General features: G+C 42.1%; 5 protein-coding genes across 6 annotated transcripts in view; 2 read left to right on the top strand and 3 right to left on the bottom strand.

The window, feature by feature from the left end:
- The window catches only part of LOC134462579 (uncharacterized), a 7,418-nt gene extending 5,750 nt beyond the window's left edge, over window positions 1-1,668 (top strand). The window contains exon 10 of the mRNA XM_063215664.1: window positions 265-1,668. Within this exon, the coding sequence (XP_063071734.1) occupies window positions 265-1,272 (1,008 nt within the window). The 3' untranslated portion in view covers window positions 1,273-1,668. The remainder of the gene's footprint in view (window positions 1-264) is intronic.
- Window positions 1,601-8,566, bottom strand: kbtbd12 (kelch repeat and BTB (POZ) domain containing 12). The gene is made up of 6 exons (XM_063215663.1): window positions 8,377-8,566; window positions 6,487-7,907; window positions 5,907-6,177; window positions 4,393-4,543; window positions 3,227-3,424; window positions 1,601-2,974 (listed from the first exon to the last, which is right to left on the bottom strand). The coding sequence occupies exons 2-6, from the start codon at window positions 7,587-7,589 to the stop codon at window positions 2,802-2,804; spliced, it is 1,896 nt and encodes a 631-aa protein (XP_063071733.1). The 5' UTR covers window positions 7,590-7,907; window positions 8,377-8,566; the 3' UTR covers window positions 1,601-2,801.
- A 5,393-nt stretch (window positions 8,567-13,959) lies between these two features.
- On the top strand, window positions 13,960-31,723 carry slc26a6l (solute carrier family 26 member 6, like). Its single transcript, XM_063215654.1, has 18 exons — window positions 13,960-14,073; window positions 14,723-14,833; window positions 19,978-20,147; window positions 20,922-21,086; window positions 21,667-21,819; window positions 23,874-23,953; window positions 24,452-24,599; window positions 25,179-25,292; window positions 25,660-25,737; window positions 25,896-25,991; window positions 26,434-26,540; window positions 26,659-26,728; window positions 26,973-27,065; window positions 27,901-28,011; window positions 28,685-29,152; window positions 29,417-29,471; window positions 29,908-30,059; window positions 30,308-31,723. The coding sequence occupies exons 1-18, from the start codon at window positions 14,022-14,024 to the stop codon at window positions 30,329-30,331; spliced, it is 2,247 nt and encodes a 748-aa protein (XP_063071724.1). The 5' UTR covers window positions 13,960-14,021; the 3' UTR covers window positions 30,332-31,723.
- A 93-nt stretch (window positions 31,724-31,816) lies between these two features.
- On the bottom strand, window positions 31,817-43,678 carry p4htmb (prolyl 4-hydroxylase, transmembrane b). Of its 2 annotated transcripts, XM_063215657.1 has the most exons (10): window positions 43,284-43,678; window positions 42,736-42,862; window positions 42,427-42,508; window positions 41,178-41,368; window positions 40,714-40,810; window positions 36,064-36,226; window positions 35,505-35,690; window positions 34,804-34,894; window positions 34,382-34,505; window positions 31,817-34,152 (listed from the first exon to the last, which is right to left on the bottom strand). In XM_063215657.1, the coding sequence occupies exons 2-10, from the start codon at window positions 42,763-42,765 to the stop codon at window positions 33,938-33,940; spliced, it is 1,179 nt and encodes a 392-aa protein (XP_063071727.1). In that variant the 5' UTR covers window positions 42,766-42,862; window positions 43,284-43,678; the 3' UTR covers window positions 31,817-33,937. The 2 variants fall into 2 exon arrangements, with proteins under 2 accessions (XP_063071727.1, XP_063071726.1); XM_063215656.1 differs by having other exon boundaries at window positions 42,736-43,678.
- A 471-nt stretch (window positions 43,679-44,149) lies between these two features.
- LOC134462561 (myosin heavy chain, fast skeletal muscle-like) lies at window positions 44,150-56,399 on the bottom strand. Its single transcript, XM_063215650.1, has 42 exons — window positions 56,380-56,399; window positions 56,099-56,139; window positions 55,783-55,840; window positions 55,424-55,638; window positions 55,180-55,323; window positions 54,935-55,091; window positions 54,639-54,666; window positions 54,421-54,526; window positions 54,208-54,300; window positions 54,027-54,090; window positions 53,846-53,944; window positions 53,620-53,723; window positions 53,394-53,532; window positions 53,185-53,303; window positions 52,900-53,049; window positions 52,634-52,804; window positions 52,115-52,421; window positions 51,950-52,020; window positions 51,755-51,842; window positions 51,534-51,651; window positions 51,282-51,405; window positions 50,729-50,865; window positions 50,370-50,625; window positions 50,040-50,282; window positions 49,655-49,831; window positions 49,403-49,548; window positions 49,226-49,316; window positions 48,754-49,143; window positions 48,510-48,636; window positions 48,269-48,387; window positions 47,968-48,164; window positions 47,689-47,872; window positions 47,360-47,525; window positions 47,078-47,202; window positions 46,657-46,965; window positions 46,171-46,374; window positions 45,960-46,085; window positions 45,682-45,852; window positions 45,126-45,230; window positions 44,918-45,013; window positions 44,394-44,525; window positions 44,150-44,275 (listed from the first exon to the last, which is right to left on the bottom strand). The coding sequence occupies exons 4-42, from the start codon at window positions 55,622-55,624 to the stop codon at window positions 44,258-44,260; spliced, it is 5,802 nt and encodes a 1,933-aa protein (XP_063071720.1). The 5' UTR covers window positions 55,625-55,638; window positions 55,783-55,840; window positions 56,099-56,139; window positions 56,380-56,399; the 3' UTR covers window positions 44,150-44,257.
- Window positions 56,400-70,554: the final 14,155 nt, after the last annotated feature.

Here is a 70,554-nt window from a genome sequence, read left to right as displayed (position 1 = left end):
AATGCTTGAATGGATGCATAGTTGAATGCATGTATATATATACATATTTATATATATGTACAATATGTGCTTCTGTTGAATAATGATATATTTTTGTTTGTAACATACATTGAAATATTGAAATTTAATTGAGTAAATTGTACATTTATTGAAGTTGTGGTCAGCCTTGTCTGGGCATACAGTAGGTGTTGTGTGTTTGTATGTGTGTGCTGGGAGTTTAAGTGCAGTAATGCTAATACTAATCTCCATTTCCAATGTAACCAGATGGCCGGTGCTATAAAGGGCCTCAGCACCCAACTGCAGGACCTGCAGAGAAACATGGACAGCCTGAAGGTGGAGCAGGGCCAGGAGCAGAGCGTCCTGGCCAAGATGCAGTCCCTCCTGGCCGCTACCCTGGAGGCCACAGCCCAGAAACCTGCGCCCAAGCCCATCCACATGGTCAACAGCGAGGTGCAGACCTCCCCCAGCCTGACGCAGCGCTTCTGTGTGGCGTCGCATGAAGAAGAGAAACACTCTGAGCTCTCGCAGAGTCTGACCTCCACCGCCGTGCAGACCTCCACCGCTGTGCAGACCAGCACAGCAGTGTGCGATCAGAGAGTGCCATCCCGCGGTGCCCTTCGCCCTCTCCCCACCAACCAGGAGCAGGTCATGCACATGGCGGCCGGAGGAATGAAGGAGGGCCTCTGGCAGCAGTCCGTCTGTATACAGATGCTCAAGCCAACTGGGGATGCCGTGGCCGACTCTGGCCTGACCAAGCCCCAGGGGCGCTACGCACTGAGGCAGCAGGTCTCGCGCAGCATCGTGGGAGCCATGCCAGATGATTCTCAGATGTTTGCCGTCAGTGACAGCACCCAGCTGTGGCCGGTCAGACAAGACGTGATGACGACAGACTTTCCTGTGCATAAAGGGTACCACGGCGAGAAAAAGTCAAAGTCGAAGAAAAGACACAGAGGACAGAAGAGGGCACTCATTCCGTCGAGGGGATCATGTGGCCGCACTGGGGCTGGGCGAAGAGCTGCTACCCACAAGGCGAGATCTTCTTTTGAGTACGATGAAGAGGAGGAGGAAGAGGAGGATGAGCTGTCTCCGCTCTACCACTTGAAAAACAAAGCCTTCCGCTCAAACGTCAAACCACCTCAGAAGTACAAGGAAAACGATCCGTTTCACATGGCCTTTAACGAAGACCACAGCACGACTCCAGCTAACATGCAGATCGCAGAGGCTGGCCAGGAAGTACTCTGGAAACTTTTCGATTTTGATGATTCTGACTAATTTTATAAAACAAGTGAAAGTAATAAGTTAAAAATAAGTTACAATTGTTTCCTTGTTTTGTTTAGATTTTTAAAGCGCCTTTTTTACAGCTTAGTTAGGCCAGCTTTCAAATGACTGGAGGAATTGAGTGTGAAGACTGGCATTGAGACATGTTTATATTTGTATTAGAATTCGTTCAACCTTTCAACTCATTCAGTTTCATTGAATTGGGGACAGAGGGAAGTGGGTGGGCGTGCTGGACTTTGGTATTATGTTGCAAACAAAAAAAACAAAAGGAAAAAAAGTTACTTGTTTCAGATAAAATGAAAAATCACAGTAGGCAAACTGGTCTATTTGCATGACTGTATTCTTCTGCAAGCAAACTTGAGTTACAATAAATATATACAAATCACATAAGCGGAGTCAGAATGTGCCTGAAAAATAAGCCAAGTGGGAAAAGACGCGAGTGTTATGTCAACAAGTCACTGCTCACAGCTGATAGTGTGCATGTGATGTTTGTGCTTAAAGTGCTGATTTTAATAAGTGCTTGTGTCAGTATGCTGTATGTGCATGGTTTTCTGTGTGTGAGTATGTAAGTCTTCATGGGCAAAAGGATTTTTTTGTAAACTATTACTCTGCAGTTCACGATTGCAATGTTCGTAACAACAAAAAGAAATCTAAACATGGTTATTAACACAAAAAATACTAATGGAACGTGTGTATGTGGGATCTGATATGCTGTCTAGCATCGGCTCGGGTAAGATAAAGGAGCCAGTACAAGCAAAAAAGCCAAAGATTTTTCACAATGCAAAACCAAAACCCAGTATTTACAAACTGCTTTGTTGCAGTGGATACCTGTGTGCTCAACACCATAGAAACGTAGCCACTTGAAGTGAACAAAATAATTACATACTATATACCAGTACCAAGGATCTTGTGATTAAAGCAACACAAAGAAGTACCAGTATTTGAACTTTAAGATAATTTTTACATCAACAACTACTAGTAAAGACGTGCATTGTGCAAGGCACTTCTGAATTGTCTTTGCCTCCCTTACTTTAATTTACCTTAATTTCCCTAGGGATTAATACATGATACTGTACTCTACTCTTACTTAGTATATAGTAACTACATTTGGAGTGGCCGACCATCTGTAGTTCTCTATGTGGGCAATTCTGCTTTCAACCTGTAGGACGACCTAAGAGATTGACTGCTTGGTGTTGCTTTAAGTACTGGGGAAACTTGCATAAGCAAAACACTGACCCTCTTCATGACGATACTGACATCATCATTCTGTACACTTCGATCGCCTTTCAATGAAAAAAGCAAGTCTGTGAAGCGCCTGCTTTTGCTTACTCTGGAAGCAGACTGCTGCCCTACTGCCTGTTTGTGTCTCCTGCCTCCAGTCTACTTGTAAACACACTGCAGGTGAAAGCTGCTGGAGAGCCCTAGTGGAGATGCTGCTGCTACTGATCAGTTAGCCTGGCCTTGCCATCCATAAACTTCCACCCACTGCACGAAATGAGTATGGTGCACTAGTAAAATCCAAGCTACTGCTCAGCCAGGTCAGAGGGTGGGGGCAGGAGTCCCCGAGGGTTGAGCTTGGCCACCAGACACACGTCGTAGTTGTCGTGCATTAGGACACGCCTCCTGACCACTGACCAGCTCCCTCCCTCCCACGGGTTCAGCTCCAGGATGTCCTTAGTGATGTTGTCATAGCGATCTGGGGTGGGGTGGGGTGGGATAGATGGGGTGAGGGGTGTGTAAGAATATATTATTATTACATTATTTCATTAAGTCAATACATTTCATTATTTGGATACAGGAACTGTGTGTTACTATTTATGTTGAAAGACCCAATTTTTACTTATTTCGCCAACATTTCCCTCCAGAAGGTATGACCCTGAACCTTTCAAAATGTGTGTAAATTTGTCATAAAAACTGCATTGTTTGCATTTTACGTAGGCCTAAATACCTGCTCCCTTGTAGTATCCACACATGTAGATCTTCCCATTCACCACTCCAGCATTGGAGGCATTAGAGCGCAGGGAGAGGATGGGCCATGGCAGTGGAGGCCCTTCCCTCCAGAAGTCCCCATCAGGATTGTAGATCTCAACCACATTCAGGCAACGCCGACACTGGCCCCGATCCACTCCCTCACACCCGATGCCACCTGGATTGCAGGGTTAGAAATGAAGGTTAGGGTTATAATGTAAAATGGGTAGATTGTCAACTTCACAATACAGTAATTAAAAAATGGGGGGCAATCCATTGATTGTAGAATAACCAATGGGGCAATCATATGTATTATAGAAAAAACAGTACAGTGTTGTCTAAACCAACCTGAGCCTACTTTATTTCCATTTTCCAAAAATAATTTTGTTGGGCATTCACGTAGACTAAATGTTAATTCTCTAAAATGCATCATACTGTGATGCCAGCAGAGGTGGAGATAGTAGCTTCAAAAATTGACCACTGCTCCACATAGGCATGTTAACTGAATCCAAACTTAATCGGAATCCACTCATCCTAATTAACACACAAATCAGTAGAGATATAGATAATCTAATCTGTAAACTATTTACTGCAGATAAGGCAAATAAAACATGGCAGGGATATTGCTCTCCGCAGGGACACTAGTCTCTTTATCTCCTTTCAATGTCAATACAGCATGAGGTGTCAATAGACTACACTGCCCTACAAAGGCAAACTGCAGGAACTATGCCAACAATGACATTGAGAAGGGCCTTCAAAGTATTGTTATTAGGTTGGATGTAGTTACTGCAAATTTGACATAGCAATTCTCTAAAACGGGACACATTTGGACCATAAGGCTTTGTCACAACATAAAGGAGGTGTAATGAAGACCATTTTCCATTCCATGAGGACCATTTTTTTAACTCAATTTTGACAAAATATTTAGTCACTGCACTTTGCCTTTGTAGGGCAGTATAGTGGGGTAAAAGGTAGGACAGTTTCCATTATAAGGGATCCACAAGTAGGACAAAATTGTATATTTCATTATATTGTTTTGGACCCATGTGATTAATGGTTGTGAATGAAATCTGGTGAATCTCCTGCTAACTAATCCCCTGCTGTTCTATCTCTCTCTCTCTCTCTCTCTCTCTCTCTCTCTCTCACCCATGACATAAATCTCTCCATTCAGGACGACGGCGCTGCAGCGGTACTTGGAGTAGTTCATGGGGGCCAACTCGGCCCACTTGTTGGACTCTGGGTCGTACTCCAGCAGTCGGTTACTCATGCGGTCCGGCTCCTCGTCAGTGTGGAACGTCTGACATGCACAGAGAGACGAGGCGCAACAGGTGTCAGGCGGGAGAGGAGGGAGAGAGCTGAATGTTATTGCTCACACAGAGGGGTAGGCTATGACAGGGCTCATATATGATAACAGATTTTTAATTTAAAAAATAGATTGAAAACTCAGTTCCCTGCAAACGGTATGATAATAATGGAGCACCACTAATATGAATATATATCATTGCAATTACTGTAACTGTCTGTATATCATACCACATATCTAACTCAATTTAAACATAGAAGTGCTACTGTATTTTGGCTCTGCATGTGCAGTGCAAGTTCAGAACATTCATGTCATCCTGACAAAACTATTTTCTGTTGTCATGCACATTCAACACATGGTATTGATAATTATCATAGTTACATGTCTGAGATAGGCTAACATCTTTTAGTGGCATGGTAGATCATACAATGCATGACATGATTTTTACTTAAATTTCCCAATCGTATGACAAATTATACTTGTGACTAGGTGTAATCACTTCAGGAGAGCTCTAGAGGACCAAGTGTGATCAAAAAGAGGACTGACACACCATTAAACCCTAACTGGACCAGTAAAAGCAGCCGGTTCATTCTGTGATACACTCACAATATGAATAAAAACAGAACTGAGTCCTTTTGCTGTAGGTTCACTTTTTGGTCCACTTAAAAGAGGACTGAGTTCGGATCACTTAAAGGGGACTTGGTGTGAAAATACCCGTTGATGTATGATTGAAGTCTACGTTTTGTAGCCTTGAAGTTTGGGCCTTGCATTTGCATTAGAGGATGGGACACTAATCACTGTCTGGTCCCCTCTGGGCTATACATACGTTTTCCATTTGCAAACATTTGCGTTGTGAGGAGAGGCAAGATGCTAAGCAACCAACCACAATCACATTTGTTGAGAGACAGCAGTTTCCAACAATTAGAGGTTGAAGAGTGCGCAGCCAGGGGGGCGCATAGCCAGGGATTGTTTACAAACGGGAAACCTATGTAGGCCTATGGAAGTTAGGGAAATTTCCCAGGTCTGCTGTGCTGGGGCACCGCTAGGACAGGTGGACGTTGAATGGAATTTATCCCCTTTGCCAAAATTGACTGTCCCCAAAATTGTACTGACCAAGTCTCTATCTGTTACTTAAGGCTCTTGGTAATGTCAATTCAGTGTTGCTGTGATGTAGTGTTTTCAACAATGAGTGAACAGGCTCACCGGTGGGACCATCTGCGCAAAGAGCCTACAGACCTGGCACTGCCAGCCGGCAAAGTCAGGGCTGTTGTAGTGGTACAGTAATTGCCACGCTATATCTGTGTAATTGTCTCAGAGGCCCAAGATTTCTAGCTGTGCCTCTAGTACAGTGTCTCACCTGAGGTGTGCGACCACCCAGGACGTAGAGGCGGTCCTTGAGCCGCACTGCCGTGTGATAGGCCAGCGGCAGTGGCAGAGGGGAGGCACTCCGCCACGGTCCTCCCTTCATGGACCAGCGTTGTACACTGTTCGTCATGAGCTGTTCGTTCTTCAGCTTCATTTGCCCTCCAATCAGGTACAGCGTGTCTCCGAGGGAGCCCAGGGCATACGAGTCGCGGTATTCAGCAGAGCACAGGTGGCACCAGGTGCCCTGAGCATCAATGTTATACCTGAATAAATATCAAGGGACACAAAACAATCAAGATTAGGACTTAGATGCAAAAACCAAACATGTGATTCAGGTCTTCTCTAGTTAAGTTCTGCCACTGGAAAATTAATTAAAGAGGTTAACAAAGTTCATCAGCAAAAGATACTTTAGTGAATGTGATGAATACACACAGTATGTGGAAGGCTACTGCAGTGGTCATCATGGCTTAGAAGTTAACTGCAACCTCCCCACTTAATGTGTTGGGTTTTTTCAATCAGGAGAATATGTGAAAACAAGGTGTGAGTCATGAGAAAAATATAATAACTCTCACCTGAAAATCTCTACATTTCGTTCCTTTTGCCTGGCCGCCTTGCGCGCACCAACCTCTCCGGCGACTACAATTTCACTGTCGTCCATGACCACCCCTGCACACACGCACCCGAGCACGTCAGCGTAGCGCGGCGAGGTGATGTAGTAGGTGCGTGCGGTGTTTGGCGCATAGCAGAAGTTCCGCTCGGAGTAGCAGCCCTGTCGCGTCCGAATCCCGTCGCCATCGTTCCCCACGCACAGCAGCATCTCTGTGGTCTCCATGCCGTAGCGCAGCTTCAGTCGTCGCGGCGCCGCGGCCGGGTGCATGTTTGCCGTCTCTAGGGCCTCCTCCAGTATCTCCACGCACTCAGCATTGGCCACCAAAGCCGTGTTCCTACGCATGGCCTCACGCAGGTAGTCAGGCTCGATCAGCGGCAGGCGCACCTTGCGCAGGAGCTCGGGCAGGTACTGATCGCGAGGCTGCATCTCACCGTGACCAAGGGCGTCGACTCCCAGCCCGTACGTGTTGTCGTACCTCACCCAGCGCAGCACCACGTCCAGGATGGTCTCCTCCCGGGAGATGTTGAGGTCATCGGAGCCCAGCATCGAGACCAGCTGGTGGGCCTCCAGCTCCAGCACCTCCTCCCCCATGCACACCTTGGTGAAGTTCTGCCGCATGTAGCGCTGCGCCTGCTCCGCCAGGTCCTCAGCGCCCAGGTCGCGTGCGTAGTAGTAGATCCCCACGCAGTTGTTGACGTCCATGTTCTCGATCATGTAGTGCTGGCAGCGGCTGAAGACGTCGTCCATCTGCAGCAGGAAGGCCGCCACCGAGATGCCCTGCACGTTGTCGTTGGACAGCGGCAGCTTGGAGCTGTACATGTACTCCAGAAGCAGGCCCAGGCTCTTGGAGGGCATGTCGCGCAAGAAGATCTCACGTTTGTCGCACTCGCGTAGGCCGCAGGTGAACATGACCCGGAAGTAAGGGCTGAAGGCGGCCAGCACCAGCCGATGGCAAGGGAAGCGCACGTCCTCGGCCACCAGCACCACATCTGTCAGCTGCTCCGTGTCCTTCATCTTGGTGAGATGATCCAGCAGCGTTATGCCGTGCCTGGACTTCAAATCCATTGTTGTTGACTTTTAGACGAGGTGGGGTTGGGTTGGTTATAAGAATAAAACAAGAAATAAATTCAGCAACACTAGGGGTCCCATTAATTTTTTTATTCACTTTTTTCAAAAATATTAATGTTCAGGGCCTGCGCCCTTCATTCAACGCCTTGTATTTTTTTTTTATGCCTTAGTCCAACAGCCAGTTTGGTTTAAGTGGAACCAACAAACTCTCCAACAAGGGCTTGGGGGTGGAAAGGTGTCCTCTAGTCGGATAGTGGCATCATGAATGAAGACTTTCTTTCATTTTTTTCGGACAAATTGGCTAGGTCCCTGAATCTGAAAGCAGAGGAGACACAGATGGTTATTATAGACACTCACACACACACACACACACACACGGTGTATGACCTGTAGCAGCACGCGAGCATGAACAGCTGTCCACCAACATGTAAGCAAGCGTGCATGTATGCAAAGCATGTTACAGACCCTCTTCAAGCACGTGGGCAATGGATTTAAACATCTATTTGAACATATCCTATTGATATCCATGTATATCGGCTTTGAACTTGGGTTAAAATATGTCTTCCAGAGCCATGGTACGGTAGCCTTTGCTTTAATGACCTCACTGACGTGATTGGAAAACACTTCTGTTCAGCAGCAGCTGCCATTTGAGTTGCCCTGCTTCAACAGCTCAGAGCAGCTTGGGTTTCTACGCCACCGCTTTCATTAGTAAAGCACAAATGGTGCAAAAAGCTGTTACATGATTTCATCTACAACATGCACTGCTGAGCTCTGTGCCTCATACCCTGAAGTATTCCTCCTCTTGGGAAGTGTTGCTCTTTGGGCATTAGACGTCCATGACAGTCTTCCCATCTGACTGTGTGACCGCTGCCGATCGTCGTGTACATGAAACAGAGCTGAGTTGGAACTCGGGCTACGTTGGGTTGAGAGGGGCAGGGGTGGAGGGGTGGCTGGGGAGGTTTGGGTGGTCTGGTTCTCAGTGTCTGGGGAATGGGGACGGGGGACGGGGGGTGGGCAAGTTAAGTGAGATCTGTTTACTCCCCCTCTCCGGCCTCCTGGCCTGCAGAGCAACACAGCTATAAATAGACGCTGATGTGCCAAGAGACACAAGTGGGGCAGGACACAAGAGGGGCACACATGGGCTACACTAGGTATTCCCATAAGCTCAGTCGCAGGGCCCTACTCTCCTCTCTCCCTCTCTCTCTCTCTCTTTCTTTCTCTCTCTCTCTCTCTCTCTCTCAGCACTGCATTAGGCCATTATTTTTTCATGTGTCCCTTTACTAATTAATTTGGAGGTGGACCGTGTTTTCGTATGGTTAACCTTCTGACCCTGACACGTGTTAATCTTTTAAATAGCTGCACTTAGAGTTAGTGTGGAGCTGGGCTCCAATTTCATCATATGATGCTCTTAAAGGGGCCATCCTTCACACATGCAATTGTTGAACTGCAGTGAAATGCTCCTCGTTCCGACTCCAGGAACTGTGTTCTTGCAAGAATAATGTCTTCCACCTCATCAAGAGCTTAAATAAATAAACAAATGAATACATACCTACATACAAAGTATGTAAATATAAATACCAATTGGTAACCACCTGCTTGTGCTATCATACCACCCATATCGGTCAGTAGAAGCATTCTAGACTGGCAGTTGATGCAATACCGTAACAAATACTATTAGTTTTGTAGTCTTAGGTCACTTAAAGGGCAGGGCTTTTAGACATCACATGTACAGACGTGTGGTATCAGTGTTGGTCTACATTTTCTCATAGGCCTCGGTTACATGGAATATTTCATTTAGAATGAGCTCAATTTAATTCTGAATAAAGCCCAACTCCACTTTTAAAACATCATGTACACACTTCACAATTCAGAATAAAATGAAAGTGCAATTTAAACTCGATGGAACTATTTAATTCTGAATTATTAATTCAAAATTAAAAGCATGTAAACGTGGCACGTTAACAGCCATTACAACTACATACATTGTATTTGGGGTGGTAAAACACTATATTCAACAAATGCACTATGATAAAGATGGTTAATTGGTTAACATTTCACTTAGATGTTTCACTTTGAGTGCCACTGTCACATTTGAACACAGTGCTGTCTGGCCTTAGCCTTTAATGCTCTATTCATGCTCGAAGTGCCTATTTAAGAAATTTAATATGCTCAAAGTGCCTATTTAAGACATTTTATATACAGTTGAATACACTGTATATAAATATAATATATATGTATACACTTCTATTGTTCTCAGGTATGCTTTGTCATCTCCAGATAAGGGTACTCAAAATCCTATTCTCTATTGGCTAATATATTGTTGATACAGTATGTCTGTCACACCTTTGAATCTCCTGTCTTTGCAGAACGATCAGATACAACATTATCAATATCTCTTCCATAGATGACCCTGCTGTCAGCTACTCCCTCTGCCACCCAGGCTTCACCCTGCTGCAGAGAGATGTCCACCCCTGCACTCCAACACTCCCATCCTGGAAGTATTATGGAACCCAGTTTCCCTTCCCCTTCCATTGACAGCAAGCAAGTTCAAGTCTGCTCAAGTCAAGTGTACTTTATTGTCAAAAATCTACGTAACAGGGTTAGCACAGAAGTTTGAAATTTCGTTTGACCAGTTTCTAATGTGCAGTTAAACTAAAAACACACGAATGAGACATTGACAGTAATCTCACTCTGTCAGAGTTATATTGCAAATGAATGTGTATTTTATTGTTCTTGGGACTTCAGCAATTCAGCCTTGCCCATAACACAGCTCTCTCTTTATTTCCTCTCTCTCTCTCTCTCTCTCTCTCTCTCTCTCTCTCTCTCTCTCTCTCTCTCTCTCTCTCTCTCTCAATTCAATTCAATTCAATTCATAGAAGCTTTATTAGCATGACAAAAAATGTTTTGTATTGCCAAAGCATTGGTTGAAGATACGTACATTGGTAATGATAATATAATGAAATAAGTGTTAAAACAAACACACACACATTGCTCTCTCTCTCTCTCTCTCTCTCTCTCTCTCTCTCTCTCTCTCTCTCTCTCTCTCTCTCTCTATCCCTCTCTCTCTCTCTCACACACACACACACACAGACACACACACACACATACACCCCCCCCCACCCACACACACACACAAACACACACACACACACACACACACACACACACACACACACACACACACACACACACACACACACACACGTACACGTACACGTACACGTACACGTACACACACACACGCAGCAGCAACAGCAGCAAAGGTGCAATCAGTGGTCAAGTGAAGTTCAGGAGAGAGGTGTGGAACATCTTGTATCGGGTGAAGTAACACGTAAGTCTCAGTGACATACTGTGCATCACACTCGCTGATAGTTCAACCGATGCTGGGGCTTTACGTACCTGATGGACATTTTGAAAAAGAGGACCGCCCTCAATTATATTTCCAATAATACAAAGTACAATTAACTCATTAAAACATGGCATAATAGTGCATTACTTAAGGCCCTGTGTTATATCATAGTAGTGTAGTACTATGATTTAACTATTCAATGACTATTACAGTCTTCTACTAATGGAACGGCGTGCATTATGGGGCTACATGTTTCCATTCCATATCACATGGGAATCTTTAATGCAAGTCTGAGGAGTCCATTGAAATTGCGAATTAGTTTCACTTTTTAAAGAAAAAGATTTTTTTTATTATTATTAGTTTTTTAAAAAGCAAATGTTCTATCTCTCTCACAGATCACAGCAAATCAGTTGAAAGCACATTAAAGAAACTAATGTAGGCTATCTGAAGAGAGGCGTAACTCGTAGCACCTGGACTTTGTTGCTAAGATGTCCCAACTGTCTTGTCTTCTCTGCTTCACTAATCTTGTTTCTGTAGAGTAAGGTGTTTCCAGTTCCTGCCCCCTATCTTAAGCATCCTCCTACCCTCTCACTCTTCCCCTCCTTTGTTAACCATTAGTTAAGGCCGGGTGTCTGCAAGCACTTACAACCTAGCAAAAACAGGTGGAATGCATATTAGTTTGTCTTTATGTCGTAAAATGTTAAATAGTGCTTTGGTTAGTGGAACATGATCCATGTCATATTATGCAAATTGATAGTCTCTAGAAAGGGGCGATGGACATATCAAGTCAGTATGGTCACTAAGAAAGTCACATCCTATGCCCCACCCTTTATGGCAACTTTATAAAGATGTGGTCACTTTTTGTCACTTCAGTCATCATAGTGGTTGTGCTCTGTTTTTGTTTTCTTGTCAGGAAATCAGAAAGTCTTCTCAAAGAAGTGGGGTAGGAAGTGTAACTTGCAACTCCATGACTGTTGTCGGACTGGTGTACTGATACTGAGTAGTTTTATTGTTTATGAGGATTTACCTGTTGTGTCCTTGAGAGAGGTGAACCAGACTAGACGGCGGTGGAGGACGAGAGATGGCCAAGAGTCATCATGCACGGGTGAGTGTTCAGAGAGAGGTGCTGGACGAGCAGAAGCTGGAGGAGCTGACCAAGCGGCTGGACTACAGCGAACGCCACCCCCCACTCACTAGCCGGCTTAAACAGCATCTCAGGTACAGTACATGCCAACGTGCTCACAGATTCATATTTTCATTGTTTGAAGAAGCTCTAGCATCTAGGTGTTGTACATGCTGTACTGCTGTCAACTCATTCTGTATCTTTGGTACACATACTATATGAACAGCATCATATTAAAATAGAATAGATATTAATTGTTCAAAGTAACGTCCCTGTGCACAACCACTGTCCAGGTACTGGTGATGTGCAGTAAGAGTAATCCAAGTAAATGAAGGATGAATCACCGCACACTGGTATCTTTACTGGTAGTTTATTGCGTTTCGCTGTTGATTCATCAGATTCACGAAACGCGTTGTTCACCAAATAAACTACCAGCAAAGATACCAGTGTGCGGTGATTCATCCTTCATTTACTTAGATATTAATTGTTATTGTCAAAGATGTACATATTTTTTACTCAGTCAGTACTTGATTCACACTTTATTTGATATAATCTACATGATAGTGCCATGCAACCATCATAACAATGACACAACATGTCAGGAACATTAATTACACTTTTTTGTTGTTTATGACTGTTGTCATAATGTATCATTTGTTTTTTGGAATGTTAAGTTTCACCATTATTACAACTATGGCAAGCTGACATTATTAAACAATAGCTTTGTCATGACAGCTACAGTAGACTTAAGCCCAGAAAATGCAGCACATTTACAATATTTTCATGTCAACTTGATATTAACCAAGAAAATGTAACCACTTGTAATGACGACTAGACATTTGAAATGCAATGCGTGACTTGTATTGCCATCACAATATGACGTATTTGGTCTGGCTTATATTGGGCCTGAACAATTGACTGTCATGGCATAGTTTTAACTGTTGTGATATGAGTACTTTCTTTGGCAGGATATTGTCATGACAGCTTGACATAATTACTTAATTATTAGTGCACACGAACCTGTTCATACCTGGTCTTAATTGTCTTGGTTTGAGAAATGATGAGCTGAATATTTGGTTGTCATGACACCACTATTGGCCACTATTCTTGATCTCAATTACAGTGGTACAGTTTTGGCCTGTCACCAAGCTTTTCCAAACAACTACCTGTATAACACGCCTGGTTTCCTGACAAAGTCATAAAAACTTACCTTTGTCCTAAAGTAGGGTACCGGTACAGTAAACATCTACGATATTTCCTGAACATATCATGCAGAACCATTGCACTATCATGTGCAAAGTTAGAAAAAGATAAAAAAAGATAAAAAAGATGTTTTTGTCTTGGCAATGGTCCCTTTCTCTGAGAAATATGCTAGAAAAATATAGGACGCGGGAGGGGCACATATGGGCTACACTATGTGTCTGTCTCTCTCTCTCTCTCTCTCTCTCTCTCTCTCTCTCTCTCTCTCTCTCTATCTCTCTCTCTCTCTCTCTCTCTCTCTCTCTCTCTCTCTCTCTCTCTCTCTCTCTCTCTCTCTCTCTCTCACTGTCTCTCTCTCTGGGCTCTGCATTAAGTCATTCTCATTTTACGTGTCCCTTTGCTAATTACTGCAAAAGCAAACACATAAACTAGGTATGCCACTACTGCAGTAGCTGACATGTGTCATGTCATTCTTATGACAGTGACATGACACCCTTATGTAAACCATGTCAAATAATGTGTTACAGAAAAGACTGCAGTTACTTAAGAATATGTCTTCCCTTTTACTCTGTATCACAGTGGGGTATTTTTTAAACAGATTTCTTCAATTCAGACGTATAATTCTGAGTCTTTTTGTGGTTAATGCCACTATCGGCTTGGCACGTGTAGATGCAGTGTGGCAGGGGTGAAGAGGAAGGTGGTGAGTGTTCTCCCGGTGCTCTACTGGCTGCCTCGCTACTCCATCTGGGACTATGGCATGCCCGACATCGTCTCCGGCATCAGTGTTGGCATCATGCACCTTCCACAAGGTAATATGACTTGTGTGTTGTTGGCCATTGGTTTAGGTCTTTGTTTTGGGTTGTGCATCAGACAGAAAAAAAAACGATTAGTTCCATTATTAAGTTCTATTGTCATTCGTTAGAAGGCAGATTTTTTTTTCTACTGACATAAAGAGAGTCATTGCTTGACCTATACTGCCGTACGAATGCAAAGTGCAGTTACTGTATACATATTTGGTCCAAATTGAGTTTATACTGAAAATGGTCTTCACAACACCTCCTTTATCTTGTTACAAAGTCTTATTGTCTAAATGTGTCCCGCTTTAGAGATATTGCTGTGCCAAATTTGCAGTAACTGCAATATCCAACCTAATGCCAAAACTTTGAAAGCATTTTTCTCAGTTTCAGCGGTGCTGTAGTTACTGCACTTTGCCTTTGTTAGGCAGTATAGTAGAGTACAGTCACTTTATTGATCCCCGAGGGGAAATTCAGGTAGTAGCCTACATTCTGATTTGATTTTCTTACGTGCTTTATTTCCTGTCATTTTACTGCCTACTTTTATAGTACTTCTGTTCATGTGGCAAATAAAAGTCCTTGTAACCTTGTGTTGTTGTGCTGCATATTCCTGTTATTGTAAACTGTCTTAAAGTAAAAGCTAATCTATATGCGGGTATTGCAGGGATGGCCTATGCCCTTCTAGCCTCCTTACCTCCCGTCTACGGTCTCTACTCTTCCCTTTACCCGGCCCTGGTCTACTTCTTCTTTGGCACCTCCAGACATATCTCCATAGGTAGGACACATACTGTATGTTTCCATTGGGACCTGATGACTTGCTGTTGGAACTGATTTTTGTTTGCTTTAGGACTGTGTGAATGTTGACCTTTCAAAATTGAGTGACAATAATAAGACTTTTGGAATTCTCTTTTGATTGTATTTTTTGAAGTTTATTTTTCTCCTTTGACAGGTAGAAGGTCAAAATGTCATCCAACAGTTCTTATTTGTACCAATGGTCTTTTTTTGGCAATATTTATGATAACAGATTGTCTATAACCCCTTTGATGATACATCATTTGAATCCAGCATGTAGCATTTTCTTATTTTTTCAGTCTCACTTCTGCTATACGATACATTTCAGCTATAGACTAAAACGTGTTTCAACTATAGTCCATGCAATGCTACTTTTGCTAAATCCATCAACTAGTTTCCTTCTGATACAGTAGCCTACATCACACTGCTTTCAACCTTCTTTGACGGGGTCATGTCAGGGTCAGGGAGCCTTAGCAGGGTTGACCTTGGACACTTCACACTGGTTGTTCTGCATTAGCTTCTCAATACAAGCAAAGGCTGTGTTGGAATGTGTTCACAGGTCTCCTCGGTCATTTTACTCCAGCTGCTCTGCATTAGTTTGGGGTGTGTTGGAATGCGTGTCTTCACAGGGATCTTCACAGTGCTGAGTATAATAATGGGGAGTGTGATGAGGGCCAGAGAGTACTTGGGACTGAATACTTATCAATTTTAAATCGACTCTCTGAGTGTTCAATTAGCACTACATTTTCTACTATGTAGCTTCAGATTACCTGGTTTCATATAATAAGATACTGCCTTAGTTATGTCTTTAGTTCCACACAGTACATTGCAGTGTTACATTAACTCAACACATAGAGATTAAGAACAGCTATTGGGACCTGTTCTGTATTACCTTCCCTAACAAACTCTGTGTCTCTTGATGACTTAATTAATGTCTTAAATCATTTGTCTTGAAAGGAAGGAAGGTCCGCACACTGTTGCTGCTCCAGGTTTATTAACACAACGTTTCGACCATGCAGTCTGGTCTTCGTCAGGTGTATGTGAGTTTGTGTAACATGACAGTTCTTTTAAAGACTCTTGAAGGAAGAGGCGGGCGCAATGCGCCGTTGAGTGACATCTCCTCCAAGTGAGGTCATAGTTCAAAACACAAACAGAAAAAAGGGAATTACACAGAAACCCACATGTAAATAAAGAAAATTACATAAAGAGAAAAGAACACCACTCAATAGAAACAAAAATGACAAGTGCCCAAATGTACAGTGCGATCCATCACCAAAGACATGTCTCATGTCAAGTTATTCAATAAATATGTACAAAACAAAGGGGGATAATCCATAATGTACCAACGTCAGGATAAGTAGCCTATAAAAAAGGTTTTATATCGAAGTCTTCATTTAGCCCATGGGGTGACATAGTATTCAGCGCATATATGTGGTAAGTCTCACGTTGTAAAAGCAAACGGTCGTGATTGCCGCCTCTAGGAGGCCTCTCCACTTTTTCAATCCCCGTATATCTGAGTGTGCAGACATTATGGCCCGCTGCCAGGAAGTACGCTGCTACTGGGTTGCGTGTGTCACCGCATCGAATATTGCTCCGATGTTCCGAGATGCGTGTGCGTAATGGTCTACTCGTCTTACCACATACGCAAGGCCACACGGGGCATTTAAGTAAATAGACGACAAACGGAGTGTTGCAGTTGATGACACCCACGAATGTTTCAAAGTCTTGCCTGTGTGTGGATGTGTGTAATGTTCTGCTTCTCATTGTATAGCCACATTGTGCGCAGTTTGCCGCATTTGTAGTTACCATCGGGGATGTTAAATGGATTTTGTTTGTTCTCGTGGGTGTGAGATTTCACCAACTTGTCCCTTAAATTTGGGGCACGTCTGAAAACTACTGTCGGTGGGGCAGTGAAGATCCCTTTTAGTTTGGGGTCTGTCTCCACTACATGCCAGTGTTTCCGAATGATCTTTTTAAATTCAGATCCCAACGGTGAGTATTTGGTTATGCACAGTGTCGAATTTTGTTTCTGTGCTCGGCCAGATTTTGGGATTAAACATTCGTCTTGTGTGACATGGGCGAAGCGCTCGCTTGCTGCGTCAACCCATTGTTGTTTGTAGCCCCTTTCTTGGAACCTCTGGGATAGATCGGAGGCCTGTGACGCGTACCGTTGATCTGAACTACAGATGCGTCTGGCACGATGGAATTGACTAATTGGTAGGCTTTTAATAAGGTGACTGGGGTGGTAGCTGTCACCCCGGAGGATGGTATTTCGATCAGTTGGTTTTCGGAACAGATCAGTCTGCAGTTTAGCGCCGTCCCTAATGACAAGTACATCAAGAAAGCTAATCTGCGATTGGTCGAAGTCAAGCGTAAAACTCAGATGGTCATTCACAGAGTTGAGGTATTGATGAAACAGTCTTAAAGACCTCTCGTCACCTTTCCACAAAATAAAAACATCATCTATGAAGCGTTGGTACAGTAGGACGTTATTAAAATATGGATTCACTTCAGAGTCAAGTACAAAATTATTTTCAAAGAACCCCATGTATAAATTGGCATAGTTTGGAGCCATAGTGCTCCCCATTGCCGTCCCCTTAATCTGCAGGTAATATTCTTCTTTGAACAGAAAAAAATTAGAAGTTAGTACCACATGTGCAAGATCAAGTATACATTCAGTTTGGGGCCTACATGCATTAGTTCTCTGATCAAGAAAGTGCTTCATAGCCTCTATACCGCCATCATGAGGGATGTTTGTATAGAGGCTGGACACGTCAAAAGTTGCTAGTAAAATGTCAGAGTTGGGTAAGGTCATTGTTTTGAGTTTGTTAATAAAATCAATTGAATCCCTGATGTATGAGGGTAAAGAACAGACAATAGGTTTAATGCAGTGGTCGACAAAAAGTAGACACATTGGCAGTTAGAGACCCTATTCCGCTCACAATGGGCCTTCCAGGGAGAGGCGGTGTTTGCGACTTATGTACCTTCGGTAGAGTATAGAATACAGGAATGACTGGAAAATCGTTTTTCATAAAGCCAAATTCTTGTTTATTAATCTCTCCCTTATCCAACCAGGTCTGTAATTTGTCGTGGACTATGGACATATATTTTGTCGTAGGGTCACTGGGGAGTCTAGTGTAGAAATTACTGTCCCCAAGTTGTCGATGTATTTCTTTCTCGTAGTCAATAGTATTCTGCAAAATCAAAGCACCACCTTTATCCGCAGGGCGGATGACAACAGTTCTGTCATTGTTGAGCTCTGCCAGAGCTTCTCTCTCACTCTTAGGCATGTTATTATAGACCTTGTACTGTCGTTTGGACTTTAATGCAGTTTTAACATCATGTTCCACCAGGCGGCAATATGTGTCCAATGAGGCATTTCTATTCCTTGGTGGAATAAAGGTGGATTTGGGTCTAAGCAGTCCCTTCCCTGAAACACTGGAGGAAGCCTCTGGAGCACTGGTGGAAGCCTCTGGAATAGAGGTTGGAGTGCTCTCATTGGTGGTGGGAGGGTGAAGAGTGTTAGATGGTGTATTGTGGAACAATTCGCGCAGTCTTAGTTTTCTGAAGAATTTCTCGAAGTCAATCACAGTTTCAAAGTCATTTGTTGTTGTAGTAGGCGCAAAAGAAAGCCCTTTACTGAGTGCAGCAGTGCATAACTCAGTTAGAGGTTTGGAGGAAAAGTTCATTACCGTGTTCGGTGTCTGAGCGCATAGTTGAGACTTTCGTCTGATCCCCCTCCTGCAGCGTTTCTGCCGCGGAAGTTGTCTCGCCCGCGTCCACGTCCGCGTCCACGTCCGCGTCCGCGTCCGCGACCCCTGCCTCTGCCTCTGTGTTGTTGTTGGGGGGAGCGGTCTAAAAAACCGCTGCGGCTGTGGGAGTCAGAGTCCACTGAAGAGGAAGAAGGCCAGTCATCTTCATCGTGCGCCTGCTGCTGGAATCGGTCCTGCGATGGTGCTGCCTCGTCTTTGTTCTTCCTCCAGAAATAAACTCGCTGTTGTTGGTAGTCGTTGGTGTCTCTGGCGAACTTTCTCTTCTTAGTTGTCTTTTTCTCCAACAGAAGTTTTTCTTTAAATTGTTCAATGTCCTTCTTCAGGTTGTTCAGGTAACTTTTGTCTGTGATTTCAGTGTCCAATCGGTTGTTGATTTCCTGAATTTCTTCCCTGGTTTTGCGCAATTGTTCAGTTGTTTCTTGTATGGTTAAAGCCATTAAGTCCATCGAACATTTGTTGAGTATTTCGCACCAGCGATCAAGAAATTCTGGGTTGTTCATACCAAAGGCTGGTTTTTTTTGGAGTCTCAACCCCCTTGGGATGATCTTCTGTCGCACGTAGTCACTCATCCCAACGGCATGTAGGTATTGTCTGGTTTCTTTTAAGATGGCTTTTCTGAGCGATTTCCTCAGGTCATCAGTAACTGGATTCATTTGTGTGACGGTATCTCCATCAAAGAGGGAGTCCGTGAGTAAAATCCTTGAGTGATCTTCCGTAGTAAACTCGAATGTCTTTTGAAGGCCAGCCGGAATCTTTTCACTTTCACTTTGTACATATTTATTGAATAACTTGACATGAGACATGTCTTTGGTGATGGATCGCACTGTACATTTGGGCACTTGTCATTTTTGTTTCTATTGAGTGGTGTTCTTTTCTCTTTATGTAATTTTCTTTATTTACATGTGGGTTTCTGTGTAATTCCCTTTTTTCTGTTTGTGTTTTGAACTATGACCTCACTTGGAGGAGATGTCACTCAACGGCGCATTGCGCCCGCCTCTTCCTTCAAGAGTCTTTAAAAGAACTGTCATGTTACACAAACTCACATACACCTGACGAAGACCAGACTGCATGGTCGAAACGTTGTGTTAATAAACCTGGAGCAGCAACAGTGTGCGGACCTTCCTTCCTTTCATGTTTAATCGTGTTTAAGTCCGGCACCTGTCCAATCTGGATGTGCGCGCTCTCCAAAACGCTATCTTAAATCATTTGTCTCCCTTCTTTAACATATTTATTGCACTGGTTCTTGGTTAACAACATGGCCAGGTGTCTGAGCCAGGGTCAGGCTTGGACATATTTTACAGGCTTTTCTACATTATCCAAACAAACTGTGTGTTGTACTGTACCATGTTGACAGGCACCTTCACCGTGCTGAGCATCATGGTGGGCAGTGTGACCGAAGGCCTGGCTCCAGATGGCCGGGTAACCGCTAGCAACGGCTCGCTGACAGAGGATGAGGTCATGGCGAGGGAGCTGTACAAGGTGCAGGTGGCAGCCGCCACCACAGTACTGGCTGGACTCATACAGGTCTCTTTCACACACACACACACACACACACACACACACACACACACACACACACACACACACACACACACACACACACACACACACACACACACACACACACACACACACACAGTTGGTACACTTCTATGAAATAATGCCTTTTTTGTTTTTCTAAATTTGTTTATGTATTTGTATTTTTAGTTTTCATATACACACACCCACATACATGTGGCAGACAGTTTGCCCACATGCATCTTTTTAAACATATTCATTAAGTATTGTTCCTATGATTCATTTTTATTAAATGTGAACATTTTATGAAAAAGATTATTGGGTTAATATATTGCTCAAGTTAATGTTGTATGCATTATTATTGGTATCATTGGTATTTCATATACACAAGCCGTGATTAAATGCGCTGCAGCTGGGCAACAGATTAACCAGCCCAGGTGTTGGGCATTATGTCGTCACAGAAGATTTTCCCAAGAGAGTAAGGTGCTGTTTCCACGTAGCTGGATATTTTTTTAGCAGGGTATTTTTTTCTCCTGTTGAGGTGTAAACGCAACATGTGGATAAAAATAAATCCTCCATTGTTACATATGCGTTTCAGCCCCCTAAACAGGTTATTTTTTTCTCCTGCTTTTTATAACTGGATTTGAAATATCTGCTACGTGGAAACGGAAGGCCAAAACCAATGCAAAACCAATGCAACCAGGAGAAAAAAATATCCACGTATAAAAATATCCAGCTACGTGGAAACAGCACCTAATTTTGATCATGTGGTGCTTGCAGGTGGTGCTGGGGCTGGTGCAGTTTGGCTTCGTGGGTACGTACCTGTCAGAGCCGGTGGTGCGGGCCTACACCACTGCAGCCGCACTCCATGCGGTGGTGGCTCAGCTCAAGTACCTCTTCGGGACCTCACCCAAACGCTCCAGTGGGCCACTCGCACTCATCTATGTGAGGAGAACTTACACCTCGTTCACTTTGTCATAATGGTCACGGTTGAACACATTCACAGACGACTGAATTACACAGTGTTATATTACACTACACAGAACGGACACTTTTTCTCAAAGTGACCCACAAGAAAGGAAACAATTAATTACATCCATATATCATATATACAGAGTAGTATTACCAAGTAAGTACAGACACAAGTACAGACACAGATACAAGTCCAGTACAGACAGAGCTGTAAAGTGGAGGTGACCAGGGCTGGACTGGGGGGTAAATAGGGCCCGGGCACTTTTGGATTTAAGGGGGCCCCCTCATTATTATAAGTGCCAGAGAACTGACTCACCAGTGGGCCCCGCACCCTCGTGGGCCCCTATTGTCAGTAATGTAAAAAATAAAAAAAATGGGGGCCCACGATGGTGCAGGGCCCACCGGGAAATGCCCGCTATGCCAGATGGCCTGTCCAGCCCTGGAGGTGACCCAGGAAGTGACTTAGTACAGAGCCCCGCTAGAAAGAGACAGAAAGAGTCTGTATATTTTGCAAAATATGCCTCCATTTTCTAACATTAATATTGCTTTTCAGACCCTGGTGGACGTGTGCTTCTTGCTGCCTGAAACTCACCTCCCCACACTGCTGGTCAGTGGTGTTGCTATGGTGGTACTAATCTTTGCCAAGGAGCTGAATGCGGCCTTCAGGCACAAGCTGCCCGTGCCCGTCCCTGTGGAGCTCATCACTGTAAGCGACGCGTGAATGACACTTGGCATAGTTTCAAACAAGGCTTCACATTGGTTAGGTAGTCTATTCAGCTTGCTAGCATAGTTTATGGACTGACTGGAGACTGTAGGTGGTAAACTGAGATAAATTATATTACATCAATATCATACCTGCAAACTCGTCACCTTTTGGTGACAGTCACCTTTTTCCCGGCCAATTAGGTCATTCACGTGAATAGAAATAGAACCCCCGCTGTACACTGTCACCTTTTTTCCTTTGACGAGTTTGCAGGTCTGAATATAATATCCAAATGCATTGTATAATTTGTTGGTGTCCAATTTTTCCAAGATACCTTTTCCAAGATGCCTTCATACAGAAGCTGTGAGTGACACTTAGGACTTATGGTATGCTGTGGTGTTGATGTGTTGTGCTGTTGAGTTTCAATGGTTCTGTCGTATGTCAGATGTGGCTTATGCTGTAGTTTACTGTGATATTGATAAGTAGTGAAATATAGAGTATGGTGTATGCTATTGTGATGTGGTGCGCTGCCTGTGCACTGCTGTTTTATTTTACACTGTTGTGTTGTGTTGAGTTTTGTTTTGTGTTGTGTTGTGTTGCATTGCGTTGTGTTGTGTTGTGTTTTGTTGTGTTGTAGTATGGTGTAGAGTAGAGTAGTATGCTCAGCCTGTGTTGTGTTGTGTTGTGTTGTGTTGTGTTGTGTTGTGTTGTGTTGTGTTGTGTTGTGTTGTGTTGTGTTGTGTTGTGTTGTGTTGTGTTGTAGTATGGTGTAGAGTAGAGTAGTATGCTCAGCCTGTGTTGTGTTGTGTTGTGTTGTGTTGTGTTGTGTTGTGTTGTGTTGTGTTGTGTTGTGTTGTGTTGTGTTGTGTTGTGTTGTAGTATGGTGTAGAGTAGAGTAGTATGCTCAGCCTGTGTTGTGTTGTGTTGTGTTGTGTTGTGTTGTGTTGTGTTGTGTTGTGTTGTAGTATGGTGTAGAGTAGTATGCTCAGCCTGTGCTGTATTGTACTGTGTTGCGTTGCGTTGTGTGGCGTTGTGTTGTGTAGTGTTATGTTGTGTTATGTTGTAGTATATTGTACAGTAGTATGCTCAGCCTGTGTTATATTGTACTATGTTCCATTGCATTGTGTTGTGTTGTAGTATGGTGTGGTGTAGCGTAGCATGCTCAGCCTGTGTTGTGTTGTGTTGTGTTGTGTTGTGTTGTAGAGCAGAATAGTATGCTCAGCCTGTGTGCTGACTGCTGAGTCAGGTGTGTGCTGTGACCTCAGCCTGACCTTCACACCACCTCCGGGCTAATTGATGTTGATGAGTGGGGTTTGTGTGCTATACTATAGTGTGTGTATGCTGCTGAGTTGTGTGCTGTAGAGCAGTATGTTGTAGTGTTGTGTGCTGTGGCGTACTATGCTGCTCAGCCTGTGTGCTGACTGCTGAATCAGGTGTGTGCTGTGACCTCCTGCTGCCCCCCACATCACCTCTACCTCTACCCACACCACCTCCACACCACCTCCAGGCTAATTATCACTGGCACCAGGCAATGGCTCTGGCTTCTCATTTACCACATGCTTACCTGCATATGCTGAGCTAATGTGTGTGTGTGTGTGTGTGTGTGTGTGTGTGTGTGTGTGTGTGTGTGTGTGTGTGTGTGTGTGTGTGTGTGTGTGTGTGTGTGTGTGTGTGTGTGTGTGTGTGTGTGTGTGTGTGTGAGTGTGAGAGAGAGACAGTGTCTCTGTGTTTCTGATTTGGACGACACTGGCAAGTGTGCTTGTGTGTGTGTGTGCGCACTTGCCTGCGCATGTGTGTGTGTGTGTGTGTGTGAGAGAGAGAGAGAGAGTGTGTGTGACAGAGAGAGGGAGAGAGAGTTTTGTTTATTTGTGTGCACTGTGCATGCCTGTATGGGTGTTGTGTGTCATGATGACACATGTTGTGTTAGTTGCAGTGTCCAGTTTCAGTGTCAGTATGTGTATGTGCATTTGTCTGTGTGTTTTCTGTTTGCTTCGGGTTTGTATTATGTGTTGTTAGATTGCAGTCGAATTGAGTATACTGTGATTCTTTTTCATTAGATTGTGGCAGCCACTCTCATCTCGTCCTATGGAGAGCTGAGCAGCTACAAGGTGCCAGTGGTAGGGGAGATCCCCTGCGGGTAAGAGGATATCCCCCCCCCCACACACACACGCACACACACATACCACTACCCTCAAAAATATTTCACTTAAAGGGACAGAACATGGCTTGACAATATGCGACCACAGTTATTCTGATGTAGTTTGCAGATCTAATGTGTCTGTTTAATAAACACTTCCCTGTTGGGGGGCGCTATGGTATGTGCTTGCCCACCCACGGGGACCCTGGTTGGAGTCAGGCCGGGGTCATTTCCCGATCCTCCCCTGTCTCTCTGTCCCATTCGCTTCCTGTCACGATCTTCGACTGTCCTGTAAAAGGCATTAAAAAAGCCCCTAAAAGAATACTTAAAAAAACATCAACACTTCCCTGTTATTCCCTGTGTTATTGTTTTATTGATCTTGACTTCCCCATAACGCTTTATTTTTTCCCAGAGCAACTATAATCTACCACCATAAAATTATCATGTGGTGTTTCAATTCCTTGTCTTTCCTCATCTGTGTCACTGTCTCGGCTGCAGACTGAGTCCTCCGAGTGTTCCTGACTTCAGCATCTTTGGGGAGGTCATTGGCGATGCCTTTGCCATAGCTATTGTGGGCTACGCCATCTCCATCTCCCTGGGGAAAACCTTTGCCCTCAAGCATGGCTACAAAGTGGACAGCAATCAGGTATCTCAGAGCCATGCAGGGTGTGGATATGAGGTTACCCCTTTGAGGGCTGCTTGGGTCATATGGGTCAAAAAAATGTGTGCATCAGCTCTCTCAGCTTTCAAAACGCACAATACAAGGTATTCACCAGTGCAAGAACATGTCGATGCAAAATACAGTGGTACAGCATGCAAATTGACCTGTCACTGTTACACCACATGTATAATTCACATTGTGCAGCAGGACTAGTACCATTACACACATGTAGTGGTAGCAATATACTGCATTATGAATATGAGTCTTTGGGTCAATTCTAATGGCTGAAGTGCTGACTTAATGTTTGAGTTTGCTCAGCAGACTCAAAATCTAAGTACACAATCTGTTTTTTGCGCTATGGAAATAATTTGTCTGTATCATACAATGATATCCTGAATTATATCCACAATATGCAGCAGTGACTTTGCAAAAGTAGTCATAGAAAGCTGTCCGTGGCAAGAGATTTTTAGGGAAGTGCTGCCATAAGCAAATGTGAGCGTGACTGAGGCTTTGTTGACTGATTAACTGCTCCTCCATGCTCTCTGTGCTATTGTTGCGGTATAGGAGCTTGTGGCGCTGGGTCTGAGCAATGCTGTCGGGGGCTTTTTCCAGTGCTTTGCCGTCTGCCCCTCCATGTCACGCAGCCTCGTTCAGGAGAGCACAGGTGGCAAGACCCAGGTACCTACAGCATATGTTTGTGCTTCAACTGGAGTGAAGAGGATATCTGTGAATGCACATGCTGAAGTCCATTGATTGTTTGATTGATTGATTGATTGATTGATTTTATTTATTGACATTGTGCAAAGCATTAAATAGGTATACAAATAAATTAGTCATAAATATGTCTTGAAAACCTTGTACAACACGTCAAAAGGATAAAACAAAAAAGCTTGTTTCCATTGTGGTCCTTGTTTTTTTTTTTTTTTTGATTGATTTGCATCAGCATCCATCATTGCAGATGAGCAAAATGTCAGCTTTTTATTCAGTCACGGTGAAAATGAAACACTTTGACAGTGAGGCCTCCTCATCCCTTAATGCATTGCAGATGGCGGGGGTCTCCTCAGCTGTGATAGTGTTGGTGACAATCCTGAAGCTTGGACCTCTCTTTCAGGAACTGCCAAAGGTGAGGGGTCATCTGTGTGGCACATATCTCTTTAATAATGGGTTTGGATATTTGTTATACATTTGAAATATTTATACATATTTGAAATCCTGTGATGAAAAGGTATCTATAGATAAGGAGTGTGATAATATTTATTGTTATAATTTAATATCTTTCAGGCTGTCCTTGCTGCCATTGTCATCGTAAATCTCAAAGGGATGTTCAAGCAGCATTATGACATGGTGACACTGTGGAGAAGCAATAAGATTGACTGGGTGAGAGGGAGAGAGATTGTTTGCATGTAAAACTGCATTTGTAGTATGTAAAACACTGCATCCTGAATACTGGTCATGAGTGTGAGTTGTGTCCTTTGCTGCCATCTGTTGCTTCATAAAGAACAAAGTTGTGAAGAGAGTATTAGTATTGTTGAAATTATTATTAAAATTATCAGTCAGTGATTATCAAAATTCTTAATCAATGATGGGGAAAAATTGATTCATTAGTTACAGTCTAGTCCCAAGTATTCCAAATGGCCTTGTTTAGCGTGCCCAATTCAACTAGATGGTCATTCAAACAACCAATCACCTGGCTGAATTGGACAGGTAAAAGTAATTTGGAATATGTGACACTGAATTGTGTATAACTATGTACTAAGTAACTAATAAATACATTTTGCACATTCCTGTTATCAATTTACTGACTTGATCATGTCTGCAGTTGGTATGGCTGGTGACCTGGGTGTGCACACTGCTGTTGAATTTGGACATGGGCCTTGGAGCGTCCGTTGCCTTCGCCCTGTTGACTGTTGTCTTCAGGACGCAGCGGTAAGTTGTTTTGGTTCCTGATGGTCTTTCTTAATATCGTTTTACTACTCTGATAAGTGTTATCTAAATATTTTCCAGGTTAATCCTTTCAGCATGTCTCCTTTCTGTGTCCATGCAGGCCAAAATATTCTGTGTTGGGCCGTGTTCCTGGGACTGAGCTCTATGTGGACATAGAGACACACAGAGGGGTAAGAGAGACAGACTGAAGATTGTAGCTGTACCATGAACTTTGGAATGCTCTTCCACTCAGTTATAAAATAAACACAAATATGTTATTGTAGATCAAAGCACAAGGAAGTGGCAAGTATAGTGGTGATAAATGCTGTAATGCGGAAAAGCGATGTCTGTTGAATGAATTTCATGATCTTAATATAATCCATCTGATTTTATGATCAGCATGAGTAATCCATCTGCTGGGTGTCTTCTGAACAGGCGAGAGAGGTCCCGGGTGTCACCATTTTCCACTCCTCAGCCACTGTGTATTTCGCCAATGCTGAGCTTTACCTGGAAGCCCTAAAGGAGAAGGTGAGAAACCATTGCAATTGCATACATCATTGCAACACCATACAACATCAATTGCATACATCATCGCAACACCATACAACATCAATTGCATACATCATCACTTTGACATCATCACCTGATGTCAAAGGAACACACCACAATTTTGGGGAAAGCAGTTAATTTTCCAACTGCATTAGAGTTAAACCGTTGAGTTTTGCTACTCTGGTTTACTTCCAGATCTAGCAGTGAAACTAGATATTATCTTAGATCTTGTACTGCTTAATACTTTCCTGCCGTAATTAAGCCTCTCAATCAATCACAAAGCATTTATTCTCTGCTCACCTCTCTGCAGTCAGAAATTTGTTTTCTCGCTCGCACCCACCACTTCCTCGTTCACATCCCTTGTTCGATTCATCAGTTTCCGCTCAGACCTTGCCCATATCTGCGGGTGCAGATTCTGCCCGAGCTCTCAGTGGTGCCCCGTACTCCCGACCTCGAGAATGTTTGTTTACCACATAGACATTTCTTGGGCTTGGCAGTACTACAGCACCATGGCCAGCGATCTTGCCCAATACGCTGCCTAATCCAACTAATCTCAACTTCTGGAGTGCAGTGGTCTGTGCGGACCCCGTGAAGCACTTTGATGATTGGTCCACCGAGTGGACAGCAATTCTCCGACGAGAAGCGCACGGTCACGAGAAGCCCGCGTTGTCCAGCGAGAATGAAGATGCATGCATACATGCTTAATCCAGATTTCAGATGAACTAATGAATAAGCCATTGGTTTTCACTACATCATTTTGAAAGCTTTAATTATAAACATAAACATTATATTGATAATTTTCCTCTTCTTGTAGTGTGGTCTGGATATCGGTAAGATGATCACCTATAAGCGGAGACAGGAGGCCAAGCAGAAGCGCAGGGACAGGAGAGCCAGAAGGCGGGCCAGACGTCAGGCCAAGAGACGGGTATGTTTACCTTTATAACAGTATTTTTCATTAACAGCTTGTACACAAAAATGTTATTTATGTTTATATTTATGTTATTTATGTTATTTATATAGCCTTATTATCATCGACTTTCAAATCTCTTCAAGACTTGGTCTGACCAAGAACATAACAATTCACATTTCCCAAACACCATTTCCCAAATGGCCTCCCTTGGTTTACTGGTACTAATGATTGTTTGCTTCCCAACGAAGTGGGAGGAGTTCCAGTATTTGAGGGAACTCCGAAAGTACTTGCATTGGTCTTGACCTGACAAGCTGTTGCGTCACTAGGAGGGCCCACAATTCACAACTACCTCTCAAGCAAAACCTTTCTCAGCCTTAATACTTTTTGTAAACCAATACACACAATTATCCGCCTATACACACCGGTTTTAATATCATTGGAAATGTGTGGTGTGAGACAAGTGCATGCTTTTGAAAAGCATGTTAGAAGTATTGAAAACTGTTACATTTTGGTAAAGTGAAAAACGTTTTGCATTTTTTTGTAAGCAGTAGTTGAATTAGTGTGCAGCGTTTTGTCTTTTTTTATTCTGTTCTATTCTCTCTGCCCTGGCACTGTACACTTGTCCATTGATGGATTGATAAAATAATGTCCTGTATCGCTCATCCTTTTATTCATTCATGTGAATTAGCAACTGCTTATCAGAGCAGCTTCTCGGCGAGAAGTGTTTTCAGTGGAAGAGGAGGCCAACCGCTGGAAGGAGGCAAGCCAAGGGAAGAAGCCTGAAACTGCATCGCCGCCTACATTAGTGGTGGAGGACTTCAGCATGCGGCCGCGAGAGAACAGCACAGTATTGGTCATGCCCGAGTCTCCCAGCAAGGGCAGCTGGGTCTACCTGAAGGGCACAGATCGAGATAGCGACACTCAAGAAGAGGACACGGCCACTCTAGATGGCGATGACACTGCCACTCTAGACGGAGATACTTTGGATGGTGACACCATGACGCTGGATGGTGACACCATGACAGTGGACTCTTGCAGCATGGAGATGGTTTCTCTGGGATCACTGGGCAAGTGGACCTGGGACATCCACTCCATCATTCTTGACCTTTCCACTGCCAATTTTATTGACACAGTGGCCATAAAATTAATGAGAAATGTAAGTAAACAATGGCTACGTTTACATTACGTTTTTAAATCAGAATTAATAATTCTGTGTAACATAACGTTTTCAATGAGGAGTTAATTCGGAATTAAATGTCTCATGTAAATGAAGCCAATGAGAGCTCATCTTTATTTTTTGCGTTATTTATTTTATTTTGTTTGATATACGTAGATAGTGGGGGTCTTATAGGTTTTAGAGACTTAGTTTCAAGAGTCTGAGTTTCTTCTTCATATATTCCTTATCCTTTCATCCTTCCAGGTTGTTAAAGATTTTGGGGAGATTGACATTCATGTTTACATTGCTGGGTGCCAGGGTAAGTGAAGACAAAGTGTAGTGTTCCTCAAACATTTTCCACCACCACTTGAATCTCACACTGTACTGTAGGCCTACATACAGTACCCTCTCTTTCTGAGTAAGAATAAGAAACATTGTTGTCCACACGTGGAAACAAGATAATTATTGTCCACAAGCGGAAAACAAGTGATTTTACCATAGTGCAAAACCACAATAGAGTTTCACAAGCATCACACCAGCGCCCCAACCATCACACACAATCAACCACAAGCACAGCATTTTACATAAAACTTCTGCTTGTAATTCATCTGTCAGACATGTCTGTCGATTCTTTGTGATTAGTCGGGAAGTCCTATTTTTCCAACCTCACAAAGGCACATCATATTTGGTCCTTTAGTCTTTGTTAACAACCCATACAATATCTCTTCTGCTCCACGTCATGTGATGTGCTGTAGCTACTGTGGTGGAGGACCTGGAGCTGGGTGGGTTCTTCTCTGACGCCATCAGCAAAGGACGCCTCTTTGCCACCGTCCATGACGCTGTCCTCTACTGCACCAACAGCAGGAAAGGAAGTTACGCAAGCCCTTCCAGTTATGATTGCTCACTGGTAAGCTGAGAGCTGCATTTGACTGACTTTCAGTACCACTGGATAGATGACCCCCCCCCCCCCCCCCGTAAAATGATTGCTGTTTTCATAAACAAGTACTTAGTTAGCTGTGACTGGAGTTGTCATTGATGTTTGGGTACAGTTGCAGTATTTTGCGACATGCTCCATGATGACCATTTCATCTTTGTGGTCTAGCTCTCTTTGTGTTTTTTTTTCTTCTCCTCTTTCATTATTGACTCTCTTCGCAGGAAATAAATGGCACCAGGCTCTGAAATGGACTCTGAAAATAGCCTAGCAGGGCATGCAAAGGCAGCCAGCCTCCTAAAGGACCCTGTGGAGTGGAACATTGGAGTCAGGACAGGTCACTCTCTTGTCTGGATGGGTTAGGATCTACTATCTATCCTCTAGACACAGACATGCAATTGGGAATATGCATCTCTACACTACAATGCATCTCTAGAGTACAATGTTTTTTTGCACATTGCAAGTTGTACAAAAAGCATACCAATGATGTTTGTAAAAAAAAGAAGTGAATCTGTGGCACATGCTGTAAAAAAAAAAGAAAGAAAAATAATACTTGTTAGCGTTGCTTGTTAACCTAACAAGTCACAATGTACATACGGTAGACTTTATTGGTACTTTTTATATTTCAGTGTTTTTCTTAAATTGCAATGCACCTTGAATTTTGCAACCTAACGATTGTAACAGTTGCAAAGTGTTTTGAATTTGTACCTTAATTACCTAGCAAATGAAGAGATGGATCGCACTCAGGTTCTTCTTTTCTATTTTTTAATTTTTTACATAGCTGCAATCCGCCTCTTCCTTTGTTGAGTTTATTCAACTTGGAGACACACCACACAGAAGAGCGCGGTCTATCAACTACTACCTAAATTACCTAACAAATATTTCAACACAGGTAGCAGCATACTACAAGGTGGCTGATGGATACTTGAAGTTCATTTTTGTATACAGTTCAATTTCTCTCTGGTGTGCATTAACAATGTTACATAATTGATTCATGGTTTGTGGAAACAAGTTGCATTGTAGCAGAAGTAAACTGCCGTACACAACAAGAACGCAGTAACTGCATATCTGGTCGAAATTGAGTTTAGATCGGAAATTGGCATTAAAATACCTCCTTTGTCGTGTGTCAAAAAACTGTGGTCCAACATTGTCCCGTTTCAAATAAAAATCATGTTGAAAGGGCAAAAACTACAAAAAAGAAAGCTAGCTGCTACTGCAGTGTTACATCTTATAAGCCAAAAACGCAGTAAGTCGCGTGTAGTTACTGCAATTTCCATTGAAGCAGTGGTTTGGGAGTAGGCAGTAATACATGTCAAGAACGCAGTAACTCAATTTTTGTGGTTAAAAGACACGTGCATGTTGTTTTTGCAGGTTTTTTGTGTGTGCATAAATTTCTATCCTACAAAAATATTACATGGAAGTGTCACCACCACTTTACCGACAACACAGTTGTCTAGCCAAAAAGGAGCCTTTTTTTTCTCAGTTTGCCAGGAATCGGAGTTACTACGTTGTTGTTTTGTACGGCAGTATAGTAAGACTATAAATCATGTACTATTACACCGTATTGTAATTACTCATACTGCTGCATAACATTGATTATGTAATAATCAGATAGAATAAAATAATGAGATAACAATTACAACAGATGTTGAAAAACACATTGCCATGTCTATAATAATGACACTGTTTAATTTACAAATCTCAAATGTAGCAGGTGCAATAAGGCAAATAGATAGTGTTTTCATTAGAGTCCATGAGTTTATTTTAAAATGGCTTCCAATGGCATAAGGAGACACCTGAGAGGTACGAGATGCAGAGACAAAAATAAACACTCTTCTTCACTCTTCTGTGGTCTTATTGGACGGAAAGAGTTTTCAGTGCAATAAAGACACAGTGACTCATAACATACACAACATTGAATAACACTGAATAAAAAAGAAGAATCATGTAAACTAAAACTAAGCATAAAACACATCAGAAGTGCAAGTAACATTTCAAACATGCTTTGTTTGCGTCTAAGGCCATGGTACACACTTGTGCCTACTGGAAGAAAGAACTATAGAGATAAAACAGTGGAACCAGGGAAAGTAAGATTCTCTTCTTGTATTCTCTCTTGTGGAACTTTCTGGTAAACTAAACTTATTACAGGAATGTATGCGGAATGGGCGTTTCATATCAATACAACTAATCAAATCGAACAATGGGGATGTCATGCATCAACCATCATCATTTTACATGTCCAATTAAAGTAAAATATTTTTAAGCAATTCATTCCAAACTTACAGTTTGATACCCAGTGTTGCATGGGTGTGCCAAATGAAATAAAATAAAAAAATATCTAAGAACCACTGGTTCAAGAAAACTGCACATTTTGGTAAAGGTCTGCCTTCAGAAAGCAAACATACATCACATAACATGGTCAAAGCATTTATGCTCAAAACCTTCAACCCAAAGTGAGTTACACAAAGCTCTAGAACAGACCCTACTGTAGGCCAGGTGCAAAATGTGCATAAACATCTTCCCAGTGTATAAAAATATTGAGGATCAAAATCAACCTACCAAACATGCATGACAATGAAACAACAACAATGAAATTCAATGACAAAATTCAACAATCCCATTGGATCATTCCTTGACATCAGTAAACTCTCAACCAAAAACGGTCCCTGAATTCTCCTCATTTGTTGAGTACCAGTGAAATAGATGGCTGCCCAAAGGAAGGACAATGCCTTAACAAACTGAGTAGTTCACAACAAAAGCTTTTTAAAGCGTTTAAAGTGCTTTAGTTGGAAACAAATGTCTCAAATGTCCCTCGTAGATATACAGCTCATTTGTTGTCTACATTCAAATGTTAGGGACAAATCCTCTGACTGGCCTCAAATACTGCAAATACAGCAGGATCGACTTTTGCTAGGCAGAAAACACGAAAATACCGGCAACAAGTTAGGTCTGTGATGGACACCACATCAATGTCATGCTTTGGCTACAGATTGCGAGAGAGAGAGAGAGAGGGTGCGGAGAGGGAAGTTGTGAACTGGCATTGTGTAGTGTACTGTAGCTACATGTACATAAGTCTGTAATATGCTCATTTCTAAACATCAGAACAAGGCATTTAGAGCAGAGGCCTATTTCCCCACTATAGTCATTGGTCCAATGAGCATTTTGGAGTGCTGTCACCACTTCTGCTGACTGACATGTCTAGTTTTCACTGACTACTGCAGTGGGTAAAATCAGCTTGTAAGATGAAAGTTGTTTATAATCAGCCATCGTGAAATCTCTCCTTTAATTGTCGCCAGGTAGATGCATAGTAATAAGCAGGGTAACGTATGTTTCACCAGGTGTTAATTACTGTTAATTTACTGAAGTATGTATCGCACCAGATTGATGCCAGCATCCGGGGTGCCATAATGTCCAAAGTGTATTTCATAGTCATCTGGATTCAATGTGTTCAATATAGTTTGCATCGGTTTACCCTGTTTTAAATTGCTTTCTTTATGTGCTGCATAACAACCTCTTTTTCGAAGTTCATTAATTAAATTAGCTACAAAAAAGGCCATTGCATATCTCGTCCAGATATGACAGGGTTGGCTGGATAAAGTGCCACCCTCACCCACCGTCATATGGCGGTCTATGAAATGTCTTTGTGTGTGTGTGTGTTGCTTTAATACTGTGTATACTCTATATAATGTGTGTGGTTTTTTTTTTTGCTTTAGTACTCCATGTACCGTGTGTGTATGTGTGTGTGTAGGTATATTCTATAGTCCTGTGTATACGGTGCACTGTGAGTGTATGTGTGCGTGTGTGTGTGTGTGTGTGTGTGTATATGCATGTTTTCCCCTACATACAGTATTTTGCTATAGTTCCACGTGGGTATCTATGTGCTGTGAGGAGCCGTGCTCCGAGGTCTCCCCAGGCGCCTCCTGCTGCTGCTGGGACACCAGCTCCTGATAGTGGGCCTGTCTCTGGTAGTCTGGATCCACGTTGATCCAGTTGTTGGCCACCCACTTGGTGCCACTCGTCACCACACAGCCGCCATGTAGAGAGTACTCATCCTGCTCGCCAACCCAGCCTGGTATGGAGACACACAAGCATAGATACACACATTCAAATAAACACACATGCAGGAGAAGGTTTGTGTGTGTGAATTGTATGTGTAGTGGGTGTGCAGGATGCATATATGTAGTGTGTGTGTACTGTATGTGATAGTGTGTGTGTGCGGTGGGTGTAGTGGTGATAGAATGATAGCGTGTGCACATATGTGTTTGCGTGCTGCTACTGTACATAATATGTTACTGCACCTTGTCCATCAGACAGGTAGTTATACCAGAAGACTGCTGTGCCTTTGGTAGGTTTCACTCTCAGGTTTCCTTTGTCACAGTTCTTCCTTGTGTCCAAAAGATCCACATCATTTTGAATCAAAGACTGTGAAGCACATACAGTACATACAGTCAAGGACTCATGAACAAACACAAACATATACATTCTAACCATTTTATGCACAACATGTGCCTCTATTGCTATTTAATGGGAACTGGCTTCCAATAACGCATCCATAGCAATGTGAGGACTGAATGTTGATGCCATTTAGAGTTTAGACCACACATTAGAAAGTGCAAGAAGTGTAAGTTCTCCATTTGAATGATTGAAATCATATTTAGAAGTTGAATGGAAACCGGCACTCTGAAGCACAATGGCCGGCTCTAATGAGAGCGATACCTACCAGTTCTTCATAAGTCCTGTTGTCAGCTACAGGAAATGTGGTTTCCCCACCACCCTCCACTGAGTTCAGATAGAAGAGGACTGTGATGTACCTGGAGGACACAGGTAATAAGGGTAAATAAAATAAGAATACATTAAAAAAAAACTTTTTTTGATTCCATGATCCTGCTTCTGAAATTGAGTATATGCTACAAGTACAGTATAAAGTACAAAGTAAAAACTAACAAACAAAACATTGAATTTAACTTGTAAACTGCCACAATGTGTCAGTGTGGCACTCAAACTATACATAGGCTGCTCCCTGCTTCCCATAACCACTATTTACAACTCCCGCTGCCTAAGCAGAGCCAGGAGTATCATTAAAGACCCCTTGCACCCTGGCTTACATCTCCTCACACAGTTGCCCTCTGGCAGGTGCTACAGAGCAATTATCAGCCAGAACCAACAGAATGAAGGATAGCCTCAAAGCTGTCACAACACTGAACGAACACTTGTGCGAACGAATGTGTTCATTTATCAAGGACTCTGTAGGCCTCGTAGGCAGGCTTAAAATCTCATTATACTTTGTATAATGAAAGTGTGATTGTAAAACTGTATGACCCGACTACAATTATTACCACCACCACTACTACTACTTCCGCTACTACTACTACTACTATTACTACTACTACTAGTAGTAGTAATACATTTTTGCTCCCTGACCTGCAGGAGGTCTCGAAGGGTGATGTGGTGTTGGCGGCGAGACGTGTGTGCGTGCAGGTGGTCTCTGGGTAAACAGGTCCGCTGTCATGGTGACCGTGGTAATGGCCGCCCTGCTCGTAGCGAACTACCTGCAGCGGCTCACTCAGATCCACCAGCTCCGATGGCAGACGTGTCAGAAGTGTCACCCTGGAGACGAGCAATAAGCAGAGATGAAGGAGGAGGAGAGGTATAGAGACTAAGTCATAGTGCAGAATAGTAGAGGTCAGTATTGTCCAAAATGTACTGTTGTATTCAGACAACATAACAAAAACAGCAAAATAGGACTTTTAAATGATTTTATTAAGCTAGTAGTAGCTAAAATACCGCTCCCAGATAGGGGAATCGGCTGAATATCTTCAAAAAAGGTAAAACTGAAAGCATGTCGTGCAAGTATCCAAAATATAGGTAAGTACGTATAATTGACTACAGAAAAATGTGGAGACTAATGCATCTAGATTGTAAGGCCAATATGGTCAGAGGATGGTATAAGTTGCAGTCAATGTTGGGAGGTGTAGTGTACCTCTTCCTGAGTTCCTGCAGCACTTGGTGGGCGCCTGCTCCCTGGTAGAGCCAGGTGTGTCGGCTGTTCCTCACCATCTGACTGCGCTTCAGGCCACGCCTCTTCAGGAAGTTCTGGAAGGCGTCGCCACTCAGCACGCGGAACTCATCCAGGCTGAGCAGGCCTATGGGTCACACATAAAGGACACACAGAACGACAACAACAAACACATTATTATTATCAAGAGGACAAAAAGAACGACAACAAAAACACATTATTATAACTATCATCACTAGAAGGCATACGGGTCACAGAGGACACACATAACAAGGACACTCACACGCACCTTATCATTATTCATTAGCAGGCCTACGGGTCACACACAGAGGACAAATAGAACCAGGACGCACACATCTCATCATTATTCATAAGCAGTCAGCAAAGAGGAGGATGTAGAACCCTGGTTTAATTTCATAACAAAACCCTACTCATCTAAAACTGTCCTGCGCTAACTTTGTTATGTCTGCACACTATTTCCCAACATGTTTTTATGTTGCAGTTTTTGCCCTGTTTAAGTCACTTTTTTATGACCACTCCTGCTGTGACCTAGCCTGATTATCATCGACTTTCAAATCTCTTCGAGAATTTATCTGACCAAGAGCATAACAATTAACATTTCCCACATGGCATGATTGACAAGCCTCCCTTGGTTTGCTAATGGTTGTTTGATTCCCGACAAAGTGGGAAGCGTTCCCGATTTTGCGGGAGCTCAGAAAGTACTTGCATTGCTCTTGACCTGACTAGTAGCAACGCTGACGGAGTTGCATCACTAGGAGGGCACGGCCTGGGTAGCTGTGACCAGAACTGCCATTGATATATGCAAACAGGCACAGATTTGAGATTTAGTGTCACTGTAGGGACTGATGAAGGTAACTGTACTACCACCTGTTATTACAATATTTACAATAACACATTTTTTTTTTTTTTTTAGAAGAGTGATTCTCAGTCTTTTTGCACAAATATCCCCTTTGACCTCATCATATAGCAGAGCAGATAAGGCCGATAATAGTTCACTTTGGTATGCAAGCATAAAAATTGGCACACGCGTTCTTTGGAATGCACTCTTTCAGCAGAGGGCGTTGTCCAAGCAAAAATCCAAGATGGCCGCCATTTTTTCAAGATGGCCACCTTCTCCAATTGAAAATAAGGCCAGAAATAGTTCACTTTGGTATGCAAGCATGGAAATTGACACATATGTTCATTAGAATGCACTCTTTCAGTAAAGGGGGTTGGCTGTGCAAAAATCCAAGATGGCTGCCATTTTTCAAGATGGCTACCATCTCCAGTTGTAAATAAGGGCAAAAAATTGTTCCCTTTGGTATGCAAGCATGAAAATTGGCACACATGTTCATTAGAATACACTCTATTGGCACAGGGCATTGGCGGCGTAAAAATCCAAGATGGCCACCATTTTCAAATAAGGCCAAGAATGGTTCACTTAATGATGCAAGAATGCGGTTAGGCACAAGTGTTCATTAGAATGCACTATTTCACAAAAAAACATGGGCAAACACAAAAAATCAAGATGGCTGCCTTTTTTTCAAGATGTCCACCCTCTCCTCTTGTAAATAAGGCTAAGAATACTCACCTCAATGATGCAGGAATGAAATATGGGGCAAATGTTCATAAGAATCCTCTCTTTCAAAACAGTGTGTTGGCCATGGAAAAAATCCATAGTGGCTGCCTCTTATTCAAGATGGTCACCCTTTTCATGCATATACTATACGGTATGACCTAGTTGACTTAATGATGCAAACATGACATTAGGCACAACATGTTTTTTTAGAATCCACTCTTTGAGTAACAGGGTGCTGGCCAAAGGAAAATGGAAGACGACTTCATTCCATCAATGATTCCTTATAATTAACTGATTTGTAGTATCTATAATTACTTCATGAAAAACGAAAAGCATGATCGTATAAATCAAAGTCCAATTTTTTCGTGCAATAGCAAACTTTTCATAACATGGCAAAAAACGCTTGAAGTTATGAGAATCTTAACAGAAATATGTACAGGTATAGAAGGATCAGACAGACTAAACTGAACATGTTAAACTTCATAAGGCTGGGTAAATTAGACCAAGCTAGCATATGCACCTGTCTGAGACATTCTCAACTCTGCAATGGGAGGTCCAGTTGCCCTGAAGACTTACCAGTTTTCAGCAATCTTCTGGATTTTAACTAGTCTTGGACATATCCACAGATAAATGCCAACATACAGTACCACAGAATAGCCAACTTTCTCAACTTTCTCTTTGTTGACCAATTGAGGGAACCCACAGCTATTTCCTTTTGACCTTGCTACTACACCGCGTTTACAAAGGGAAAGCCATTGGAATCCAGGTATAATGCTATACTGGTAACACCATCCCCCACACAACATTGAATTGACTGTGGTCAAAAGGTTTGACCAGGAGAACTGTAATGGTTTTGAGAGTGTCCTGACCAAGTTAGAGCAGGTTTATTTTTTGGTTGTTCAGATGTCTACACCAAACTTGGTTATGTAGAGTTTACAATATAAAATTTACCTGAAGCACTTGGCTCGCCAAAAAACCCATCTCTGAATGAGATGCATATTCCCCAAGAGGAAGCCAATTGCCACTTATTTGTCCATGCCATTGTGCCAATGGCAATTTTTCCCACTCAGCAAAGCATATATGTGCAGCAGCTGTGACTGATGTGTGCTCAAAGCCAGAGCCTTTCATTGATTGACCTTCTCTTGGCCAGCAGTCCTGTAAAGGTGGTGAATGTCAAAGACATGTTGTTCTTTAATGCTTTCGCAAGTTGTGATGTGGTCTCAGTCTTCAAAACCACTGATGATTTTTTTTTTTAAAAAGGAGACCACATAGCAGACTTGGGGTAGTTTTACAGAGGTCACTCCAGTAACCAGCTCTCCCCGAACATTGAGGAGGACGACATTAGGGTTCTGTAGAAAGTAGTGGTGTTCATGATTGGGAGGTTCAGTACTGCAGATTGTATGTTACAAGACATGAACATTTTGCCAGAAAGATAAGACTTCATGAAGAAAATCCTCAAACAATAGTTGAACTGATATATCACACTAAAGATGCAACAAATCAAGCAGGCTGGGTGTGGGTTAAGACAAGTCTGCCAGCCAGAAGTTTAAAATCCAGCTGACTGAAGATGGGAGAAGGTAGATGAAGAATGGAGTAGGCAACCATTGCAAAGAGTTGTGAAGAGTTTGCTAAGTGTAGAAAGTGTGAATGCTAGAGGCTTGATCTTGCGTGCAAGGCCTAGTGAAATTGCAGATGTGAAGTGTAACCCTAGGACCTGCCTGGTCATTTTATATTCCACCTGTCAAGGTTTTGTCAAAAACAACCAACCTTTTTTAGATGTATGTATGTTTTTTTCCATGGAAGTAACTGTACTTAAAAGCAGGCAACATTAGGAATTATTAGTTGAGAGGATAGCCATCATGAAATATCTCAGCCATCTTGGATTTTCCTGTGGTCAATGTCCTTATTTCAAAGAGTGGATTCTAATGAACATGTGTTCCAAATTTCATCCTTGCGTCTTTAACTGAACTATTACTGACCTTACAACTTACAAGTGGAAAGTGAAGCCATCTTGAACAATGGTGACCATCTGGGATTTCCCTTTGGCCAACACCTCTTTTTGGAAGAGTGGATTCCAATGAACATTTGTGCCAGATTTCATACTCATATCGTTAAGCGAAGTATTCTTGGTCTTATTTATGTGGAAAGGGTGGCCATCTTGAAAACGGCGGCCATCTTGGATTTTACTGAAACCAATGCCCGTTTTTCAACACATTGATCATAGTTGACATTTGTGCCAAATCTCAAGCTCTCATCATTAAGTAAGCTATTCCTGTCCTTATTTGTAAGTGTAGAGGGTGGCCATCTTGAAAATGGTGGCCATCTTGGATTTTTACACTGCCAATGCCCTGTGCCAATAGAGTGTATTCTAATGAACATGTGTGCCAATGTTCATGCTTGCATACCAAAGGGAACTATTTTTTGCCCTTATTTACAACTGGAGATGGTAGCCATCTTGAAAAATGGCGGCCATCTTGGATTTTTGCGCAGCCAACACCCTTTACTGAAAGAGTGCATTCTAATGAACATGAGAGCCAATTTCCATGCTTGCATACCAAAGTGAACTATTTCTGGCCTTATTTTCCATTGGAGAAGGTGGCCATCTTGAAAAAATAGCGGCCATCTTGGATTTTTGCTTGGACAACGCCCTCTGCTGAAAGAGTGCATTCTAAAGAACATGTGTGCCAATTTTCATGCTTGCATACCAAAGTGAACTATTATGGGGTATCTGGGCAGTTAACCGCTCCACTATAAGCCTGCCAACGCCCCACTTGGTATTAAAAAAACAAAAAGATTAATGCCTGTATCCTTCTCAACGCCCCCGTATGGCTCCACAACACCCTCTGGGGGTCTGCAGAGCCCCAGTTGCTACTCTTGATCAAAAATTGTTGGTAAGTACGTATATAACTACTAGTGATATTGCTGTAAGATACAGCCAATAATTATTAGTATACCGGGCAGTGTTTATTTATTCCATTTTGTCATGAAAATCACAGCAAATGTCTAACAGTAACTGTTTCAGTGCAATCTCTCACCGTTTCCATCTGCGTCTGCGTGCAGGCCGGCATATATCTCCCTCAGGTTCTCTGGAGTCAGCCAGATCCCATCACGAACACGCGAGTGTGTCAGGATCTGCAGCCATCGACAGAAATAATAACACAGCAACGCTCCTTTGACTAACAGGCGCATAATAGGGGACACAGGCAGCAGACTCAGCCCAGGCCACTTGCAGATACACAAACGCTCACTGACAGGCGATTTATCACAGGCGACAGGCGCACACACACATACACAGATACACACACAGACACACACACAGGGTGACAAACACTCTTCCTCTGTCTCTGTCTCTGTCTCTGTGTCTCTCTGGCACACACTGAGACACAAACACAAACGCACACACCCTTTAACACCCAAACACTAACACAGAAACACACACACACACATACACACACACAGACACACACACATCAACACGCACACACACATCACCACAGACCTCCTGTGGCTGTAGCTGGTGGTCCTGGTTGAGGTCGAGGAGGTTGAAGATCTCCTCTGGGCTGAGGTTGAGCTGCTCGGTCAGCTCCTCCTGGCCCTCTGGCACCATCACCTGGCTCTCCATCAGGCCCTTCAGCCGCGCCAGCTGGATCACCGCGCGACACTCCTCGTCACTCAGGAAACCAGGGATCTCTGTTACAGTGCAGTCAGTGGCAGCAACATAGACATGTGGAGGATACCAGACAATACCCGACAATATCAGACAATGCACACACAATAGATGAACATACACATACTCATAGAAAATACATACAAATTCCCTAAAAAAACATCATACAAAACCCACAGACGAGTACAAAGCAGGCAGAAGTGTACTATAAACTGCAAACACTAACTGTGCATACACTAACAATACAAAAACTGCATACACTAACATACGCTAACATGAGGCTGTGAGGGCGGGAGTGAACAGGCCGGCCTATATCCAAATGATGTTTTAACATTTTTTTTTCCTTTCTTTTATTTAATTAGTCCGGTCCAACTGAGATAAATGCACTGCCTGCAAAAAATAAATCAGTTGTCATACACTGTGACTGTTAGTACCTAAGGCAGGAACTTCGAAGTACAGAGAAGTGTCAAGTTCTTGACTAGTGAGGAATCTCTGTAGTCTGTATTGTGCCACACAACATGGTAAGTTTAGTTTAGTTTAGTTTATTAGGATCCCCATTAGCTGGGCGCAAACCCAGCTATTCTTCCTGGGGTCCAACAATAAAATCACACACAGTTAAAAGTTCTACACAAATCTGTACATTAATTTAAGCACCATACATTGAAAAGAAAAAGCTAAGTATGCTAAGTAAGCTAAGTATGAAGGAAGCCATTTCCACCCAGGCCCAATCAAACTGTAAAAAATGGGTGCCAACGTTTTAGAGTAAACTTAGATATATAGGCCTATTTACAACACTGTAGAGTCAATTTACTCTGACAGTGTGAAGATTCAGTGTAATTTCACCTGTAGGCCTACAACTGAAACATACAATATTGAGTAGGCCTACAATTAACTCTGAGGATGTTGCACTGACCAAAGGGTAAACCTATTTTGAGTAGGCCTAGAAAAATGTTATCTAAAATGGAAATGTGCAGGAAAAACCTGGTCTTTTTCACTGACCGAAGTTGTGGTGTCTTAACTGTGTCTCCTAACTGTAGCCTACCCAGGGGTAAGGTAAAGTAAAAGTAATCTAGAAATTTACCAAACAACAGAGGCTTCAAGCTGAGCGTCCTCATCTCGTGCACTTTATTGGGCACAAGAGACACCTTCTGCACGTGTCCCACCTACAGGGTGAATTGAATTTAGCAGTGTCAAAGAGAGCCACGTATGGTCGGCTAATTGAGTGAGTTTAGCACGAGTACAATTTGAACAACATACACGTAAGTTACATACAACAAGCAATGTATGAAGATGCGTTTACAAATGTATAATGAATCATTTAATTAACAAGCCAACAACTAAATCACACCTGGGCATATACTCGCTGTTAATTGACCTCAAAAATATTTACCCGAATTCCTTCAATTCGAGGAAGGTGCATAGAACGCGTGAATCTCTCGTGGGACACTGGTGGTCGGTCAAAACTGTGATGTTGATGCTGTGCGGTGCTGGTGAACTCCTTCCTAGACGACCCATTACTATAGTGTACGTAGAAAAGCAGTGCTATGACATTAATAATGTAAACGTGAAAAAAGACCATGACGACCATAAAGTAGGACCGCGAACACACACTGCTCTTCTGCAGCTGGACACGTTCACGGGACATCGGGGGAGGCTTTACGGGTGATGGCACTGCCTCTTCCTCAACACTTTCGCCAACTTCCATCTTCTGGCTTCTTGTCAATAAGGTACTGTGCACAGTCAATATAACAACTTAACCGTTGCAACAGGACATTAGGGCTGTGTTGGTTCAATTAGCCTTCAACTTACAGTCCAAATGAAATATCGCGTGATTAAAATGACAGACGCATTAAGACGACAAAGCAAGCTGCTGTCAGTCAATGCGGTTCTATTATTAGGCTGCGAGGGAAAACTTTACGCATGACAACACACGATTACCATATTGCTGTTGTCCAAGGCAGATGACCTCATTCACGTAGTTCGGATTGTAAGAAAATTCAGGATTTCACAGCAGAGTGAGATAAACGGTTAATGTCCCAAACCCCATGGATGCGGTAGTTTGGTATGTCCAGCACTTCACTCAAGTGATGCAGATGACAGATCATTGTTTACGTTGGAGTTGAGAGGCGATTCGGTAGTCTATCGTCACCCAGTGTTATTCCTCTGTCCAACGACCTCTTCAACGTTGACTTTATAGCGTAATTCTTCCAAAGGCACGAACATTTTCATTTAAAACAAGGAAGTAATTGTAAATCCATTTGCCAGTCCCCTATCTGTAAGTTGATAACACGTCATTGCCCTGACAACTGCGGTATCTCACGCCAAAGACCACACTGCGGTGACAGCAACCAGGGACCATTGCGAAGGATAGGCTAGAGCATGCGCAATGCTGCCCGCTGGTGGTGCGGTGTAGTTTTTGCTACTGTTGGTGATAATGATCCTTTTAACTGTAGGCTGTAGGGCCTATCAGATGTTCATGTAGACTGATTTATGTAGGTTTTTATGACTATGGATTAAGTCATAGCTGCACCACAAGTAGTTTCATAAATCTCTTAATTTATGGCTTTATGACTTCATTTATGAATGCATTATTGTGTGCATAGTAGGCCTACGCTTCGGCCTACTGATGATGCAGACCAGAGCAGGGTTGGGCTGGGGCCCAGGTCAAAGTCATCTAAAAGGGCCCCCCACCCAATATTTGAAATGTAATGAGGACCCAATTCCGAGCTCCCTCTCTCCCATAACCCCTGAAACTTCCTTCCAGCAGTGAACACACAAAAACAAACAAATCAGAGTTGCTGAGCTACTTCATTTTATTTTCGAGAACACGCTATATGGATGGGCCCCTCACAGGTACATCATATTATATGAGTGCTTGTTCAGGTGTATGCTTCAGTCTTTGGGTCCTGCCTTTATTCTGCATCCTTGCCCTATAGAAGACAAAAATAGAAACACACAGACAGTACAGAGGAAGATTAGAACAAGGCAGTGAAACATGGTTATTTTTTGATGTCACTGAGTAAATATTGTTAAATCTATGCAACTCACCCTGCCAAACTCACGGCTCTTAGCCCTCAGCTTGTTGACCTGGGACTCAGCAATGTCAGCACGCTCCTGAGCCTCCTCAAGCTCATGCTGCACCTTCCTGGATCTGGTGATGTTAATGTTGGTCTGCTCCTCCTGTAGGAATAGAAATACAAAGTTTAGACTGAAAAAGATTATGTGTTATAACTTTACCCAGGAAGACACAGCCCCTGTTATAAATAACCTGTTACCAGAATGGCAATGATCAATTTATAATGTGTAACTAAAGACCCTGTGCACTAGTCATAACATAGTACTACACTGCTATGACTAGTGCGCAGGGCCTTTAATACTACTATAGAAGTAAGGGGTTTTCAGTGACTATTACAGTGTTGCACTGGTAGAATGATATGTGCTAAGGGGCTATGCAAAAAGTCTTGAAGTCTCTTTGACTTGTGTGATTGTACAACCCACACTTTAGTAGGACTACACCTATGTCAAATTGTTATTTCAGAGAATAGTTAACAGTAACATTAAAATGTACTTACCGCCTCCTCGGCCTGTCTCTTGTAGGCTTTCACTTTCAGCTGGAGTTTGTCCACCAGGTCCTGAAGCCTTGTTGTATTCTTCTTGTCTTCCTCGGTCTGCAGTAAAAGATTAATGGCTTCAGAATCAGTATGGAGCATAGCCCGTTTTACATCTGTACAAATAAATTGTCTTGCAAAAGTTTCACCACAGAATTACGGTATGCCGTACCTGATATGTGAGCTCCTTGACTCTCCTCTCATATTTGCGGATTCCTTTCACAGCCTCTGCTGCACGCCTCTGTTCACCCTCGACCTCACCTTCAAGCTCGCGCACCTTGAGTGGAAACAGATATTGAACAAATATGAAATAAATATTCAACCCTTTTGTGCAGAGCCTCTGTTATAACCTTATTGTTGCCAACATTGTAATCACCAAGTCTTAATATGATATTTTAGGGGCTCTGTAATGTCATTGTAATATAATGTAGTTGAATCTTCTCAGCATAGAGTGAATGGGCCATCTGCACAAAGAGGCAATAAGCTTTGAGCAGCCTATTAGGAACCACGTAATCAGGGCTCTAAATTAACACTGGCAAAAAGCTAGTGAAATTTTAGTTTGGCTGTTAGAAAAGCTAACTTAATAGCCTCTTTGATCCATTACTGAGTGTGTGTTTGGCTAGTAAGATTAACATCTGGTTAATGAAAAAAAGTGAAAAAAGAGCATTGTTTAGAGCCCTGTACGTAATGAATGTGGATGTACAGTATGTGTGTATTAGACACAATACCCTGGCTTCTAGTTTCTGAATCTGTTTCTTTCCACCCTTCATGGCCAGGTTCTCAGCCTCATCCAGGCGATGCTGCAGGTCCTTCACAGTGACCTCCAGGTTCTTCTTCATCCTTTCCAGGTGAGAACTAGTGTCCTGTTCTTTCTTCAGCTCCTCAGCCATCATGGCAGCCTGAACATATTACATTTACATGTACAATGTTAGATTACTATCATGATAGAAACAAATCTCACATCCATATCGTATACAGACTTGAAAAAGGGGAAAAAAGGACTCACATCGGTGATGGCTTTCTTCGCTTTTTCCTCTGCATTCCTTGCTTCTTGAACTGTGTCTTCCATCTCCCCTTGAATTTGATTTAAGTCAGATTCCAGCTTTTTCTTGGTATTGAGAAGACTAGTGTTCTGTTGGAATAAATGACAGGTATCAGAATTGCCCGTGAAAATGGACAAAGAGTGTTGGTATGTACTATTTCTGCGAGGTTCTTACTTGAGAGTGCAGCAGCCCAACACGTTCACTGGCATCCACCAGTTCCTGCTCAGCCATTTTGCGGCCTCTCTCGGTCTGCTCCAGAGCAGCTCTCAGCTCCTCAATCTCAGCCAGCATGAGAGCGTTCCTGCGCTCCACCATGGTAACTTGTTCCTTCATGTCATCCTGTGCTCTCAGGGCTTCGTCAAGGTGCAGTTGAGCATCCTGATATAGACAGTTGACAGTTGATGTTACTTGAATTCACAGACAAACTGGGTTGGCAAAATGAACATCCTGCCATGTATTCCTTCTACCTCTGCTCTCAAAACAGGAGATCTTACTACTGTATATATATCCTCTACATAGAGCGAAGCTGGATCAGTTAATCAGCTGGAGTAAAATATGTCACGTCTTCTACTTTCCAAACCCTTTAATTTGCCTATGCCTCTGCTAAAACATACCATCATATGGACTAGAGCAGAAAATCTGAGTGAAGACTTTGAATACCTTCAGTTGTCCTTGGATATTCCTGAGCTGCCTCTGAGCTTCAGCTGCCTGGCGGTTGGCATGACTGAGCTGAACTTCCATCTCATTGAGGTCTCCCTCCATCTTCTTCTTGATTCTCATGGCATCATTTCTGCTCCTGATTTCAGAGTCCAGGGTGCTCTGCATGGTTTCAATCACTCTCTGGCTGTTCCTCTTGATTTGTTCTATTTCCTCATCCTTTTCTGCTATTTTGCGGTCAATTTCACTCTTGACCTGAGTGAGCTCCAACTGAACACGGAGAATCTTAGACTCCTCATGCTCAAGAGTGGCCTAGGTTTTGCAAATGATTAAGAAAATATAATAAAATATAAAAAATATTATAATATATAAACTTAGCAGAGCAGGTAAGCTTTTAAAATACATTAAATAAATTCACTCTCACCTCTGCCTCCTCAAGGGCTGTTTGAATTTCAACTTTTTCAGACTCCACTGATTTCTTTCCTTTTTCCAACTCATGAATTGTTTTCCCCGTCTCACCAAGTTGCTCAGACAAGTCTGATATTTCCTCTGTGAAATATGCATATGTAGGCTTTCAATTAGATTGATAGATGTATTTAAAATGAAACATTTTAGTATCTCATACATGGTTTCAATGCATCTTTTATCTTAATCCCCTGCGGTTGCATGGTGAGTCTGTGACTGTGTTTAAATACTGTGAGCTTACGTTGAAGGTTCTTATTCTCCCTCTTCAGAGTCTCCAGCTGATCCAGAGCCTCTTCATATGAGTTCTTCATCTTGAAGAGCTCAGTGCTGAGAGAGCGAGCCTCTTTCAGGGCACCCTCCAGCTCAGCCTGCCCCTCCTCAAACTTCTGCTTCCATTCTGCCAGGACCTGGTTGAGTTAGGTATGCTGAATGAGTAAAATCATGTTGCCTGGTGCATTCTTAATCTACAGAATATTAGCACAGAACTATATTCATTTGTGAAACCTGTACATAAAAACATCAATAGAATGGTAATAATGTACAGTACCATCCTAAACTTAAATATGTCACCTTGTCAAAGTTTCTCTGCTTCTTGTCAAGGTTTGCAGCCTGTGCATTTGCTCTCTCCACATCAATCATGAGATCCTCTACTTCACCCTGGAGCCTCTGTTTGGTCTTCTCCAGAGAGGAACACTTGGCATTGACAGCCTCAATGCACTCCTCAGCATCTTGAAGACGCTGAGCAAGTTTTTTCCTAAAAAACGTTTCAGACATAATTACTTATACGGCATCATTTCAATAGCAACCTCATAGAATTTCATTACATCATGTCATACTACATTATCATACTTGGCCTCCTCCAGTTCCTCAGTGCGATGGATGGCGTCAGTCTCATATTTGGCCCTCCACGTAGCCACCTCACTGTTGGCCTTGGACATTCCACGCTGCAGCTCAGCCTTGGCCTCCTGCTCCTCCTCAAACTGCTCTCTGAGCAGGTCGCAGTCATGGCGAGCTGATTGAACAGCATGAGCCAGGGCGTTCTTGGCCTTAGGAGAAATTTATTATTTTTTACAATAAATAACCTTTAAGATTGAAAATGGGTAGTTCACATACACTATATTTAATTCATAATTTACTTTACTGAACTTACCTTGGCCTCCTCCTCAAGTTGTCTCTTCAGCTCCTCAAGCTGTTGGGTGAAAGCTACTTTGGTTCTGGTCAGCTGAGAGACAAGAGCTTCCTTCTCCTCAAGTTGTCGTCCAATTTCACCTGATATTGTGAATACGAAAATGTGAAATTGGGAAATACAATAATAACAGTATACACACACTGCACAGTAGACATTGGAACTAGAAGAACTAGCCCCCTCTCATATGTGCTGTAATGCCTACCATTTTCAGTTTGAAGCCTGGCTTTTTGAGCACTGAAGTCAGTCAAGTGGCGAACATGCTCATCATTTTTAGTTTTGAGTTCACTGAGCTGGTCCTCCAAAGTCCGGCACATCTTTTCAAGATTTGCCTGCCAAGTACGTTTTTTCGGTTAACTACAGTATTGTGATTGATTCAATATTGTGTTCCCATCATGCAGTGCAATAATTTCAGATTAATATCCAAACCGCCTCACAACTTCTGTTACCTTGGATTTGGCAATGGACTCCATGTTGCCGGCTAAGTCATCGATCTCCATCTTATATTCACTCTTCTCCTTTTCCAGCTTCTGTTTGACACGCTGCAGGTTGTCAATCTGTTCTCCCAGTTCAGCCACACTGTCAGCCTGCTTCTTGCGAAGAGCAGCAGACGTAGCTTCATGCTGCAGGGTGGATTCTTCAAGATCACGTCGCAGCTTCTGGAACTCCGCCTCACGCTTCTTGTTCATCTCAATCTGAACAGAAGTGGCCCCACCAGCCTCCTCAAGCCTCTCACTGATCTCCTCAAGTTCCCTGGAGAGATCAGATCTCTGCTTCTCAACCTTGGCCCGAGCAGTACGCTCAGCCTCAATTTCTTCCTCTAGTTCCTCAATGCGTGCCTAAAGGAATGGATTTTGTAATCTTTAATAGTTTATAAAAAAACTATATTTAGTTGAACATGACACACTGAGTCTTGGGTACCTGGAGTTCCTTGATCTTCTTTTGCAGCTGAGCGCCTAAGGACTGTTCATCCTCTATCTTCCCAAGAAGTTGACTTGTTTCGAAGTCTTTCCTGTTTTAGCATTACAACAGAAATGTCATTCAGTTGCATTTCAATGAACAGTATTTTTTTCCTCAAAAAGTCTTAAGCCTCCTTACTTCTTAAGCTTTTCATCTATCTGTTGTTTGTCATTCTCCAGATCCATTATGGATTCCTGGGCCAGTTTCAGGTCACCTTCAAGCTTCCTCTTGGCTCTTTCAAGATCCATGCGGATCTTCTTCTCTTGCTCCAATGATCCTTCCAGCTGCGATAAGAATATGTTAAATGCATGTTAGTTCTTTTGTGAAAATAACTCTGTAATTCGATCTGGTAGTATCTCTGTTGTTACCATTTTTCATTGGTGTACTTACATCATCCACTTGTTGTTCAAGTTTGCACTTTGCTTTGCTCAGAGTATTGACTTTGTCTTCCTCTGCTTGGAGATCATCCAGAAGTTGCTGGTGTGCCTCTTGGAGGGCTTTCTTCTCCTTGGATAATTTAGCCACGGTTTCGTCTTGAGATGCCATTTCCTCAATAAGGTTTTTAACCTGTGATCAAGGATCAAAATGTGATTATTTAATTAATTCATTAATTCTGACAAAACATCTCATTTACCAAACCTCATTCATAGAATTGAATGACTTTTTAAAAAATCTGTGATCAAGAATCAAAATGCGATTATTTAATTAATTCATTAATTCTGACAAAACGTCTCATTTACCGAACCTCATTCATAGAGCTGAATGACTTGTTCACCTTGTTTTCTGTGGCATGCTTCTCCTTCTCCACTTTGGCCAGAGTGAGCTCCATGTCATCAATGTCCTTCTTCAGCTCAGCGCACTCATCCTCCAGTTTCCTCTTCTTAGCAGTGAGCTCAGCATTGATCTCCTCCTCATCCTCCAGCCTCTCGACGGCCTCTTTGAGTTTGCCCTCCATCTGGATTTTGCTCTTAATGAGACCCTCACATCTCTCCTCAGCATCTGAAAGACTCTCTGACTCCTGAAGAGACAAGTAAAGAAAAGTAAGTGACAAAACAATGCATTTACAGTAGATGCCATAATTGCTACTTGTAAAATGTTGACTCACAGATGCCACTGCTAACTGCAGATCATTTTTCTCTTGCAGTAGGGAGACCATCTTTTCCTCAAGTTCTTTCTTCTTGGCCAAGGCCTTTTCAAGGTCCACTTTCATCTTCTCAAAGCTCTCTTTCATTGCTGCCATTTCCTTCTCAGTTTCAGCGCTCTTCAGAAGTGGCTTGACCTTGAAGTACAGCTTCATCCATGGCCAGTGTTTCACGTTCATGAATGAGCGGATGTTGTACTGAATGCTGTAGATGGCCTCTCTAGAAAATGTTTACAAATTAAGCATTACTATGTTGCTTTATTTCAAATTAAAGTATAGATTGTATTCTGATCATAGCCATTCTAATTACTTAATCTGGTTACCTCCTTTGCATCATCTTGACAAACTCCTTCCTCATCACATAGCCACGGCAAAGAGCCTGAGTCATTGTGACCAGGATTGCCAACTTCTCGTCTCTCATCTCCTCAAGGGTCCCCAGCAGACCAGCTTTGAAGAACACCTACACATAACAGTGAAGAGGCATGTGATGCCATCATTAATTACACACCATTGCAAACAGTGTATCACATTTATTTCAAAAAAGTGTTTTGGATCTGTTCTGAGTGTTGGAAGACTATTGGTACATTCCACTTGTGCTTATGGTCTCGTACTTTGCTGAAGCCCTGCCTCCGTGGAGAAAATAATAAAGTTCCCCCCTGTCAGCCTAGGCACAAAAACTTTTGGGGGATATTTCCCAATTCAACATCCCAATTGCAATTGGGAAAGTGATCTTTGAATTCTGCTTTTAATAGATATTGAATTAAACTTCTATCGTCATGGCGTCTTGCGACGTCATCAGGGAGCCACAAGCACAAGGGAGGACAGGAGTTAAGATAATCAAACTTGCCCATTATGTCAGTTAGCAAAATCCTGTACCTTAGTGTGTCCAAACTTGTACTGTGATTGGTCCACATCAATGGAACCCAACAGCTTCTCAGAAGCTTTCTTGTTGTCAATGAACTGGCCATCTGGGATGACACTGGCATTCAACACTTTGTATCTAAATCATATGGAACAAAAAGAAAAATCCTTTGAACAGGTGAGATACACATAGGACATCAATCAAGAATTACATATGTAGGCTACCAACCAGGTGATTTAAAGATATATTAATAACTGGTTGTTTACCGCTGCTTGAAGTCACCATAAAGGACTCTGCTGGGGAAGCCCTTTCTGCAGATTCTGATACCCTCCAACACACCGTTACATCTCAGCTGGTGGATGACCAGGAAGTTTTCCATGAGACCTGGAACAGAATTTTTAAACTTAGTACCATAAAGGTTCCCATGAGACCTATGTTTGGAAGTTTCTGTGAGATTTTGGGCAATCAGTCTGTGAATGTCACATACCTGGAGTCTTTGACTCGTTGGGGATCAAACAGCGCACAAAATGAGGATGAGTGCTCCTCAAGTTGGTCATCAGCTTTCCCAGGTTCTCCTGTACCGTTCAGAAATGCAGAATGTTAATCAGTTTGAGAGGTATGAGCCACTTCAATCATTCAGCCAATTTACAATGTTAAAGCTCAAATTTTTAGGATCAAATACCCTAAATAAAGCGGACACCGTCTGGAAGGATCCACCCTTCTTCTTGCCAGCTTTCTTTCCACCACCGTCACCTGTGACAGTGGTAGAACACACAATACAGAATTACTGTAACTATCTGAAATAATTCTTTGAGAGTATTCTAAAGGTGATGTAAATGTAAAGTACCATCAGCAGCGGCGTGTGACGCATACAAGTAAGCCAGCAGCTTCACTGATGACTTCTGGTACAGCTGCACAACGGAGTCATTCAATGGATCCTTGTTCTTGTCCAGCCAGCCACCGATGTTATAGTCCACAGTGCCAGCATAGTGCACAAGGGAGAAGTGGGCCTCTGCTTTACCCTTTGCTGGTTTGGGTTTCTCAAAGCACTTGTTTTTACCAAGATGCTGATCATACAACTTGTTCTTGAAGGTAGTGTCTGAGGCCTTGGGGAACATGCACTCCTCTTCAAGGATGGAGAAGATGCCCATTGGCTATTGAAAAAGATCAGTTTGGTATATTAAGGATGGAGAGGATGTGCATGGGCTACGAAGACAGAGACAAATTATTAAAGGACCTTGTACTGCCAACCTGCAAAGATGAATATGTGTTGACTTTCTGAAGTTTTCTGAATAATCCTTTTTGACTTGCTTTAGACAATGTGTTGATAGATAAAAAGAATGTCACAGAGTCCTTACAACATTACCTTCTCAATAAGCTCAATGCAAGCAGCCAGATCCATTCCAAAGTCAATAAAATCCCAATCGATTCCTTCTTTCTTGTACTCTTCTTGCTCCAACACAAACATGTGGTGATTGAAAAACTGTTGCAGTTTTTCGTTGGTGAAGTTGATGCACAACTGCTCCAAGCTGTTGAACTGTTCATGAGCAAAAATAGCCACAGTCAGTCAAGAAAGAAAGAAAGAAAGAAAGAAAGAAGAAATGAAAGAAAGGACAGTCTACCAGTACTCACATCAAAGATCTCAAATCCAGCAATATCCAGCACTCCAATGAAGAATTGTCTTGGTTGTTTGGTGTCCAACATTTCATTGATACGGATGACCATCCACAAGAACATCTTCTCATAGACTGACTTACTCAAAGCCATCACAGAATTGTTGACCTGAGGAATGGAAAATATCATTATACACGTAAATACCAAATAATGTGAAGCAGCAATATACGTTATTTATTTATACGTTACAATATATGTTGTTACATATTATGACATATGATGTATTGTATTGTATTGACATACCTGAGGAACAGTTTGGCCTTTGGTCACAAACTCATTTCCGACCTTCACTCTTGGGTAGCACAGAGCCTTCAGCATGTCAGCAGAGTTCAGGCCCATGAGGTAGGCGATTTTATCAGCCACTAAATTGAGCACATTATATGAAATGTCCTCAGTCATATTATCATTCTGTATGCATAAACAAAGACGTTTGAGATAACAAGTTTACTGACCCTCAGTGCCATCAGGTTCAGCTTGCTCCTCTCTCTGTTTCTGCTTGAACTTCATGTTGCCATGGTGCATCACAGCACCGGTGAGTTTGTAGATGCCCAGTTTTTCCTCAGCGGTGAAGCCCAAGATGTCGATGGCAGTCTGTAATGACAATATTTCCATGAGTAAATCTTGATTTTTTTAAAACTGCAAATATTTTTTTAAATATATATATATATGTACTCATACATCAGTGGCAATTAGTTCTTCAACATCATTGATGCTCTTGACGGTGATTTCACCTTGGCTGATCATAGGGAAGTCAAAGGGGTTGGTGGTGATGAGAAGTGCCTCTAAAATGTAAAAAAAACAGCTTATATGAAGTGTCATACCTGAATAATTGATGACAGGTAAGCACACACTTTATATTTTTTTTCTAGGTTTTTCTAGTTTTTTTGTTGATGCTTTATTGTACCAAGCAATTCTGCCTTGTGTCCAGTGCAAAGCTGGTAGAAGATATGGTAGCTCCTCTCAGCAGACAGCTGGAATGTCACTCTTGATTTCTCCAGCAGATCTGCAACATGATATTAATAAATAACTAAATGTTCCTGTTCATGTTAAGTTTTGTAAGATAATATAACTGCATGGTGACTTACAAGTCTCAATATCAGCAGAAGCCAGTTTTCCAGTTGTCCCGAAATGGATTCTGATGAATTTACCCTGAAATGTATGATGATAAAAATGAGCAGAACCAGAAATATTGAATAAACATGAAGTATATGCAGTTTACTATAACAATGAAATATTTCTGTCTTCAACTATAATCTAAATACTTACGAAACGAGAGGAGTTGTCATTCCTCACGGTCTTGGCATTACCATAGGCCTCCAGTAGGGGGTTGGCTGCAATGATCTGATCCTCCAGTGACCCCTACAGAAAAATATTACACCTGTTACATTACAGCTGTTGATCAGTTACATAAGTTACATTACAGCTGTTGACCCCAACCCAATAGTAACCCCAATGCACATCCGTTGCAGATGTTCCCACCTGCATTTTGCTCTCTTTCTTCTTTTCCCCTCCAGCCACTGCAATTGTTGCAAAGTACTGGATGACTCGTTTAGTGTTGACAGTCTTCCCTGCACCGGATTCTCCACTGGGGGTACACAGAATCAAAGAAATCAGCATTATTATTTTTCGTTCTGAAAATTGAAAGCTATTTTTTATGTTTGATTAATTGCAATTATGTAGAGTTGAACAATCCTTACGTGATAAGGATAGACTGATTTTCACGATCTGGAAAAAGAAAAGAGTAAACATTTAGATATAGCATTTAGACAAAAATATTGTAGTTTTAGGAGAATTGCTGTATATCTATATGTAATCATTAGATTAGATAGAACTTTCTACATTTTTTGTTTGTTCATGCTTCTGTTTGACCCCAAGACAGCCTCCAAAGCTGGTGTGTGAATGTGCATGTATTTGAAAGCACTTTGTGTCAACGGTATAGTTGTGATATTGTGCTGTATAAATACATGTTGTTGTTGCTGTATTAGTAATCTACCTTGGAGCATGAACTGATAGGCGTTATCAGAGATGGAGAAGATGTGGGGTGGAGCCTCAATCCTCTTCTTGCCTCTGTATGCTGCGACAACTGAAGCGTCGTACACTGGAAGCCACTTGTAGGGGTTCACAGTGACGCAGAACAGCCCAGAGTACGTCTGTGAGATAGAAATATTGTTCAGTCTCAGAAGTTATTTAGTCAAGTTACAGTTAATACGTAGAGCCTTTGTGTTGTATGTTACATACATAGATCATCCATGCTGCATAACGCTCTTTGAGGTTGTACAGCACAGTTGGCTCATTGAGGTGGGTCATCATGGCCATGTCCTCAATTTTGTCATACTTAGGGGGATTCATGGGGAAGATCTCATCCTCTTTGACAGTGAGAACCTGTGGAAATGGGAATGACAAAATTGCAACTCAATTAGCCAGATGTTTACATCCTAACAGTGCAAGATCTTACAGACACCTTTGTTCACATATATCTTACTTTGTTACACAGAGTTTTGACAGTGACTTTGCCACCGTCTCTCTTCTCCAGCACGCCTTTTAGGTACATCTCATCCTTCTCAGTGACAAAGTAGGCAGTCTTGGCATCAAAGGGCCTGTTCTGGGCCTCAATGCGTTCCCTCTCCGGTTTCCGGAGGTAGATGGCCGCAGCCCCAAAGCACTCCATCTCGGCGTCCCCCATGGTGGTACTGTTCTCTGAAATACAAGCGAAAAAAATGTCAGTGAAGCTTTGCAGTCATCCAGGTCATAGTCAAAGGAGCTGTTGTAAAGCCATGGCTAAGTTTAACCTCAACAGTGAAAAAAGGGACTCTGACAAGTGAGTTTGCTGGTTCAGTTTACCTCTTTATTTCCCCTTTAAAGAGAGAGTGTCTCTGCTTGTAGCAGGTGATGATACAACCTTAAAACAAAAATAACCATACAATGAGCATGTATGTTATTATGATTGCAATTCATAATACTTCAAAATAAGGAGGCTATATTCTCTCTCAGATATTCTCTCTCTCTCTCTCTCTCTCTCTCTCTCTCTCTCTCTCTCTCTCTCTCTCTCTCTCTCTCTCTCTCTCTCTCTCTCTCTCTCTCTCTCTCTCTCTCTCATTCTACCTATCTATCTCTCTTTCTCACACACACACACAGAGACACACACGCACACACTTACCCCTTCTGATGTCACTGGAGACAGTTCCTTCTCTGTGTGACCTGTAAAAGAATAACATTTCATAATGAGTAGAAATGTAAAATTGAAGCAAGTTACATTCTCCTTTGGAAAGTTAAAAATAAGTAATGCCACATATTGATCATACATCATACACTGATTAGTTACATTAGCAAAAAAACATTAACATAGCATAACATAGCATTACATAGGGTTGACATGAACATAGCACATACAACAATGAGTGGAGTCTCTAGACTCCGGAGCAGTTATGAGTCACCCACCCTTTGCTGTTCTGTGCCCCCTCAGTGCTGTTGGAGGGGTCTCCTGTGGGGCAGCCTCTTTTATACCGGCCCCAACGCCTCCTCGGCAGGCTCCATTAGCTATACTTGGTCATGTCCTTTTCTCTTGGGCCTCTCCTCAATCTCCTTCAAGTCATCATCCCATGGACTTTAACACAGGAATTATTTTTGTCGTATGATAAATCGTGCTCCCAGGCCGCATCGCTTGGGCACCCCGTCATTAAGAGCACCATGGTATGACATTATGATACTTTGTAGTCCTGAGACCAAATCGAGTCATCACAGTGGGGGTATAAAGTTTACCTAAGTGTGTTATAAAGTTGTGCATGCATGGATGCATAAATGGTAATATGCTGTATGGGTGCACACATTGCACCTTTTACAAAAAACATACGTAATTAAAAAATATATATATATATATTTAACTACCGGTATATATATACATTTGTGTAGTGCATAGTCTTTGCATCTGTCCTCTATCCACTGACCGGTTGATTGATTTATGTGCACTGTGTGACATCTCGCATCTACTACAGACAATACAAGAGACCACTTCTGAATATTTAACCCACCAAATGGTGAAAAGTCGTTAGTGGGTCACTAAGGGGTTTGTGTTATGAGGGGTATGTGTTATGAGGTTTCCCGTCATCCGTGGCCAGACAGGGACATTTCATGGGACATCTCCTCACTGAAAGCTTTCGGTGAAAAGCTGTAAATAAGCTTGTTGATTTGCAGCGATCCAAGGTCGCATCGCCTCAGCAAGGTTCCTCCAGGTTGGGGCCTAATCCATCTCTTTAATGTCTGCTGGCGCAACACAACACGCACACCAGTGTTAATTTCGTCAACCATGACTATGACTAAAATATTTCGTCAAAGCCCTTTTTTGATTTTCGTCATTTAGACTACGACTAAGACTAAATTGGGAAGGCAATGACTAAAATATGACTAAGACTAAAATTGATTTTCGTCATTGTGACTAAGACTAAGACTAAATTTTAAAAAGCTGACTAAATTAACACTGGTGTTAAATAAAATAGAGAAAAATAGAACCAGTGTGTGAAGAAGTTTCATTCTGCACAGTGTGATATACAGTATGTTAAAAAGAGAAGAAGTGTGCGGAGAAACTTTATTCTGTACAGTCAATGATATATGTTAAAAAGAGAAGTAGTGTGTGGAGAAGTTCTATTATGTACAGTGTTGACTAAAATGACTAAAATTACTAAAAATTGACTAAGACTAAAATTGATTTTCGTCATTTAGACAAAGACTAAGACTAAATTGGGAAGGCAATGACTAAAATATGACTAAGACTAAAATTGATTTTCGTCATTGTGACTAAGACTACGACTAAATAAAAAAAAGCTGACAAAATTAACACTGACGCACAGGCCTCATTTAGCTGTGGGGGAGCCTGGACATGTCACATGTGTACTGTTGCAATGGTTCACCACGCGTTCTACATTTTACTAAAGGAATAAAAGTGATACAGCTCCACACAGTAAGCCCCTAAGGATGGACAAGAGGGAAGCCATGGGATTATGTGCTTCACTGTTGCAATGGACAGCTGTGTTCTTACTATTCTCCGCCCGCGTATAGCAGTGCCCCTCTGCAGCCTGGCATGGCATAGCATAGCACTAGAGCTCTGGGACAGACCTCCCAGACATCATATTGTGACTTTACTATCAGCTCAGCATCTCTGTCCCACAAATATAGACGTAGACATGGCCAGTCCAGTTGTCCTCTGACCCCTCGTCAGTACCCTAAAATATGCCACATAGTGCATCTTCCCAATGTCTGTCGCTGTGAGTGCCCGTCTGAGGCCCTTTTTGCATTTTCACTTTTGGAATTGAATTTTCAACAGTTCAAACCCATGGGGTTTAACACGTTTGGCTTCAGTAGAGGATGTGTAAGGGGAGCCTTCGCACCAGCTGCCATTGTTTAACTCTATTTTTGCACCAGCTTAGCACTAATGGAGGGATAATTCACAGCACCGGTCTCCCTTTGTCACTCAATGCAATATTGTGCCATCAGACATCAATTTAAATACAGTACATGTGCAACGCAACACAGCGTGAAATAAATAGTCGACTCAAAGCAAGTCACGGACCTCGGAATCAGATTCATAAACCACCTTCTGTGCTTGTACTGTATCATTTCTCAGTGTAACAAATAAGTGCAGCTTCAGTTGTGAGGAATGGTGACCTTTTATCAAATGGGCCACTCAGTTCTGAGATGGACAGTTCTAGAGTGGTGTCAGTGCTCTAGAGTGGTGTCAAACGGTGACCTTTCTTCTGCCATTTTTTGCCAAGAATGTAGAATGTCGCACACAAGGGATCATGCGGTAAGAGGGGAAGATCTCGCAGCCTCGCCGGGTGCTTTATCCCAGCGAAAGGTGATCTGTTTGTTGGCAGATAAGGGAGGAGGAGCAGGAGGCCTAAGAAATTCTGAAGTAGTTGCATCTGCGAATATAATGGGGTTTGGCGCACTCTATCGAGAGAAAAAAAAAGAAGTGATACTCGATCCTCTCCTCCGCCACAAGAGCACATTCTTATTTGGAAAACATACAAATATAGCATCTTGGCTGAGTTGTTTGTACAGTATGTCTGTGGTGTGTGTGTGAGTGTATGTGCATATATGTGGGCCATGTGTGCATGTCTGTGTGGCTGCATGCTGAGGGGGAGGCTTATTGTGTGGATGTGGATGTATCTGTCCCTGGGCCTGGGCCTGAGGCTTTGTGTTTCAATAACAAACCCACTGAGCCCCTTCAGCTCATCGCTCTCCTTAAGCAGCTGCTACCGTTGGAGAGGAGTTGAGCCCAACACAGGGACCCTCGCACGTAAGTAGCATTGCCTTGTGTGCCTGTGTGTGCTGACTGTTTGTGGCATAGTGTTGGTGTTTGTGTGTGTGCCTGTCTGTGTTTTTGTGTGTCTAGAGTGGGTCCTTTTGTGCTAAAAGCCAAATGTGTGTTTCCTGTTTCATAATCTTTTTTGCTGTACATGCAGTTATATTATGCTAACATTTGATGTATTTCTTTCTTTCTTGTTCCATAGGGGGGACTGTGACTTTTTATCCCAGTAAAATCAGTGACTCCAATCTTGAATCTTGTATCAGTTGGATGGAGAAATCCATTTGAGAGTTTATGACCCCTTTAAGACCCATGATTAATATCTTAATATTACCATAATATTATCTTAATGAATTCCCATTTACAGTACATACAGTACATCGACATCGTTCTATTGTATTACCGGCATCATATATTGCATCAGTATTGTCCGTGTCACTCAGTATATGTATTAAGGTGATATAAAGGGATATGTCAGGCATGTGTACAAATGGACTAACCCTTTATCTGGCAGGTGCCATAACATCAAGCCTCATCATGTTGGTCATCCCATCGCCATGTGGGTGCAGCATAATCACAGCATGCAGATCAGTCCATGACTGACCAGATGACTGTCATCCTCCCTCTCCTCACAGAGGAGACAGAGGACAGCAGCATTGATGCCTGCCCTGGTGTCAGGTATGTAAGAGCTATGTTTCTCACAGGGACCACTGTATCTTTGGAAGACTATGTTGCAGTTGCAGAATGTCTCTTTTAGGAATACCTGCTTCCAAGATAAAAGGAAGATGGTCTTTGATGTACTGTTTCTACATATCAGTAAAATGTTTAAGTTATACAAACTTGCACCATGTAGCTTAATCTTGCACCAATTAGCTTTTAACAATTACATAAACTGGTTACTGACTTGCAACATAACTATAGCAAGCAACTCTTCAATGTCTTTAGCAGTTGAATTTGTTTAACGAAGCAAACAAACAAGCAAACAAGTATTGCTGTTGTGCTTCTAGAAATATGATTCATTGGACAACACAGGCATTTGCATTCGCGTGTTCATGCAGTTAGACCAAAAGCCATGGTGACATCTGTGATAACTGAGAATTCATGGCAGGGATTATCTGTATTCATCAACTGTGGGAAGGTGAAAAATACTAAAAATAAACTGTAGGCTACATGTTGACTACTTTGCTGCCTGGAAAATATAATTTCACATTTTTATCATTTACTATTGTTGCATCATAGATATCTTTATTGCCATATTTTTCACGTTTTTGTATGTTATCTTCACTTTTTACTTTTGAAAACTTGCAATCAGATTCAGATGGAGTAGCACACTTGGCTTATCAGTTCCTGTCCTCTCATTTGATTCGGCAAAAAAATATCTGAGATGCACGTTTACCGTCCTGTAATAGCAGCCAGGGACTATGGTAAATAAAGATGGCTTACTGGCGCCCTCCTTTGGTCGGCACTAGAAATGATGATACGTTTTTTAAAAAGCATGCTGAAAGCAAAAAAGAACAAACAAAAAAACAAACAATGCCTACTTCACATTCATGACAGTACGATAGACAGTACGGTCTACATCTTCCAGCAAAGCCAGTGTAAACTGTTCTCTTAAGCTTTAATAGGTTAAAATGATTTCAAGTCAAGTCAAGTCAAGTCAAGTTTATTGTCAATTTCTTTACATGCACTGGTCATACAAAGAATTTGAAATTGCGTTTCTTGCTCTCCCATGCAGACATAGACTAATCTAGGTAAGGACATAGACAGTATAGACATAGACAGTACTCATACATGGACATAGACAGTATGGACGTAGACATTGCTCATACAGACATTTAAAGTGCAAGACTGGACAACAGAAGACTTGTAGAGAACATACATTAAGAGGAGGTATTTTGTTGTTCTTTTTCTAAAAGTCCTTTATAGCGTTCTGACATAGTAATAGTAGCATTTGAAGAAATAAATAATTAAAAAAGGTTTTTATTAAATACACCAGCAGCAGTATGTGTGTGTGTGTGTGTGTGTGTTTGTATGTGTTTTGTGTGTGTGTGTGTGTGTGTGTGTGTGTGTGTGTGTGTGTGTGTGTGTGTGTGTGTGTGTGTGTGTGTGTGTGTGTGTGTGTGTGTGTGTGTGTGTGTGTGTGTGTGTATGTGTGTGTGTGTGTGTGTGTGTGTGTGTGTTTAGTGCAGGTAGAAAGTGCGGTGTGCGTCTGTGTGTGTGTACCTGTGTATGTGTATGTGTGTGTGTGTGTGTGTGTGTGTATGTGTGTGAGTATGAGTTGTGTGTCAGTGTGTGTATGTTTGGATTTAGTGCAGAAAGTGCAGTGTGCTTGTGTGTGTGTGTGTGTGTGTGTGTGTGGGTGTGTGTGTGTGTGTGTGTGTGTGTGTGTGTGTGTGTGTGTGTGTGTGTGTGTGTGTGTGTGTGTGTGTGTGTGTGTGCATGTGTATGTTTTGAGTTAGTGCAGGTTGAAAGTTCAGTCACAGATGTAGTAGTGCAGGTGGAATGTTCAGTCGCAGATATGGTGGTGGGGATGAGGGGGGGGAGCGTTGTCAGTGGCCTGGCTGGCTAGAGGCTGACAGTGAAGGGAGAGTGGGTTGAGTTTTTTTTTTTTTTGCAGTTATGAAAGACATCCTTGTTAGTATGTTATCTATGATTGCTATCCATGTTTTGTGCTTGTTTCAGATAGTGACACCCTTGCTTGAGGATAGCTTTTGAGGTGATACATTAAACCAATGTGCACCTGTATCCACCTTACTTCAATTAGTGATAATCTAAGCAACAAATAATGTATGTATGACGTTGTTGCGTGTGTTACTATGCAGCATGCATCACAAAGTTTTCACAGTGCTCTGGATTAATTGGTTTAATGGTTTTCATACAGAAATGCAATGTATTTTACAAGATGATACATCAGCGCATATATCAGTGCTCATATATACATACAGACATTTATTGAACTTATATATCAAGATATATGTAGTACAAATGGCAGATAAGTAGTGCCAATAATAATGTATGGATGATTCAAATATTTACTTCACATACGTTAACAAGTACTGGCACATTTTCACATAGGTTGCAGACATACTGTATACATGTAATACTGCATATAAAGATATGTGAACTACTGTATATGTACAAGCATATGTCAGACTATTTTTAGAAAATATTTTTGTTCATTTGTTTATTCAGTCATGTGGGAGGTCATAGTGAGTAATAAAGGAGGTCAGATGATAATCAAGGGTGCTAATGTTTGCACAAAAATCTCCCCTTTACCTGTCAAGTACTATGAGTATGGAGTTCCAGTGGCATTTTGTCATCCATTGCCATTCTAAACACATTAATTGTAGGTGGTGTAGGTGTAGATTGGTTCCTTTTTTGGAGATGGTGTCTAGTGTACTATCTGAATCAGTACCAAAAAGATACAGTATAGATAACATTTTTAAATTGAATTTGAATACAATGTCAAATGGTGTGCTGCTTTCCAAAAATGTTTTTATTCCCTACATTTCCAAAATACATGAACATGCTTTACAGGGATGACACAGTGATGCCACAGCAATAGCCATGCCACAGCAATGACACTGGTTTAAAATATATTTTTGATGAGTTTTTGTGCCTTTGTTTGATAGTGACAGTGAAGTGGAGACAGGAAATGAGCGGTACAGAGAGATGGGTTAGGGTTGGGAAATGACCCAGGGGACAGGCTAGGGGCCAGGCCAGATTGGAACCTGGGTCCCCATGGGAAATGAGCCTCTATATCAGGGGTGCTCAACTAGAAACTGAAAAGGTCCACTCGCCAAATTTCGTATGTTTCCAGGGTCCAAAAAAGTCGCTACTGACCGATGCAGAAAATAGACTCACTCGCTGGCCGCACTGGCCTCTTGCTCACTCACTGAGTTGTCATAGTGATGATACTTTTATTTGTCATAAGACTGGCTTCGCAGAAATACACCTATAGATCGCATGGAAATCTCATGTATAATTTATACATATTATATACAAAGGGATTTTGTCTTGGTCCGGATGACATTGCGTTTGGGTCCGCATCCGGACCTGGGTCCGCCAGTTGAGCACCCCTGCTCTATATGGTCCGGTGTTAGCACACTGTAGCACAGCACCCCTGGATATGTCATTATAGGGCATTGGGCAGGGGCCAGCGATTCGATTATTTTCGATACTTAAGAATGCCCCAAGATACGATGCGATTCGATTTAATCGTCGGATTATATCGTGATATATCGATACATTTCGAGTATTATTTACACCCCTAGCTGAGAGGTGGTTGTGTTTCCAGAGAGGTGTGCCCAGCTCTGCATAGTGACTTTCTGAGGTGTGTGTGTGTGTGTGTGTGTGTGTGTGTGTGTGTGTGTGTGTGTGTGTGTGTGTGTGTGTGTGTGTGTGTGTGTGTGTGTGTGTGTGTGTGTGTGTGTGTGTGTATGTGTGTGTGTACTTATATTGGTCTGTCTTTAATTTATTTATTTAAAGTCTTGTCTACCTCGTCTGTACTCATCTGTAGTTGTCTGTACTATATTCGCACCTTGACCACTTGACTTTCCCTTCTGATATGATTAAATTAACTTTGACTTTGATTTTTGAGGCATACACTTCTACAGTGGAGAGTTAGTATATGTAGAGACACTTTTGAAGTAGCCCATTGATTTATTTAATATTCAGAATTGAGATGGCAGCAGTATTTCCCAAGTATATAAAAAATCAGCATAACATATCTGCCAACAGTGGAGAGCACTATTAACAAATTTGAAAAAGTTACTTGACATAGTAGACAAACTTTGCATTACCACATCTTGTCACAGTTCTGCAATTTTTTGATATTTCTCCCTCCACCCCCCACCCCACCCCCGCCCCCCCCCACCCCCGCCCCCCCCCCTCCCCAATAAATTGAGCAGGCATACCTACAGCACACAAAGGCTACAGTTAGTAACCAGCACTGGAAAAGTATTGTTGGAATACTGCCTAGCGTAGGAGCTGGGCATGCAATATACAGTAGCAGCCCATTAGAATTTCATGCTTATTTCATGCTCAACTGATCATCACCTGTTGTAGTCTCATGAGCTCTAGAATAGCTAAAATGCTCCATTAAACTGTTGGCAAATTGTTTGTGATTTGGGGTGTTAGTAATACAGGTACATGAAATTTTGTCTGTTATGTTATAGGTTGCTCAATGGATGTGAAGAAGGGGGGTTCAAATACTTGCCCAGTAAGTATACTCCTTGTTTATTGTTTATTTGTTTATTGTTGATCATGCCTTTAATATGACAATCACGGATATATGTATTAGGGGTGTAAATAATAATCGAAATGTATCGATATATTGCAATATAATCTGATGATTGAATCGAATCGCATCGTATCGTGGGGCATTCTTAAGTGTAGAAAATAATCGAATCGCTGGCCCCTGCCCAATGCCCTAGCTCCATAACATAATAGAAGTGGAAAAGTAATTGGAAAAAAAGTCGAATGGAATGGTATTGTTGCGTATCCTGGGGCATTCTTAAGTATCCAAAATAATCGAATCGCTTCGCATCGGATAATAAGATATCAATATTGAATCGTATCGTCATGGAGGCTGTGATTTACACCCCTAATATATGTATGTACAATATATATATATATATATATATATATATATATATATATATATATATATATATATATATACAGTATATGTATGCATGTGTTTATTTATATATTTATATATGCTTTATTTTTTTAAAGTAGATTAGCACTAACAGTAGTGCCTTGAAGAATTGTAACGTATAGTTAAGACCTTGTTGCAGGTCTATTACACCTTATAATAATGATAGCAGCAGAAATGTAGAAACTGTTTGTGGAGACATATTTATTAAAATCATTTCCTCAATTTTCCAGTAGGTGGCAGACCGAGACCATTTATAAGTAAAAAGGGCACAAAGTCCTTGCCTTCCTACACTACAGTTGAATATAATTCATTTTCAAATTGCGAATTAGACAATATAGGATAGCAGTAACTCTGACACTGCTTCCTAAACCAGTGCAATCCATTTAATCAATTCATTTTCCAATCCACACAAATTAACAAAGATGTTACTTAACAGCCTTGTGATTTGCAGTAGTAGTCCTGTGAGTGAAGAATTTAGTGTCTTTCTTGACATTTACTGTCTTTCTTGTTGGCTAATTATATAACAGGTTTGGGATTATATGCACCATTATTATTTAGGTAATTTCAGTCCTGTTCACGGGATAAAAATGATCTATAGTCTAATGTATAGTCCAAATAAAAATAAAATATGACAATTTCTTTCTATTTCTATTGCATTCAATTACCTATCTGTATAGCCTACTGTAGGCCTATATATTTTCACATAGCCTATAGGTATATTTTTATTATAGGTATATTTTTATATATCAACAGTATGAGAATGGGAGAATGTGTCCCATCAACTTCCGTATGACTAGATGTTCAATGCCTGTCAATTGCAGGACTTGATTTAAAGCATCACGTTGTGATCTTTTCAAGCTTCTGGATTTGCCTCTAAGGGCTGGAAGTGCACTGCACTAAGCAAGTTCAGAGGTACAGTCCAACTGTTTCTACTGATCTCTATGAGAGCCCATTCCAATACCAAGAAGAAGTGAACTGTCCAGTGTTGCTTTAAATAGACTCAGAAAGGGAGGTAGCGTGTGTGTGTGTGTGTGTGTGTGTGTGTGTGTGTGCGTGCGTTCGTGTGCGCGAGCGTGAGTGAGTGTAAGAGCGTGTGTGTGAGAGAGAGAGAGAGTGCCTGTCCATCTGTAATGCGTGCCTGTGTTTCTTTAACCTCTGTTGTTTTAAAGGGTGAGAGTGCTGAACTTTAGTTTAACCTTCGTCCTCAGCCTGTGATGCCAGAGAAGTGGTTGAAAGTGGATATGGCGATGTCTTGAGAGGCCGTCTCTCTCAGACCTGCTGAGGCATCTGCTAATGTGACTGAAGGCTGCTAATTGTTCTCACTCAGCCTTTGCCGCCCTCTCTGGCTACCGTACACGCTGCTCGTGTCGTGTTACGACTCCCAGACTCCGAAGACGAGGTCACATTATCGCCACTTAGTGTGAACCTTATTACCAACTTCTTAGGTAATAAGGATGTCTTAGTGCGGTCAGCTGTGATGTCTCCACATTCTCCTCTTCATCCACTCTTGTATTTTTGGAGATGTGGACACTGGCTTCTGTTTGTGTTGACCGCAGGGTGCTGTTAGGCTTTAATCTAACCTTGGCTGCTTGAAACACAAACCCCTGCGAAGTGTATATGTGTGGCCTTCTTGCTAGCGCCATGTGTCTTTGTGTTTTAACCCATGTACATACACTGTATATTACTAACAGATCACATGTAACCCAACACATAGTCAGAGAATGATTAATTGAAAATAAAAATAGAGGGGAAGTTTTTTTTTGTTTTTAATTTGAGTGGAGTTGCATTGATTGCTATGAAGCAATGGGAGCAGAGGAGGGGGTTCCCTGCAATTGACGTCCTGTACACTGTTAATACATTAGCCTACTACGTATGTGTAACGGCAACACACATGTTGATACATAGACTACCTTACAGTATGTTAGACCAGGGTTTCCCAAACTGGGGTGCGCACACACCCGGCGCACACACCCTGGAAAAAAGTTTGGGAACAGCTGTGTTAGGCTAACGGGCATGTAATAGTCGCATGCCATCATTTGTGGGGATGCTGCCACCATGTGTGTGGAAAGAGGAATGCCAGCTACACACACAGCCACACAGCTGAGGAGGCCAGAGGACATAGTTCAAATTACAGGGGACACCCTGCGGGGTAGTGAGAGAGAGAGACAGACAGAGAGAGAGAGAGAGAGAGAGAGAGAGAGAGAGAGAGAGAGAGAGAGAGAGAGAGAGAGAGAGAGAATGTATGTATTAGAAATTGGAGCCCCCCCCATGACACAAAATAAGTCTGCCCCCCTAGACACTCCAGGTATTTGTTAGTCCTATGTGGGCCCTTGTAAAAATCTGGGCCCTTTCAATCAACCCACCTATTTGCACGCATGGCCTTGTCTTAGTGGGGAGCGTACCTATGTTCCCCGGGTCCTATATTACCCGAATCCTATGTTCCCGGTCTTTGTATGGGACCGGGGAACTTGGGGCCCTTTTTCTAAAAAAGGGTTCTACCTGTATGTTCCCCACATTGAATCTAACCCTTCTCTAAACCATCCCTAAACTTAACCCGTCAGTGATTCAATGTTTCCGAGTTTTCAAATTGTGCCCTTCCCAAAACCATCCCTAAACCTAACCTGTCATGCAATGTTTCTGAGTTGTAAATTTGTGCCCTGACAAAAACTATCCCTAAACCTAACCTAACAATCTGCGCTTTGCCATGCGGCAGCACTCTATTTGGAAACGCGGGGAACATAGAACCCTATTTTGAAAAAAGGCTCCTAAGTTCCCCAGTTGCGGGGAACATAGGACCCGGGGAACATAGGGATGACCCCGTCTTGGTGTGTGCATGTGTGCACTCAGATTGCATACACACATCAATGCATGGCAGTGTGTATACCGTACATGCATGCATGTGGGTTGGGGTTTTATGTAGGTTGTAGAGAAGAGGGTTTAAATTCATGCATGAAATGTGTTTGTGTAACATGTAATGGAAGCACAGGCAAGGGCTACCTGTATGCCGTTTTGGCCTGACGCACCTCCGACAGTGCAGCGTCATCAGCCGGTAGCCACCCTTCATTGATGTTTTGCTCCATTATTCCCAGAACATTTCGTGTAAAGTGCCGTGGGATTACAATGTGGCATTTGTCTTTCTTGCATAGGTCCCTGCTTAAAATAAACCTCAGAGGGATGCAAAAAGCATTTCAGCCCTGACCACCTGACAATAAAGTTGTTATCGTATCCGTGGGGAATGAGATGCCATCCGTGCTCTAGTCAGACTGTAAATCTGTGGTGGGTTGTGGGCACAGGGTTTCCTGTCTAACTGTGAGCTGAGAGGTAGTGGCGCGCATTGGCACTGCCCTCACAATTCGATTCGATTACGATTCTGGAGGTAACGGTTCGATTCGAATCAATTCAATCAGATTCTACGATGCATTGCAATACATTACATTTTCTACTTAAAGCAAGGCAAATATTTCATTAGTTATGAGGCAATACAAGCAGTCAGATACTGAACAACATCGCAATGCCGGGCAGGGCAATTCAATAATCGATTTGGCAAGTGCCATAATCGATTATTGTTGACACCATTACTGAGAGGTGGTTGTGTTTCCAGAGAGGTGTGCCCAGCTTTGCATAGTGACTTTCTGTCTTTATAGTGTGTGTGTGTGTATGTGTGTGTGTGTGTGTGTGTGTGTGTGTGTGTGTGTGTGTGTGTGTGTGTGTGTGTGTGTGTGTGTGTGTGTGTGTGTGTATGTGTGTGTGTGTGTACTTAAACTTATCTGTCTTTGATTTATTTGTGTTAAGTCTTGTCTACATCGTCTGTACTCGTCTGTACTCATCTGTAGCTATCTGTACTATACGCACCTTGACCACTTGACTTTCCCTTCTGGTATGATTAAATTAACTTTGACTTTGATTTTCGAGGCATACAAGTCTACAGTGGAGAGTTAGTATGTAGAGACACTTTTGAAGTAGCCCATTGATTTAGTTAATATTCAGAATCGAAATGCCACCAGTATTTCCCAAGTGTACTTATGGAACATACAGAAGAAACTGGAGACTCTTGCACTGTATATACATTCAGTATATATAATACGTCTTTTGAATTAATAAACAAAAGAGATGTATTGTGCAATAGGAATGGCAAGTCACAAAATATATGGATGAAAGGCTGTTTTTTTTGGAGTAACAACATTTAATGCCCATAAATGAATTAGTCATTGGTGGTTGATATGCTGCAATGAATGTACTTCTTAGATAGTCCACCAAGAACAAACCAACCAAAAATAAAAACAAAATCCATACGATATGTGGTTGCGCTGCCCTGAGGTACTACTGCTGACCGCCACTAACTCATACTGTATGCATATACGTATGCACCTGACAATAAAGGCAACTGAGGTATTCCTTGCACATAATTGGGAGTTTTCTACGTATTGAACTTATTTCCACGAGGCACACAAATTAGCAGAGGATTGTATTTCAATTGAACCCATTGTACATTATTGAATAGTAATATTTATACATGTATTCCTAGTCTACACCCTTCATCCACACTCTCCTCAATGGTTGTAACATTGAAGAGAAATTATTATTTATTCTACTGTTGAGATTGCTGTTGATATTTGTTATAGCACTCATTCCATTCTGTAGGCCTAGATCTGTCAGTAGTATTTTCAGAACTATCTTAATTTATTTTTATTATAATAATAGTATATCTGAATAACCCAGTAGCGGTAGCAACTCAACTGTTAGTGGCAGTTCGAAATCAGTGGTTGAAATGATCCTCTACTGCTTCATCATCACCATTACAATGCTACAGTACATACCTATATCACTCCATGGTAGTAAAGTAGGCTAATAGCACGGCGCATCTTGACCAGAATTTATGTAATGCTGTGTTTCTATTCAGCATTAATTACGACCATGATTTATCGATGTCAGCTAAATGTCTTTGGCAGGATGTTGTTGGACTGTGTTACACCACACTGTCAGCACCTGTTTTGATAGTCACATTCTCCAAACATCTTGGCTTATAGTTTGACAATGTGGTTAAGGCAGGTGCACATGCTGTGTCATAGCTCAGTGAAGAGAACCTGGGAAGCTGCCAAGAGCAAGAGAGATGGAGGATCACAGGCGTTACAGTACAGCATGTGGCTCTGGCCAGACCGAAATGAATGAACACTGTCTAATATGCAGTGGGATTACATTTGAAAGCTTTTGATATAGCTCATCCAGAGGCGTTTCTTGGGTCGCCTGGGGCCCCAAGCAAAGGAATTAACAATTTTTTGTAATACTTTTTATTTATGGTATTTTTTATAGAGGCAAGACAAATACAAAAACAAACAAAAAGAAAAAATAATGTGGAGGTCAGGAGAATAAGTGCATATTACAATCAATAAAATGTGACACTGATACAGTAGTATTGATAATACAGTACAATAGTCTAATTAACCTATGTTGTTAGTTCTGTCATTTATGTAAACGGCCATTTTATCCACTTTCTTTCTCCAATTTCTTTTTGCAGCCGTAAGGAATAGGTAATCTGGTCAAGAAGAAGTAAATGTTTTACAATGCCAACAAAAGTGCCCAGCGTAGGTGTATCTTTCTGAAGCCAATATTTGGTAACTGCCTTTTTCCCTGCTGCCATCATAATTTTTAA

Source organism: Engraulis encrasicolus, chromosome 14 (genome assembly GCF_034702125.1).
Source record: "Engraulis encrasicolus isolate BLACKSEA-1 chromosome 14, IST_EnEncr_1.0, whole genome shotgun sequence".
NCBI lineage: Eukaryota > Metazoa > Chordata > Actinopteri > Clupeiformes > Engraulidae > Engraulis > Engraulis encrasicolus.
Note: the sequence above shows the minus strand (reverse complement) of the source record. Positions and strands in the feature narration are given on the sequence as shown.

Bases quoted from the DNA above. Each gene is read 5' to 3' on its own strand.
- p4htmb (XM_063215656.1), bottom strand. From the start codon at position 43,050: ATGGAAGTTGGCGAAAGTGTTGAGGAAGAGGCAGTGCCATCACCCGTA. The intron at 34,506-34,803 runs GTAGGTATCGCT...TGTGCTTCACAG, and splicing joins ACAGGACTTATGAAGAACTG to TCTTTGATTCAAAATGATGT. The intron at 34,153-34,381 runs GTGCAGTAACAT...TCTCCATACCAG, and splicing joins CTACCTGTCTGATGGACAAG to GCTGGGTTGGCGAGCAGGAT.
- slc26a6l (XM_063215654.1), top strand. From the start codon at position 14,022: ATGCCCGACATCGTCTCCGGCATCAGTGTTGGCATCATGCACCTTCCA. The intron at 24,600-25,178 runs GTATCTCAGAGC...GTTGCGGTATAG, and splicing joins ACAAAGTGGACAGCAATCAG to GAGCTTGTGGCGCTGGGTCT. The intron at 25,992-26,433 runs GTGAGAGGGAGA...TCATGTCTGCAG, and splicing joins GAAGCAATAAGATTGACTGG to TTGGTATGGCTGGTGACCTG.
- kbtbd12 (XM_063215663.1), bottom strand. From the start codon at position 7,589: ATGGATTTGAAGTCCAGGCACGGCATAACGCTGCTGGATCATCTCACC. The intron at 4,544-5,906 runs GTGAGACACTGT...TGTGCATGTCAG, and splicing joins TGGGTGGTCGCACACCTCAG to ACGTTCCACACTGACGAGGA. The intron at 2,975-3,226 runs GTATTTAGGCCT...ACCCCACCCCAG, and splicing joins TGGATACTACAAGGGAGCAG to ATCGCTATGACAACATCACT.
- LOC134462561 (XM_063215650.1), bottom strand. From the start codon at position 55,624: ATGGGGGACGCCGAGATGGAGTGCTTTGGGGCTGCGGCCATCTACCTC. The intron at 51,406-51,533 runs GTAAACAACCAG...CATATGATTTAG, and splicing joins TATGGTGACTTCAAGCAGCG to ATACAAAGTGTTGAATGCCA. The intron at 46,375-46,656 runs GTATTCAAAGTC...TGTCTATATCAG, and splicing joins ATATCCAAGGACAACTGAAG to GATGCTCAACTGCACCTTGA.